A 69,923-nucleotide genomic window follows, 5' to 3' on the forward strand; every position below is an offset into this window, starting at 1 on the left:
GGAGTTTGCTCAAACTCATGGCCATCGATCAAATAACATGGCCTGGACTAATAACTACTGTAGTTTCAATGTAGGATGAACAAAAATATTTTGAGCTATTTGCAACAGTCACTTCAGTCACTCAGTCTTGTCCGACTCCTTGTGACCCCATGAATCGCAGCATGCCAGGCCTTCCTGTCCATCACCAACTCCTGGAGTTTACCCAAACTCATGTCCATCAAGTCGGTGATGCCATCCAGCCATCTCATCCTCTGTTGTCCCCTTCTCCTCCTGCCCCCAGTCCCTCCCAGCATCAGGGTGTTTTCCAATGAGTCAACTCTTCGCATGAGGTGGCCAAAGTATTGGAGTTTCAGCTTCAGCATCAGTCCTTCCAAAGAACACCTAGGACTGATCTCCTTCAGAATGGACTGGTTGGATCTCCTTGCAGTCCAAGGGACTCTCAAGAGTCTTCTCCAAAACCACAGTTCAAAAGCATCAGTTCTTCAGTGCTCAGCTTTCTTTACAGAAAAGAAACTCTTACATCCATAAATGACCACTGGAAAAACCATAACCTTGACTAGATGGATCTTTGTTGGCAAAGTAATGTCTCTGCTTTTCAATATGCTGTCTAGGTTGGTCATAACTTTCCTTCCAAGGAGTAAGCATCTTTTAATTTCATGGCTACACTCACCATCTGCAGTGATTTTGGAGCCCCCAAAAATAAAGTCTGACACTATTTCCACTGTTTCCTCATCTATTTCCTATGAAGTGATGGGACTGGATGCCATGATCTTCGTTTTCTGAATGTTGAGCCTTAAGCCAACTTTTTCACTCTCCTCTTTCACTCTCATCAAGAGGCTTTTTAGTTCTTCTTCACTTTCTGCCATAAGGGTGGTGTCATCTGCATATCTGAGGTTATTGATATTTCTCCTGGCAATCTTGATTCCAGCTTGTGCTTCTTCCAGCCCAGCGTTTCTCATGATGTACTCTGCATAGAAGTTAAATAAGCAGGGTGACAATATACAACCTTGACGCTCCTTTTCCTATTTGGAACCAGTCTGTTGTTCCATGTCCAGTTCTAACTGTTGCTTCCTGACCTGCATACAGATTTCTCAAGAGGCAGGTCGGGTGGTCTGGTATTCCCATCCCTTTCAGAATTTTCCACAGTTTATTGTGATCCACACAGTCAAAGGCTTTGGCATAGTCAATAAAGCAGAAAGAGATGTTTTTCTGGAACTCTCTTGCTTTTTCCATGATCCAGCAGATGTTGGCAATTTGATCTCTGGTTCCTCTGCCTCTTCTAAAACCAGCTTGAACATCTGGAAGTTCACAGTTCACGTACTGCTGAAGGCTGGCTTGGAGAATTTTGAGCATTACTTTACTAGCATGTGAGATGAGTGCAATTGTGTGGTAGTTTGAGCATTCTTTGGCATTGCCTTTCTTTGGGATTGGAATGAAAACTGACCTTTTCCAGTCCTGTGGCCATTGCTGAGTTTTCCAAATTTGCTGATATAATGAGTGCAGCACTTTCACAGCATCATCTTTCGGGCTTTGAAATAGCTCAACTGGAATTCCATCACCTCCACTAGCTTTGTTCATAGTGATGCTTCCTAAGGCCCACTTGACTTCACATTCCAGGATGTTTGGCTCTAGGTGAGTGATCACACCGTCGTGATTATCCGGGTCATGAAGATCTTTTTTGTACAGTTCTTCTGTGTATCCTTGCCACCTCTTCTTAATATCTTCTGCTTCTGTTAGGTCCATACCATTTCTGTCCTTTATCGAGCCCATCTTTGCATGAAATGTTCCCTTGGTATCTCTAATTTTCTTGAAGAAATCTCTAGTCTTTCCCATTGTGTTGTTTTCCTCTATTTCTTTGCATTGATCGCTGAGGAAGGCTTTCTTATCTCTCCTTGCTATTCTTTGGAACTCTGCATTCAGATGCTTATATCTTTCCTTTTCTCCTTTGCTTTTCACTTCTCTTCTTTTCACAGCTATTTGTAAGGCCTCCTCAGACAGCCATTTTGCTTTTTTGCATTTCTTTTCCATGGGGATGGTCTTGATCCCTGTCTCCTGCACAATGTCACGAACCTCCATCCATAGTTCATCAGGCACTCTATCTATCAGATCTAGTCCCTTAAATCTATTTCTCACTTCCACTGTATATTCACAAGAGATTTGATTTAGGTCATACCTGAATGGTCTAGTGGTTTTCCCTACTTTCTTCAATTTAATTCTGAATTTGGCAATAAGGAGTTCATGATCGAAGCCACAGTCAGCTCCCAGTCTTGTTTTTGCTGACTGTATAGAGCTTCTCCATCTTTGGCTGCAGAGAATATAATCAATCTGATTTCAGTGTTGACCATCTGGTGATGTCCATGTGTAGAGTCTTCTCTTGTGTTGTTGGAAGAGGTTGTTTGCTATGACTAGTGCGTTCTCTTGGCAAAACTCTACTAGCCTTTGCCCTGCTTCATTCCATACTCCAAGGCCAAATTTGCCTGTTACTCCAGGTGTTTCTTGACTTCCTACTTTTACATTCCAGTCCCCTGTAATGAAAAGGACATCTTTTTGGGTGTTAGTTCTAAAAGGTCTTGTAGGTCTTCATAGAACCGTTCAACTTCAGCTTCTTCAGCGTTACTGGTTGGGGCATAGACTTGGATTACTGTAATATTGAATGGTTTGCCTTGGAAATGAACAGAGATTGCGTTTTTGAGATTGCATCCAAGTACTGCATTTTGGACTCTTTTGTCGACCATGATGGCTACTCTATTTCTTCTGAGGGATTCCTGCCCACAGTAGTAGATATAATGGTCATCTGAGTTAAATTCACCCATTCCAGTCCATTTTAGTTCACTGATTCCTATAATGTCAACGTTCACCCTTGCCATCTCTTGTCTGACCGCTTCCAATTTGCCTTGATTCATGGAATTAACATTCCAGGTTCCTATGCAATATTGCTCTTTACAGCATCAGACCTTGCTTCTATCACCAGTCACATCCAAAACTAGGTATTGTTTTTGCTTTGGCTCCATCCCTTCATTCTTTCTGGAGTTATTTCTCCACTGATCTCCAGTAGTATATTGGGCACCTACCAATCTGGGGAGTTCATCTTTCAGTATCCTATCATTTTGACTTTTCATACTGTTCATGGGGTTCTCAAGGCAAGAATACTGAAGCGGTTTGCCATTCCCTTCTCCAGTGGACCACACCCTGTCAGACCTCTCCACCATGACCCGTCCATCTTGGGTGGCCCCACACAGCATGGCTTAGTTTCATTGAGTTAGACAAGGCTGTGGTCCATGTGATCAGATTGGCTAATTTTCTGTGAGTGTGGTTTCAGTGTGTCTGCCCTCTGATGCCCTCTCGCAACAGCTACTGTCTTACTTGGGTTTCTCTTACCTTGAATGTGGGGTAGTGATATGGTATTAAAAGATCTCTAATTTCTCTTGGTGACAAGGACCCAGGTATGATGAATACTTCTGTGTTTGTGGCCTATGGTTAGAGAAGAAGAATGTTACGATTCACTTAGCAGTGAGTGGTAACAGGATGCAATTGTTTTCTCTGCCCAAGTTCATGGATCTTCTGAATTCTGTTCGTGAACCATTTGGGGAGCTGCGTGATCCTAGGTTAAGAACTGCTGGTTTGGATGTGTGGGTTTCCATTGTTTTATTGCTTCTTTCTTTCTATTTTGGCTGCACTGCACTGCATGTGAGATCTTAGTTTCCTGGCCATGGATGGAACCCATGCCTCCTGCTGTGAAGAACAGAGTCTTAACTACTGGACGGCAGGGGAAGCCCCTGGTTGCTCCTTTCTTTCTTCACATCTCTCTTAAGTGGATCAGAGGCAGCTCTCGTTTAATCATTAGCCACTAATGAACCACTAATAAAGTGATCACCCATGTCACAGGCAGGAGCTGTGTGGCCTGTGGACATGCACTCCCTTTCTAGTTTGCAGCGCAATGGCCTCATGGTAGAGCTGAAGGTAGAGCTCAGACCCCCTAGGAGTCCAAGTTACCCCACGTATGAGGGTGAATGACCTCGGGGACAGAGTCAAGTCAGGCTTCCTGAGCCTGTGGCTCTGTCCCAGGGTATACCTATGCCTGAGGGGATGGCTGTGCTCACCGCACAGACACACACGCTGGCTGTATAAACAGTCCCGTAGAATGATGACGTCTACACCACAGCACTAAAGCAGAGAGAGGGAGAAGTTGGTATTGTGCTGGGTGCTGCTAGGATACTGCTGACATCCCCCTGTGCACCGGAACAGGAGAGCCCTCAGTTCCGGAAGAAAGCTGACCCGGCAGCCGTGAACCCTGACCCTGACATGCGGGAGGCTCTGCGTGAACCTCTGCTGACGGGAGTTATTGAGTCAAGAACCCCAAAGCTCCCTAGAGTCTCCTTTGGTGTTTCCACCAGGTTGTTGTCGATCCCTTGCCTCCCTCTAACTGGCTTGTCCTCAAGCACCAGTATCCAAGAGGAATAAAGTGCTTTCAATTGCTGTTATTGGTCCCGTTTGCAGCAGCATTGCTCACTACCATTCTTCACGCACAGCATTGCTCACTACCATTCTTCACGCAATTGTGTGCGATAATTAGTTTTGAGTGTTGTGGAGAGTGAGGGAGGGGGTGAGAGTGGGGGATGAGGGCAGAAGGTGAGTGCTAGCCTGAGATCGCTGTTAGCTAACATTGTCTCTTGCGAAGTGACCTGTGTGAGACTGGCGGTCTGTGCAGGGCCCCTGAAGCACACAGGCCGGCCTGCCTCTGTGCCCCTCCCAGCACCCGCACAATGCCGCCCTCTCCCTCTGTAAGTTACCCACAGGTGGTGGTCTCTTGGTTCTCCTGTGGTGTGTCTGGCTCAGTGCCACAGTGTACAGATGGGCCATAACCATATTATTTTGATTCTCACCTGGAAGGGGAATTTTACATGAAGGCAGACAGGCTCATCAGTTTTAAAAATTTAATCGAAGTATAGTTGATTAAAATGTTGTGTTAATTTCTGCTGTCCAGCAAAGTGATTCAATTATACAATATTCTTTTCCATTATGGTTTATTACAGGATATTGAATACAAGTTCCCCATGCTATACAGTCTGACCTTGTTGTGTATCCATTTTATATATAAAAGTTTGCCTCTGATAATCCCAAACTCCCAGTCCTTCCCTCTTGTCCCCCATTCAGGCCCATCTAATTTTTTTTTTTAACTTTTGTATTGTAGTGTAGCCGATTAAAAATGCTGTGGTAGTTTCAGGTGAACAGTGCAGGGATCCAGCCATACATACGCATCTATCCATTCTCGTATAAACTCCCTTCCTGTCCAGGCTGCCATATAACACTGAACAGAATTCCCTGTGGTGTACAGTAGGTCCCTGTTGGTTATCCATTTTAAATATAGCAGTGTGTACATGTCCATCCCAAACTCCCTAACTATCCCTTCTCCCCATAGACCCATCTTTTTAATGATAGAAAATGGCAATAGTTGCAAATGCTGCTGTGTGCTAGGCATCATGCTGAGCACTTCAGCAGCAGCATCTCACTTAATTCTCCACAAACCACCAGAGAGATCCTTCAAAGTGTAAATCACATCCTGCTCCTCCTCTGCTCCAAACACTCCAAGGGTGCACATCACCCTTGCTGTCAGCCTCCACCATGCCCTGCGAGGTTGGTAGGGTGTGGCCCCCGCTCCTGCTCCAACAGCATCCTTCCCTCCTCCTTCCCCTTTTCTCCACCCTCCTCATTGCTCCTGGAACTGGCCAAGAAGGCCCTACCACAGGGCCTCTGCACTGCTTCCTCCCCCCAGGCTCTGCCCAGTGCATTCTTCCACTTCATCAGGGTCCTTAAGTGTCTTCTCAGAGAGACCCTCACCCCATCTAAAGCACCATACCTTGTCATGCTCTGCTGTCCTCTCTGTCTTCCATTTTATTTTAAATATTTATTTTTATTTATGTATTTGGCTGCAAATGGTCTTAGTTGTGGGATCTAGTTCCCCAACCAGGGATCAAACCCAGGGCCCCAGCATTGAGAGAATAGAGTCTTAGCCACTGGACCACCAGAGGAGTCCCCCTGTCTTCCTTTTTAACAGCACTCGGCACCCCTAGCCATTTCATTATAAATCTATTTGCTTATTTGTCTATTATCTGTCTCCCCCACATGAGGGCAAGGATCTTGCTTTGCTCACTGGTCTATTTCCAGCACCAAAAATAGTGTCTTCAATATAGTGAAAAGAAAGTGAAAGTGAAGTCATTCAGTCGTGTCTTACTCTTTGTGACCCCATGGACTTTGCCCCCGAGGCTCCACCATCCGTAGGATTTTACAGGCAAGAATACTGAAGTGGGTTGCCATTTTCTTCTCCAGGGATCAAACTTGGGTCTCCACATTCCAGGCAGGCTCTTTACCGTCTGAGCCCTCCAATACAGTAGTTGTGACTAACTATATAGTCAATGAATACATGAATACATGGACAAATACTCACAAAAGCCCATGGTGTAAGTGCTATTCTCACCCTCATGCTACAGATGAGAAGACTGAGGCTAGACTGCGATTCTCACTCTGCTCATGGTTGTGAAGCTGAGCTGCTCTTCTCTTCCCCACTCTCTCACTCATAGACGCTGGTAAACGCGTCTACCTGCGAGTCACATTCCCTTGAGACACTCTCAGAAAAAAGTGCTGGATGGATTAATCTGTTCAGGAAATAATTACAAATTGCACTTCCTTGCTTGATGTTTCAAGTGCTTACTAGTGTATAAAAGGCCCTGAAAAGTCCTGTGGTAAAAAAAAAAAAAAAAAAAAAAAGCTGGTGGAACTGTGTAATCAGTTTCCCAAAGCTTCTACTGTGGAAATCTCATATGTATGTATTTGTATGCATGTAGAAGGCAATGGCACCCGACTCCAGTACTCTTGCCTGGAAAATCCCATGAATGGAAGAGCCTGGTAGGCTGCAGTCCATGGGGTCGCTAAGAGTCGGACACAACTGAGCGACTTCTCTTTCACTTTTCTCTGTCATGCACTGGAAGGAAATGGCAACCCACTCCAGTGTTCTTGCCTGGAGAATCCCAGGGACAGGGGAGCCTGGTGGGCTGCCGTCTGTGGGGTCGCACAGAGTCAGACATGACTGAAACAACTTAGCAATAACAGTAGCAACACCTATTAACATATTGCAGGATGTAGAGCTGACTCATTTGAAAAGATCCTAATGCTGGGGAAGATTGAGGGCAGAAGGAGAAGGGGACAACAGAGGATGAGATGATTGGATGGCATCACCGACTCAACGGATATGGGTTTGGGTGGACTCCAGGAGCTGATGATGGACAGGGAAGCCTGGTGTGCTGCGGTTTGTGGGGTTGCAAAGAGTTGGACACAACTGAGCGACTGAACTGAACTGAGGACATTTCTTGGGCAATAGTGGCTTTTATCACTGTAGAGAGAAGGGACTTTTATCACTGTGGGGATTGTCTGATAAAAGGTCCATCAGTTGGTAGGAGGGGCTGTGCCCAGATTCACCTTCCCCAAGACTGGTGTCCAAGCCCACCATGTTTGTTAGCCCCTGGATAAGGTCAAGCTCAACCCATAGAACAGGAAGGCACATGGCTCCTGGTACCTTTAGCTGAAACCCAGCTCAAGCACGCTTTTCCCCAGGGACCTGTCAACTGGCTCATCCTCTGCCCTCTGGTTCCTGAGCCAAGTGACACTTGGTGTTTGTCCAGAGCCTCTTAGAGGGCAGTTCCTTATGAACTTCTCAGGAACATCAACCCCACAAACCTGGCTTTGTTTTCTCACTGTCTTACGTCTCCCTATTGGAATTTTACCTTCTAGGGCAGCAGTCCCCAACCTTTTTGGCACCAGAGACCAGTTTCATGGAAGATAGTTTTTCCATGGACCCGGACCAGGTTGGGGGGATAGTTTGGGGATGATTTCAAGTACATTACACTTACTGTGCACTTTATTTCTATCATTATTACATCAGCCCCATCTCAGACCATCAAGCATTAGATCCTGGAGGTTGGGGACCCCTGTTCTAGGGGACCAAGGACACTGCCTTCTCACTATGTTGTCTCAGCCCCTCACTCCGACAGCAGTGCTGAGCCAACAGGAAGAGCCCAGATCATTCTTATTCGCTTGAGTGTGAAGGAGCTGGTGATCCTGGGTTTGGTGCAGGGAGGAGTGAGTGGTGATGTTGCTAATCCCTTGATTTATTACCAAAGCCTTCCCCTGGCCCCAAGCAGAATAGAAGGACGCCCCAGAGGCGACAGGACTGTGGGGTGCGATGCACGGAACTGACTGGATCGTTGCGTCCTGAGAGTCAGAGCGACTGTCACTGCCGCCGATGGTTCATCTTTATTGGTTTCGATGGTGATTCAATGTCATTTGGGATTCAGGTCTCATCTCCATCTCTGAGATCATCTGAATAACAGTGTCATGGGCAAGAGTGGAGACAAAGCATCCACAGGCAGCCTGGATCGGACGCTATAAATCTCAGAGGAGAGCCTGGCCTTCCGAGCTGGCAGGTTTGAGGCCGAGCGGAGGCAACGGAGCTGGCAGTGGTTGCCTCCACCCCAAGTGACCATGAGAGGTGCCGCGCGAGTCTCAGTGATACTCCTCTTGGTGACCGCGTCTGACTGTGCCGTGATCACTGGGGTAAGTCGTCCAACATTCTCTCTGCCCTGGGTTTTGGGATGATGTCAGGGTCTGCATGGGACAGGACCCAGGAACCACACAGGAGGCAAACCAAGGGCATGGGAGCCAGTTCCAGACCACACTTCTGAGAGTCATCTCACAGGGTTTTCACGTTAGTTAGACCTCGATAAAGGGGATCTGCTTCAGAGAAACTGTGTAAATCAAATTCTGCTTTCAATAAATGAGGAGAGCATTGCAAATTCTGAAGTTTGGACCTTTGGTCAAAAGAAGATTTTTGAGTAATAAAGAATCTTTTATAAAGTGGATTAGCACTAAAAAAAAAAAAGTGGATTAGCACTAATTTATCTTTGGTGTAAATTTTAGTTTTCATGCATGGTTTGGTTCACATGTCAAGTGTAATTTTCATAGCAAGTTGAATTAATTAAAGGCTGTGACCTTATTTAGCTTCTGTTGGGTATGTTTAATCTCTGCTTTCTCTACTCTTAAGAAAGTCGATTTTGAAACTCTTTCTTTCCCCGTGCAGTTTATATGTTTTAACTCTGTGCCCAGTTGATAGGAATAAAGGTGACGCCAACAATTGGCTAAGTGACCCAGAAACAAGTGTTGGATAACAAGCAGAAATCCAGCCCCACTGTGGGTGCAGGCACATTGTAGTATTCAAGACACCCCAATAGTGGTTCTCCCTCAGAAGTTTGACTTCCCCTGGACCCACCCTCTCATGGGCACAGGTTGTGTGATGGTGATGGGACCATTCTTATAAAAACAGAAAGTAATGACTGACCTGGGAGGTTTCTAGATAAAAAGCCACTAGAACAATAAAAAAGAGACATTCACTTTTGTTTCAACTTCCTCCAGCTTTTTACACAGAAAATGGAAATGTAGAGAAGGCCAAACCATTCCTGGAACTGGATTAACTGTAATGTTCACAGAAAGCGAAGTCTCTTTCTTCTCCCTTTTAGAGGAAAAAGACCGAGTTTCAAAGCAGAACAAACATCAAAGGCAAGCCAATGCTTTTGGGACCCAAACCATAAATACAACTGTCAGGACAGAATTGCACCTAATGAATGTGGACTACAGAAGGCTGCCCTCCTCTCGTGCAGCTTGAAGGTTGGGAGGGTGAGAGCAGAGGGTAGAAGCCCTGGTTACCCCACCAGGCAGCAGGCTGACCCTGAGTCTGGCCCAGAAGCAGGTCTGGCAGGAGGGAGGGCTTAGAGATGGGAAAATGTCTTCCTAGAAGAGCCTCCAAGTTGACCCTTGGGAAAACAGAGAAGAGGGCCACACAGAGCAGACCCGACTGCGAGTACTCAGAGTGGTTAGAGCTGCTCCCTCCGCACTCCGAGCCCTGCTGCTGCCCCGTCTGACTCTCAGAAAGAGGCTGGGCTCTACCATCCCCGCAGTGCCCTGCTCCCTAGACCACGACTGTCCCAAATTCAGTCCTGGAGGGGCCCTCCTCCCAGGCGGGACAGTGATGCCACACCTCTGTGGCAGAAGAGTCAGGTGGAGTCCACTCAGCGCTGACCCTGAGCTTTCAGGGACCGGCTGACTAGGTTGGAGACCAGATGACTGCCCCCTGCACCTCCTCGGAGTGTCGAGCAGCCCCAGCATGCCCCGCTTTACTGCAGTGCCCCACAAGGCAGCCAGAGGGCACTCCATGGCCCAGTAGAGAAGAAGTGAAGTGAAAGCTGCTCAGTCGTGTCCGACTCTTTGTGACTCCATGGACTATATGGTCCATGGAATTCTCCAGGCCAGTATACTGGAGTGGGTAGCCTTTCTCTTCTCCAGGGGGAATCTTCCCAGCTCAGGGATTGAACCCAGGTCTCCCCCATTGCAGGCGGATTCTTTACCAGCTGAGCAACAAGGGAAGCCTAATGGAAAAGGGCCAACCCAAACCCAGCTCCCAGCTTCAGCTGAGAAAAGCCACAGATCTCTGAAATGGGAAGGTGGGGTGCTTCAACAAGGTGGCTTCTCTTGAGTCTGGAGAAGTTTAGTTCTGTTTTCCTTAATGTAGGCTTTTGCTTAAAGCAGGTTTGTGTGGGTCTTCCCTGGTGGCTCAGATGGTAAAGAATCTGCCTGCAATTCGGGAGACCCGGGTTCAGTCCCTGGGTTGGAAAGATCCCCTGGAGATGGGAAAGCTAACCGACTCCAGTACTCTTGCCTGGAGAATTCCATGGACAGAAGAGCCTGGCAGTCTACAGTCCATGGGGTCGCAAAGAGTCAGACACAACTGAGTGACGAAAACACACATAGATGGTACCTTTCAGAAACCAGGCAGGGCCACACAGCCCCTGCTCTGGGAGCCCAATCCAGAGGAGTCCATGCTAGAGGAGTTACTAATATTAACCCATTCTACTGGTAGTAAACTGAGGCACAGAGAGGCTAAATAACTTGCCAACTGTCACATAGGGGCCAGGCAGGCCAGCAGAGACGCCCTGGGGGGAAATACCTATTGGGGGGTGCTGGCCTCTCAGATGAGACTGGGTTTCCAGGGAGGACTGAGGGGGCCGTGGTGGGGAGGAGAGGCACCAGCCCCGAGTACTGCTGGATGAGGGCTGGAGGGTCCCTGTCCGCAGAAACTTGACACGGACCACCCTGGGGTGCAGGCCATTGGGACCCTCCCCCTCATTAGCATCCACTGAGCATCCCCTGGTGCTAGAAAAGCTCTGTCTCCTAAGCTCCAGCCTTGTCAGAGGAGAGCCTCCCTGCTGAGCGGCCGCAGAGGAGCTCAGAGGGCTCTCAGATCCAAGTCTGCTGCCCTGCTGAGCCCTGAGTTTCCTGCCTCGGCAGGGGCAGGGGTGGCCCCGGGTGTCCCGGGGGCTGGGGCCTGGGTACCGCTCCCAGCACCCCTCTGAAGGGGTTTTGGATGTACTTTCCCGTCTGGTTTCTCTGGGGTGGTGCTCACGGGCACTAACGGCCCTTTGTCTTCCCCCTGCAGGCCTGCGAGCGGGATCCCCAGTGCAGGGCGGGCACCTGCTGTGCGGTCAGCCTGTGGCTGCGTGGGCTGCGGGTGTGCACCCCGCTGGGGCGGGCAGGAGAGGAGTGCCACCCCGGCAGCCACAAGGTACTGCTCACATTGGCTCAAGGCACGAGGCGCTGGACCAGTGTTCCGACTCCAATCTAGGGATTTCTTGCCACCTCCTTACTTTGGGGGTGGTTGGGGTACAGTGGGGTCCTAATCACACAGCCTGTTAGACCTGGAGGCTGTTCCTCATTTGCTGAAGGTCCTGGGTCTCAGTTACCTCATGCATACAGAGGGGAGTAGACTGACACCCCTAAAGTTTCTGACCTGATAAATTCAGATTCTGAGAGTCTCCTGAACGCCCTTTACTGCACAGGGTTCTTCCCTCTGGACTCCCTAGGTAGCTCAGTGGTAAAGAATCCGTCTGCAATGCAGGAGATGAAGGAGATACAGTTTCGATCCCTGGGTTGGGAAGATCTTCTGGAGAAGGGAATGGCAACCCACTCCAGTATTCTTGCCTGGAGAATCCCGTGGACAAAGGAGAATGGCAGGCTACAAGCCATGGGGTGGCAAAGTGCTGGACACGACTGAGTGACTGAGCACGCACACACACATTCTCCCCTCAAGAACACAACGCAGTAAGACTGTAAAGTGGGCTCCCACCCAGAGCCTGAGTATGAGGGGGCGTGCAGGGTGAGGTTGGCCAGGCCCCCAGGGCACATACTTTAAGGAGACTCACTCCTCTGTGCCCTAGGCATCCAGCACCCACTCTGCTTCCTAAGGAGCCCCCAGCCCAGAGACCACAGAATGAGCCCACGGCCTTTTTTTCTGTCAGGTGGCTGCGGCAGCACCTGTGGGCTTGCGCCCCCTTCCCTGGGCTTTCTGTGGCCAAGATGCCCTGCAAGCCCCTCTGGGGAGCACACCTGCACCCAGGAGCATCCTCCAACCATGATCCTCCCTGGCAGCCCTCCTAGGCGTGAGGAGGCTGAGCTGGGGAGGGAGACAGAGCAGAGTCCCTGTAGCCTTGGGGTATTCCCAAAGCAGGCAGCAGAGGCAATACACCGAGTGCTTACCATGTGCCAACCTTCATCCTAAGTGATGTTTTTGCACATTTAAACCTCTTTATCATGAAAACCTATTTACAACCATATGTGGTAGCCACTATTATTAACTCCTTTTACGGATAATAAATTGAAGCACAGAGAGGCTAAATAACTTGCCAGTTGTCACACAGCTGGGAATTGGCAGACCTAATTTGAGCCCAGGCTGTGCGGCTTATCTATACTCCTAACCCCTCCTACTCACTCTCCTTGAGGAACCCTCAGTGGCTCAGCCTTCCCGTGGGTGTGAGTCACCAGGCAGGGACCCTGTCCTGTGCAACCACCTCCCCGACACCCACACAGGGTGGAGAGTGTAATGGCTGAGCTACAACTGATATTCAATCACCGGTGTGGGTGTGAATTTGTGAGAGTGGGTGTGCTGGGTCAGCGGGGGGCCCCCGGTGGGTGGTGTGGGGGCTCGTGGAGTTTGGGGGATAGGCGGGTGGGCCATATTGCATAGTGGCTGATCACAGTGTCAGAGCTAGACTGCCTGAGGTCAAACCCTGGCTCCTCCACAAACTGGCTGTGTGACCTTGGCATGATACTTAACCTCTCTGTGCCTCAGTTTCCTCCTCTATAAAAGCCATTATTGTGGTGCTGGGGTGCAGGTGATGAGACATTTCAGCCAGGGATGGGCCGGCCAGAGGCTCCCCCCGGGGGCCCGCCTCCCTTTGGTGAAGGTGACATCTACTCTCCTCTCTCTCCCCAGGTCCCCTTCTTCAGAAAACGGCAGCACCATGCCTGCCCCTGCCTGCCCAACCTGCTATGTTCCCGTGGCCTGGACGGCAGGTACCGTTGCTCCACCAACTTGAAGAACATCAACTTTTAGGAGTGTCTGGTCTCAGGACACCCACCAGGGGTCCCGGGCCTCTTTCTGAGCACAGCCTGCGGTGGTCTCCCTTGGACTTTTATTTCTGCTGAAAGGCCCAGCCCCGCATCCCCTCTGCTGTCCCACTCCCTGCACTGCTGACCTACGCCCTTGCTCCCCTGCCCACATACGTGCACTGACGCAGACACACGTCACAGGGTTTTACGGTCTGCCCGGCCGGCTGTGGGGTCCTGGCAGGTGGCTGTGGTCCTGGAGGAAGCCCGGGCGCACTGCTCAGGCCGCCTCGGGGTGGTGAGTAACAGGGACGTACTCCTTCCTTGTGTCTCTCCCTGCCCGGCCCTTCCTCCACCACAGGTGAACCGTCCTCCCTGGGCCCTGCCGCTCCCCTCCGGCAGGTGCACTTCTGCCTGCATCAGTGAGCTCGTGCAAAGTATGGGGCCCCAAGAGGTCAGTCGGCCTCCACACGGCTGCTGTGGGTTCAGCCTGCGGCCAGCCCGCTGGGTCAGAACTGCAGGCCTCCCATGCCGCTCCCAGCATGTTGCCAGTTCACGGTGAAGCCGCGGATCCTGCTGCCTCCCTGTGAAATGCAGACAGTGGTGGTTCATGAGGCCGTGAGTGAGTTCCCTCCAACAGCCCCCTTCCAAGGGCCAAGAGCAGGTCTCTGTGTGACCTCGAGGAAGCTTCTGGCCTCTGCTCAGCTGGAGGAGAGATGGGGGCTAGCCGGCGGGCCGCTGATTTTGGGCACAGGAGGAGACCGCGACCCAGGACCATGGCCAGGCTGTGTGTGCCCCACATCTATTATAAGTACGGCATCTTCTCTAGAGGCTGACAGTTGGCTGAAGTTCAGAGCAGTTTGTCTGGGTGTCACACCACTGGCCTCCATCTGGTGTACAACCCCAGTCCCCCTCAGCACCTCCCATCTGGACCCTGCCCAAGGCTCGCGCAGGCGTGGTGACGCCTGTGGCTGTGCGCGCTGACTGCTGGTTGCAGAATAAAAGCGTGAACAAGGGTCAGGCGGCTGTGTGTTCCTGCCGTGCCGGGGGATGTGGGGAGGGGGCCGGGCCGGGCTGCGTCCGGGTAGGAGAGGGATGTGACTGGAATCCCTCCTCCCCTCTGGGGCAATTTTTTTGGAGAAAGTGGATACAGGGTCCATTTGCATGAAGGGTTCGAGGCAGCTCAGTGGGCTCTAGGTGATGAGGAGGGTATGGCTGAAATGGGTTTCTGGGTTGGAGGCAGGAGGCCTTGTGAGCTGAGCCCTTTTGTCCCTTTTGTCGAGTGTCAAATAGCCGATGCCACCAGGTCACCACGTATGGTGAGAAAGTCTGCTTCAGGGACGGGCTGGTGAGGCCCTGATTCTGCGTCTGAACCAGGGACCGGAGTATTCCTTAAGTGCTAGCCCTGTGGCCCTTCCTCACCTCAATTCTTAGTCTGCCGCTGCTGCTAAGTCATGTCAGTCGTGTCCGACTCTGTGAGACCCCATAGACGGCGGCCCACCAGGCTCCCGTCCCTGGGATTCTCCAGGCAAGGATACTGGAGTGGGTTGCCATTTTCTTCTCCAAATTCTTAGTCTAGGGAAGTGCAAAATATAAGATGAAAAGTATATTGTATCCTCTGCCTCTCAGAAGCCTCCAAGGAGACTGGTTTCTGAGTCCTAGGGTCCTGCCCTCCTTTCTCTGCCCTTAACCCTGTCATAACCTTGCTCAGGGCATGCTCAGGACAGGCTTTACTGCAGGGCCCACCCAGGCTGGGCCTGGGCCCCACACAGGGCTTGCTCTTTGATTTTGGCTCAATTGATAGACACTGGTGCTTGCTCTGCTCATCTGCCCACTTCTTGCAGCCCTTGAGTCTCCTGGCTCCTGACTTTCAGGCTCAGGTACTAAATGTAGAGTTCCCTTCCATGTCCAGGAATCCAATTTGTCCATCCTGTCCTTTGGATCTCCAGGAACCGCCTGCTGCTGCCAGGTCACGCTGTGTGCGGTGCTTTCCCAGCCAGTCGCCCTCTGTAAGCAGAGCTGACCTGGGTGGGGCATCGCTGAAGGAAGCAGTGTGATGGAGCAGAGACGCGGGGTGGCTGCAGGCACGAGGGACCCTGTGGCTGCTGACATGCAGCCTGCAGCTGCCTTTTCATTCCCATGGGAGCCAGCTGATCTGTAGACCTGTCGATGGGCCAAACCATCCTTTTAATCTAACACGACTGATTCTCACTTTTTATATCAGAATTTTGAGGAACTGATAATTGGTCTTTGCCCCAGTTCCCTGCTGCTTTTTTTTCCCTTTAGATTGAAGAGATCACAGGGGAGGCTAGGGAAGCTAAGGAAAAGTATGTTGTTTGTTTGCTCAGTTGTAACTGATTCTTTTGTGACCCCATGGACTGTAGCCCACCAGGCTCCTCTGTCCACAGGATTTTTCAGGCACGAGTACTGGAGTGGGATGCCATTTCCTTCTCCAGGAGATCTTTCCAACCCAGGGATAGAACCCACGTCTCCTGTCTTGGCAGGTTGATTCTTTACCATTGAGCCACCAGGGAAGCCCAAGGAAAGTATATTTGTGAGAATTCTTTACATTTAGGGATATATTCTTCATGAATATTCATAAATATGAAGACTATATCTTATATATATATATAGGTGGCTCAGACAGTAAAGAATCTGCCTGAAATGAAGGAGACCTGGGTTCAATCCCTGGGTTGGGAAGGTCCCCTGGAGCAGGAAATGGCAACCCCACTCCAGTACTCTTGCCTGGAGAATCCCATAGACAGAGGAGCCTGGCTGGGCTACAGTCTATGGGGTCACAAAGAGTCGGACACGACTGAGTGACTAACACTTTCACTGTCTTCATAGTTATAAAAGAACCAACTAGTAAGAATAATACACCCACAATAAAAATGCATTCTAGAAGAATTAAATTAAATTAGACTTAGGTGAAATGGACAGCCCTTCAAGATGTGGGTTCCTTTAGTGACAGTCTGACCGCCCCATATCGGCCCAAATCCCAGGTGGTACAATGGTAAAGAACCTGCCTGGCAAAGCAGATGACGAAAGAGGTGTGGGTTCCATCCTGAGTCAGGAAGATTCGCTGAAGAAGGAAATGGCAACCTACTCCGATGTGCTTGCCTGGAAAATTCTATGGATAGAGAGGAGCCAGGCAGGCTACAGTTCATGGGGTTGCAAAGAGAGGCAAAGGACTGCACAAACGCGCTAGGTTTCCTTCTCAGCTGGTGGAGTCTGGTGCCATCTAGTGGCTGACATGGGGGTGGCACAGAAGAGCTGAGGAGGAATAGATGGCCGCATCAGAAAGAAGGGAGCTCTCAGAGCAGATGGGGACCGCTCCCCAGAGATCCCAGGTGTTATGCTCAGTCAGAGATTCAGAGGGATGATGCTTCCACCTGGGTGAAGAGGCATGCCAGGACACATGTTTAATTGCTCTTTGGCTTCCAGTTCCACCCTACAAGTTTCTTTCCTGGAAGCCTCTGTCATCTTCCTGTGGGACGTCTCCTCTCACGGATTCTCCAGGATTAGAAGAGTGGTGCTGGATGGGGGTCAGAGGAAAAGGACTGGGTGCTGCCCCTCAGCATCCACGGCAACTGTTTCTACCTATTATCTCTGCCTCCAGTTTCTCCTTAGAATTCAGCCCTGCATGCCCACCACTCATCCTTCTAGGCAGCACATTTGCCCGGTTCTTTCCTCATCAAAAACCCCCCAGAAGGCTTCTCTGCAACAAAGGAGAAAGCTTGTCTTGTCCAGAAGCGAAAAGCTCCTTGTGGTCTGGCCTGGCCACCCTCTCTGCTCTCCTACTGTCTCCCCCAGCCCTCCCAACCTCAGGACTGTCTTGGTTTGTGGAAGACGCCACGTGTAACTTTGCCCAGGCAGTTCCCTCTATGGGGAATGCTTTGCTTTCCTCTCATGTCCTGTGACTTCAAAGCATCGTGCAGATTAACCCACATGCGTCCCCCACCTCCACCTTCATCCCTCGACACAGTGACTGGGACACACCTCAGGACCTGAGTTAACCCCTGTCCTTAGAAAGCTCTCATGTTTCGGCCAGCCTCCTCCGCAGGAGAAGGAAGGGCAGTGTCTGAGTCCTGTTTGTGTTCCCAGGGTTGAATGGTGAAGGTCGTGGCTGGAGCAGCTGCACAGCCAGAGGACAGAGGCTTGGGACAGCTGACTCTGGGCAAGAATAATGGTGAAACAGGATCCTCTCCTTGTTGGCCTCCCCCTCAGTCCTCTGACACCCCTCTCGACCTCCATAAACTTCCACTGATGTTTTCCACTCAAAGTTTATAAAGAAAGGCTCCTGTGGGAGCCTGGAGCCAGCCATAAGCCTGAGAGAACAGTGTGTGGGCCTCAAGGGGACCACTGGGCCTAGGACGGCAGGAGGGTCACAATCTGGAGCCCTCCATCTAGAATATTCTTTCTTGTGTTAGACCCCTACTTGGAAGGCTCTACTGCTCATGGATCATAGGTATATTAGATTTATTTAAATATGAGTGTGATGTGAAGGAAAAATACGGGTGTGGTTTTTAAAAGGGATCAGAGCCCCCAGAATGGGTTCATGTCTTCAGGGGCAGGAAAAGCCCCTGGCCTAGTGAGGACAGAGGGGCCTTAATTTGGGGACTGAAGATTAGTGAGGAGGATTAACTGGATCTAAGCAGACAGACAGGCTGATGAGTAAGAAGCCGTGGGCATAGTTCTGACAGAGACAAGGCATAGAGAAACCTGTGAGATTTCATCATGAAACTAAGCCCTGAAGACCAAGTAAACAAATCTGTCAAATGGCAGCTTGACATTTTCTTGTCATTTTGCATTTGGCTCATTTGGCAACTCTCACAGAATTAGCAGCAAAGTTACCTTGCTACCGGGGTGACACAGCGGTAACAGCACAGGCTGTGGGTTTGGACCCTGGTCAGGCTATTTATTAGATAGGAACCGTGGACAAGTTACTAAGCCTCTCTACCTCAGTTTCCCTATCTGTAAAATGGGCAGCAATAATAATAATAGTGTAACTGAGCAGAATCCTATGGGGCTTTGCCTGGACAGACAGACCTCTGCATGTTCTCTGACTGCCTCTTATTTGTAGAAAAACTTTCACCTCCTAGGCCTTGCTAGAGTTCCAAAGAATAAATTTAATTTGAGAAGTGAGAAAATGCAGAAAGGAAAACAGTCAAATGAGACAAATAATAGTTTAGCCATTAAACAAAGCCAAGGACATCTAGTTCCCCGTCAGGGGCTCTGTGGAGAAGGCAATGGCACCCCACTCTAGTACTCTCGCCTGGAAAATCCCATGGACGGAGGAGCCTGGTGGGCTGCCATCTGTGGGGTCACGACTGTCCGACTCTGTGCGACCCCAGAGACGGCAGCCCACCAGGCTCCCCCATCCCTGGGATTCTCCAGGCAAGAACACTGGAGTAGGTTGCCATTTCCTTCTCCAATGCAAGAAAGTGAAAAGTGAAAGTGAAGTCGCTCAGTCGTGTCCGACCCTCAGTGACCCCATGGACTGCAGCCTACCAGGCTCCTCCGTCCATGGGATTTACCAGGCGAGAGTACTGGAGTGGGGTGCCATTGCCTTCTCTGCTCTACATAATATCTTGAGCCATATCCGTTGAGTTGTTTTGCAGATACTGAAACCCCCACCAGGTGGAAGAAGTTAAGTGACTGTATATTGCCCAGAAGCACAGAGACCCCAGACGGGTTGAAACCAGAAGGTTGATGATGCTGACTCCCCATGACCTCACTACTAACCAAAAGAGGAATGTCTATGAGCTGATTACACACCCTGGAACCCTCTCCGTCACCCTGTCTTTATTTTATTTTTCTGGCTGTACCTTGTGGCATGCAGGATCTTAGTTCCTCAACAAAGGATTGAACCCATGCCCGCTGCAGTGGAAGCATGGACCATCAGGGAATTGGACCATTGGACCATCAGGGAACTCCTGCTTACCTTGTCTTTAAAAGCCTGCCCTTGGAAAGTTGGGGAGTTCGGATCTTGAGTCTCAGCTGCCAGGACTTCTTGTTTGGAGCCCTGCAATAAACACTGTACTTTGCTTCACCACAACCTGTTGTCTTGGCTCTACTGCACTTGGGCAAAGGGTCCCAAGTTTGGTTCAATAACAATAGTACCTGCCCCTTTGGGTTGGTGTGAGAATTAGACGTTAGTGCACAAGAAGAGCTTAGGGCGGCCTTGGCCAGTGGAAGCTCCATGGGAATGTTTTATACATTTTTTGTTTATTTATGAAGACATCCCAGTTAGCACTGGGATCTGTCTGCCTGGCTCACTAAGCCAGTTATCTGACGCATCTCCCCTGTGAGAGACTTGTAAAACTGCCAGGAAGAAACAAACACCTGCTCTTGGATGCGTTTCACTTTCCCAGAATTTGAATGCAGTAGGAAAAAATCTCAGTTTGTCCGGCCTGTGTGCCATTATTATGATGTAGTTTAAAAGCACAGGTTTATGTGGGAAAAGCTTAATAACACTCCATTTGGGAACATAGCTACACAAATCTTATCTAAGAGCTTCTTAATACCCTGCTTAAATATATGAGTCACTGTTTCCAAGTGAAATGGAATGTTTGCTCAATATGGGCTATGATCTTAATACTGCGTTATACAATTTTTTTTTTTTCTAGGAAAAGCATAAGGAGTGTGGGCTCTGAATTTTATTCTGGCTCTTCTCAGATTGTGTTCAAATTAAACCTGCCAATGCATGTGTGTCCCCTGAGATAAGCATCTCAGGGCTGGTTTCGCTAGGACTAGAAAATGTCGTTTACTCTGTAGACTTGCAGTTCCCAAACCTTAGTGTACATAGAAGCACAAAGGGTGATGTTCAAATGCTGTTTCCTGGGTTACCTCCAGAGACTCAGATTCAGTGGGGCCTCCAACAAGCCCCCTCCAGCTGTGACTGATGCTGGTGGTCCCGGTGCCTCCTTTCCCAAGAAACGCTGCCCCACCCGTCTGTCTCCCCAACCTTTGGAGGAAATAAACATATGATGAAAGTTCTACTTTTCCCCCAAGGGACCAAGAGACTAGTTTCCATTAGGAAAAGCTCCAGTCGAGCTAGAGCGTGGGCTTAATATTAAAACAAGGATGAGCAGGACAGGAGGGAAGGCAGGGAGAATGTGATGGGGTCTGTGTCCATCCAAAATTAGGTTTCAAGGTTTGTGCAACTGTCCCTGGAGAAACCTCAATCGCTGAAGTGAAACCAAGGAGGAAGAGGAACACAAGGAGGGGGCCACCATGAGGAGAGAGGGGAGGCCCCCCGTGGGGCTGTAATTTCCGCTCACTTGAGGGCGGACAGCTGGGGCCCCACCTGGAGGCTGGGAAGCCCTGCAGGTGAGGAGGCGGCTCTGGCTGCCCCGAGGCCCCAGCCAAGAGGCAAACACGTGTCCTACATATGTTCCCAGGCCCCCATCTGGGGCCCAGCTGTGGAAACCTGGGCCTGAGCCTCCGAATGGGATGCTCCGTGTCAGCAGGGGGTGTTTGGGAGACGGGGCAGCAGAAAATGGGGCCCAGGCCCCTCGGCTCAGGGTTGTCCTGCCCCAGGAGCCTGCTGGGGATGGAGAACTTTGCAAGGAGCCCCATGGGCCGAGGCAGCCCCCAGCTCACTCCCAGGTGTGGGGAGGGGACACACCTCTGAGAGCTCACTGTGGGGACTGCCTACCTGGCCTCACTAGCTTCCAGGAAGGGACACTGAGAAGGGGCTCAGTGAGGCCCTGGGAGAGGCAAAGGGACGACTGTTTTGGGGGTTAGGTAGAATTACGCTCTCAGGAGGATTTGGCCCCAGCGGGGTGCTGAGCGCCAGCTGGGCTCCCTGTAGAGTCTCTGGCCCCAGGGTCCTCACTGGCAAGGGCAGCTGTGAAGTAACTAAGGAGTGTTGTCAGTGGTCTACTCTCCAGGTGTTTGTTCCTTCCTTCCAACAGGGCCTGTGGGCACTTCTGATCCTGGGCAAGGCTACCTATGGCCACCACGTCCCCGGACAGCCTGCATTCTTCCAGGAGCCCTGGGCCGGGGAGACCCACGGGGATGGCAAAGTCTGTGGGCCAGGAAGGGCTTCGCTGTTTGCCCCAGAGATGCCCTGAGCCCTTGGGGAGCTTGGGACAATCAGAAATGGGGTCCTGTGCTTCCCCTAGCATCTCCCAGCTTCCTTCCCAGATGCTGCCCTCTGCCCCCACCTGCCTTCTCCCCTCCACGGCATACTCCGTCCTCCCTCTGCCCTTCCGTCTGATGGTCCTGCCCCTCCTGGTGACACTGGGGCCAGAGGCTGAGATTCTCAGCTCAGCTCCGCTAGGGGTGAGGCAGCTCTCAGAGTCTGTTTGCACCTCCGCTACATGTGGACAGCGACTCTGGCCATCTCGCCAGTTTGTTGTGAGGTAGACCCCACAGCAATGTGGCCCCAACCCTCCCTGGTGGTCGAGCATGGTGGGGGTTGTTCATTAGGTACCCAGAGTCCTGTGTTCCATTGCAGAAATGCTGGATCCCAATTCCTGGAAAGGGGACCCTTGGGAAGCTGGGGTTTTAGCCACAGGAAAAATGTTGGAAAGGTGTTAAGCAAGGAGACTCCAAGGACCTCCTCTTCTTGGGATGATCTTGACTCTGCCCACCACCAGCTGCCTGGGGAACCTCAGGGAAGCAGCTTCTTTAACCTTCCTCCTCAGTGAAATGGCGTTCCCACTGGGATTCCCCTCGCAGGGTTGTTGTGAGGCTGGAATGAGGTGGTGCGAACCCCAGGCCCAGTGAGCTTGTGCACTGACGGTGCTCTGCAGGCTGATAGAGGACTTGTTCTTCTGCCCATAGAAAGTGGGTTTTGTGCCCCTTCAATAAAGGATGGTGTCTGCACTAATCAGTCACCAAGAGCAAGTATAGAAACTGGACGGTGAACTTAAGGCAGGATGAAACAGCCTGTGCCCTGTCACCTAGCATGAAATGGGCTAGGTGGGAGGCAGGCTGACCTCCTCCAGGGAGGAAGCCATCAGAGCCACTCTAGAACCCTCCCTCCCAGTACACTGTTGGTGTCTTTTTAATTTATTATTTTTTTTAACGTTTTAAACACTATCCCAAATAGACCCACCCAGGACTTTAGTGCCCGAGGCAGCCCCCTTCATTCCATAAACCACCGCATGGAGTCAGCCTGTTTGGTTCAAGGTGAAGATTTTAACCCAGGCTATTTATAAATCCCTCGATGGAGCGGGTGTCAGTTTCAAAGCAGTCATGCCAGATGTCGGTTTAGAAGCTGAAAGGGAGACAAGCATTATTACAAATTAATGTTGCCAGTGATTAATATTTGATATTTTTAACACGCATTCATCTGGGAGGAAAAAAAATCCCCTTTAATTAGCGTGGCCGGCTGTCATGCAGTCCTCCCCTTGACAACGGGCTGCCAGGTCTTCTGGTGTAGCTTCAGGCAAAGATCTGACTGCGGGAAGAAAAAATGAGCCATGAAGTCAGATTGTCTGTAGACCTGCCTCTTTGGGCGGGTTCTGTCAGGCTTGGGCATCCTGCACTGCCCTCACTCAGCCTATCCTTTCTCCTCTGTGCCTCCCGCTCCAGTTCTGGGCTGGAAAAACCACAGGCTGATTTCATTACAGCCTGCAGCTGCTGCTGCTAAGTCGCTTCAGTCACGTCCGACTCTGTGCGACCCCATCTGGGCAACCCACCAGGCTCCACCGTCCCTGAGATTCTCCAGGCAAGAATACTGGAGTGGGCTGCCATTTCCTTCTCCAATGCGTGACAGTGAAAAGCGAAAGTGAAGTCACTCAGTCATGCCTAACTCTTAGCGACTCCATGGATTGCAGCCTACCAGGCTCCTCCGTCCACGGGATTTTCCAGGCAAGAGTACTGGAGTGGGGTGCCATTCCTAGAAGTCAGGATTTCTTTTGAGTCTGGGCTGTGCCCGAGAGTGAGGAGACTCACTGGAGGCTGACGATGTGGGCTTGCCTGTCTTATTTTGTCTGCACAGTGTAAAAATAAAGTGACCTGTATTTAAAATTTGGTATATTTCCCCCAAACCCACATTTCCTATGAAAGTGTTAGAGTGGAAGTGTTAGTCCACCAGTCACGTCCGATTCTTTGCGACCCCGTGGGCTGAAACCCGCCAGGCTCCTCTGTCCATGAGGTTTTTCAGGCAAGAATACTGGAGTGGGTTGCTATTTCCTTCTCCAGGGAGGCTGTCAGACCCAGGGATGGAACTCGGGTCTCCTGCATTGCAGGCAAATTCTCTACCATTTGAGAATGTAGGAAGCCCTTACATTTCTTATACCTCTTGGAAAACGATGAATCCTGGCATCCTGGAATTGGGTTCCCACAGTGGCCCTAACTGGAGGGTGTGGTATGCAGCTGTAGAGGGTTGTTTAGACACATCTGAACTCACCACACCTGTGTCGGGGTCTCCGCCGCACCTTCCTTAGGGTGGCCACCGGGTGACTGGAGTTTACATCTGATCTGAAAATAATCTGCTTGATTTACACAGTGCTGGCTGCATTACGCTTACAATTTTTGGAAGGCAATTAAATTAACTGTGTATTTCTATTTTTTGATATCTACTTTAAAAATCAGAATTGGAAACACAATCTCCAGTACCATATAGGCGCATATCATATTACTTGCTTCACCGGTAATTTAGTTAAAGCGAAGATTCTCAGTAGAATCTCTGGCAGGTGATTTCTCCATTACCTGCCTGGCCCCTGTGGGCATCTGAGCTTTCTCCTAGTGCTCAGTGTCACTAATCCTCAGGATTCTCATCCATTAAATGAGACCCGAGCAGGGTGGAATGGAAAGATCACGGGTTTTGGAGTCAAACTGGTCCTGGATTGAAATCCTGGCAGTATCATATTCTGATTTGGGAGCTGGGTAAGTGACAGCTTTGTTAAGCTTCATTTTTCTCGTTTGTAAAATATGGGTAAAGATAGCCACTCTGTATGTTTTTGGTGGTGATTAGAAGAGAGGAGAAAAACATTAATAATAAGGGCTATGCTTTTTTAAAGCCTACTGTCCACTAAGGGGCTTCCTGGTGGCTCAGTGGTAAAGAATCCCCCTTCCAATGCAGGAGACTCGTGTTCAGTCCCTGGGTGGGGGAGATGCCCTAGAGGAGGAAATGGCAACCCACTGCAGTATTCCTTCCTGGGAAATCCCATGAACAGAGGTGCGTGGCAGACTATAGTCCATGCGGTCACACAAAAGTCGAACACGACTTAGTGATTAATACCAAGAAGCACACACCATAAATCTAGCATGCTGATCGTTTTAAGTGTCCAGTCCAGCGGCATTAAGTACATTTGCATTCTGTGCAGCCGTCATTATCTCCATCTCCAGACCTATTTTCATCTTGCCAAACTGAAAAATCTATACCCATTAAACAATTACTCCCCATTTCCTTCCTCCCCCCAGGCCCTGACAACCACCATTCTGCTTTCAGTCTTTATGAATCTGACCTCTCTAAGTACACCATATAAGAGAAAATAAAGCAGGTGTGGTCAGATTTCAACATTTTCCATATCTGAGTTGAGGGTATCAGGAATTCTTTGTACTATCTCCATACAATTTATTTCGAAATTATTTCTAAATAAAAAGATTTTAAAGACTGAGGCAATCCAAAGACCTCTTCAAATAAATTCCATAGTCATAAATTTGACATTCAGCACATTCAGAAGAAGTTAGAAACCAAACAGCAATGGAGCACGCTACTCAATACCCAAAGCCCCACTCCGGGGAAAGCTACTGAGCTGGAGTTTTGGGAAGAGGGGCTGGCAGGTTGCTCCTAAATCCCATGTGGGGTTGCTTTTCAAGCAGGGAGTTGAAAAGAGGAGGAAAAGTGGGGGGAAGAGAAGAAGAAAGGGATGAGGAGATTCTCTGGTAGAAATCAGGCCCCTCCCGACTGTTCCTCCACTTTCACAAGATGCTTCCACAACACGATGGGACAAACCAGGGCTAAAAGGGGACAAAGAAGTTGGCCATGGAGAACATGAGCCACGGCAGGACAACAAAACAGAATCTCTCTGTCATGCATCTTGAGATCATGAATGTCTGCATTATAAATATAGTTTTAAAGAATCACTAAATAGTTGGGGAGGAGAACTCAATCCCAAACTTCAACTTCAAAAGCTTCATGACATTGGATTTGGCAACGATTTCTTGCATTTGATGCCAAAAGTACAAGCAAAGAAACAAATTAGATTACAGCGAAACAAACAAAAAACATTTGTATATCAAAGGGCACGTCAACAGAGTGAAACTGCAATCCACTGAATGGGGGAAAATATTTGCAAACCAAATACCTAATAAGGGGTTAACATTCAGAATATGCAAAGAATTCCCGCAACTAAACAACACGTAAAAAAGCAAGTACTGAAGCCAGAAATTGACATTACTATTACAAAACTTGACAAAACTATTACTTAATGTTGACCAAATCCTTTTTCCCAGCTATTTGGTGATTCCTTAAAATTGTGTTTATAAAGCAAAACACGATCTTAAGATGCATGACCCAGTGATCCAGAGACTTGGTTTGCTGGGGACCCTGAGTCCGGCATTGGAGTTGGGGGAGGTCACTTTTACCTCTTTCTCTCCCCCATTCTATTCAGGAAGCTGGAATGGGCTTCCCCGTTGCATTTTCCCATAACTCACAATGTGCTCTCCTGTGTGTGCGGGGGGCCGGGTCCCCAACCCCAGTGTTCACATGAGAGGACCCAGCAATTCTGTGACGTGTTGGGCAGACATTCCCAGGGCTCAGGTCACTTGATGCAGAACAGAGGTATGGGTTTGGAGTCTGGGAGCTGGTCTCTCCCAGATTTCTGCTGACCAAGACTGGAGGACTGGCCAGGATGTCACTCACAGGGATGGATCCCTTTGCGGTCAGGAGGGGAGAAGGGTGGGGACTTCCACAGGTGCCAGCAATCTTTTCCAACGCGTTTTCCAGGTTTCCGGCCTTCTGAGATCTCTCTCGGGTGAGCCATTGCAGTTCCTCTGTCCTGCATTAAAGACCCCTGGACTCCTCCCATCTTCTTCAGCCAGAGGCTTGTTGAGTGTGGATGTGATGTGGTCATCTTTGCTGAACTATAGGGTTTTGGTGCTGGGAGGGTCATGTGGTCAAGCTGAGAGGATGCACCCCCAAGAATCATATTTTGAATAATATTTTGAGGTACTGATCTATTAGTTTTAAAAAATCCTCTCATTTTCTCCTTTCTCTTTTCCTCAGGAAAGGAAAAGCCAGCTCTGCCTCTGTTTGTCTTAGGGAAGACGTGGGCAGGGCAGGAAGCAGAAGGACTGGCACAGCAGGACCTTTCTCCTAAAGCCCTGGAAGAACCTGGGGCCCCTCAGAGGATGTAGCAGAGGCAGGGGACTCAGGCAGATTGTGAGTGGTGGGGACCCAGATTCTGCAAGGGAGAAGGCAAGGTCAGGGTGGAGGGTCCATGTGGTTTGTCTGGGGGAATAGGACCGAGGCAACTTCCAGAAGACTGGGTTGGCTCAGGTGAGACATGGAGGCAACAGGAGCTCAGGCAGGGACAAGGAAGACCACCACGCACCCCCTACCCCTTGCAAACTTGACCAGCTGGAGAGTCATGTGCATCAAAGCACACCTGCGGGGCGCTGCAGAAACGGCTAAGGTTAATTGGCCCCTCAGTCCGGAGGGCTGGGGGCACAGTGCAGAAATTCAGTTGATTCCTCGAGCAGAAAAAAGAACTGCTGCTTTGAACACAGCAGAGATTGAGACCAGCTCTGTGAGCTTGTGAATCCCATATTTCACAGATGAAGAATTGAGACTGGGGAATGACTGAAATTTTTAAGGTCACACAGCCTCAGTCGTTTATGTCTCCCATTTGTAGGAAGTGTAACGAATAGCAGCTCTAGACTCTCTTATCTTTGACCCTCACATGACCCTCTCAGTGTCATTGTCTCTAGTCTACAGAAGAAGAAACTGAGGCATTGAGAAGTAAAGGGATTCACTCAAGGTCACATTGCCACATGGCCAGGGTTCAAGCCCAGGACTGTCCCACACATACTTTCCAGAAACCATGCTCCCCTGCAAACCAATGCTGGTAGAAGAGGTGTCTGGTTCTTTGGATCACAGCAGGGTCACCAACCAGAACCAATCTTTCCCCCCACTTGACTGTGGGCTCCCTGGAGGTGGAGATGAGATAAGCCGCCCATCTCCACACAGTGTGAGCTCATAGGAGATGCTCAGGGAAGGGTGCATGTTTGACCTTGTTGCTGCTCACGTCTGAGTGGAGGTCACACCGCTGGGTACCCTGGAGAGGCTGTCCCTGGGCCCTAATTTTGTTTGAGCCACTTCTGTGGGTCAATTCCCCGACACAAGGAATCTAGACCAAGGGGAGCTGTCCCCACCTGGCTCTGGGTAACCAGTGATGAAATCTTATCGTGGCTTTTCAAAAAGCTTTTTGAAGTGTTTGGCCTGCTTCCCGGGGATTAGCAGTCCTAACATCCTGTGCAGTCTGAGGCAGCCTTCCTGATAGTGTGCACTTGAATGCTGTTAGAATGATCCCAATCTCGTGAATAAACACGGAAAAACCAGTGCTTTGGTTCTTGGCTTTGAGGGTCACCTTCCAGAGGGAGAGGCGGCTGAGCCTGAGTTTCAAGGCTCATTGTCCAGGAGTGTTTGCTGCTGGGTCATGCTGGGCCACTGGCAACGTGGAGCTGGTGCGGGGAGAGATGGTGGCGGGTGGGTGGAGTACTGCACTCCTGCCTCATGTGCTGACACCCACAGGCCCCAGCCCCAGATACTACAGATGGGCCTACTGCTCGTAAGTATGACTGTCCCAAGGGATATCCAGAGGTTGTGAGCAGTGAGCTTGAAGCAGTGCTGCCCCAGACTTGACAGTGTAAACTCATGACCCACCCCACCTTGCCCCCATAACTTGTCAGGCCCTGTGCTAAACTGTAGCACATCAAACCAGGAGGAGTCTTGTGAAAGGCCTTTTTTAATGTTCAAGCTCTTTTTCCTTATGAGCAAGAACTCTAACCTCTCCGAGCCTCCATCTCCTCATCTGAGGCCATAATAAAGATGCAACCCTCTATTTATGCCATAAGTGGTGGCAAGATCAATTGTCCATTCATTTGCTCAACCAAGCATTTATTGAGCATCCCCCATGTGTCAATGCTGTGCTGTGCTTAGTTGCTCAGTCATGTCTGACTCTTTGGGACCCCATAGACTCCTCTGTCCATGGGATTCTCTAGGCAAGAATACCGGAGTGAGCTGCCATTACCCCTCCAGGTGATCTTCCCAACCCAGGGATCGAACCCAGGTCTCCTGCATTGCAGGCGGATTCTTCACCATCTGAGCCACCAGGGAAGCCCACCAAGGGTCATGCTAGGCATGTGTGGGGGGAAGCATCAGTTGGATGCAGGGCCACTGAGAGAGGACATGCAGGCCCTGGTCTGGCAGGACAGCCTCCTCAGGGAAGGAAACAAGGCACACGCTGTACCATTTGGTGGTGTTATTTTCTCTCTACTTCCCTGGCTTTTGGAAAGGGAGGGTGCCCTGATGATGCTGTTAGGGTGTTTTCGGAATACTGAATGTGCCCACGGCTGCTTCCTGGGGCCTGAGAAGCAGCAACGTCCTGGCCTGCTGGGAAAGGACATGGGGGTGGAGCACTGCCATGGCCAGGATGGGGTATGCCTGCCCTCCTGTTGTTTGTTGTTCAGTTGCTAAGTCGTGTCTGACTCTTTGCAACCCCATGGACTGCAGCACACCAGGCTTCCCTGTCCTTCACCATCTCCCAGAGTTTGCTCAAACTCATGTCCATTGAGTTGACGATGCCATCCAACCATCTCATCCTCTGTCCCCCCTTCTCCTCCTGCTTTCAATCTTTCCCTGTTTGTCTTCCTAAGGCCTGTCATAAAACATTCAGGTCCCCTGTCGACTGGCCTCCTGAGGCCTTTGCAAGTCAAATACATAAACTCCTGGGTCTGTCCCTCTCAGAGTCCCCCACCACCTCACCTCCCTGTGTCCAGGGTCCACCTCTCTACTGCCCAGCCTGTCCTCTCTGCTCCAGGTCTATGCCCCCATCTTCCACCTCATCAGGCCTTCCTCACTTTGTAGACCTCTGTCCTGCAGGATATGGGTGGCCGGCACCTCAGTCTCCCTCACATCCATGGTCCCAAAGCCTTAACCTGGCTTGAACCTGATCTTCCAGTTCCCAGTCTCCCTTCATACCTGGGATGTGATCTCCACTTTTGTGTTTGTGTCTTTGTTTTCCCTTTAGGCCTGATTCTCTCCCAGGCTCCAGGCCTGAGAGCATGTCTGGCCTGGACCTTGGGACCCTCTACTTGTCCCAAACCCCTGCACGTCTGCCCCTGAGAGACTCTCCCGGGTCCTCTGTGTGTGGCTCAGACGCCTAACCCATCTCCCAAACCATCATGTCGTAGCTTCCTCCTTTTCCTCGGTGTGTGGCACAAGTCTGCCCTCTTTGCCCACCTTCCCCAGGCCTCCCAGTGGCTCATGGAGTCTGGCATCTAACCCTCCCCTCCCAACATCCTTCTGACATGGAACCAAGGGCCACAACCTTGTGGGGAGCAGCAGTCTTGGGCCTGCATCTCTTTTATTTTTTGGAGGTTTAAAAATTTATTTTTATTTTTTTGACCATGCCACACAGCATGCAGGATGCAGGATCTTTGTTCCCCGACCAAGGATCGAACCTGCGCCCCCGCCCCTCTCGCCCCACATTGGAAGATGGAGACTTAACCACTGGACCACCAAGGAAGTCCCTACAACTCTCTTAGATGGAGGTGACAGACTGAACAAGCACCCTTGGCGTCAGATGCCCCTTGGGGAGAAGCCTGAGCAGCTTCTGGAAACCTGGGCTGGGAGGACTGGGCTGCGAGACCCCTGGACAGGGCAGGCTGGGGCTCCTGTGAAGTCAGGCCCAGGAAAGCGAGGCATTGAGGGCTGGAAGGGGCCTATTGAGAACAGGCCTCTTTACTGACCACAAGGTGGGACGTGAGATAGGGCTTTGGCGGTGGCCCCACCTGTGTTAGCTCAAGAGGTCCTGTCTGAAAGGGGAAATCAGGTCAGGGAGGCTTGCATGACATTTCCTGGCCTGAAGATCAGGCATGTGTACCCTTCAACTTTGAAGTCCCCGGTGTGGTGGAACCCATGGCCCTTATCAGAGTGGGTGTTGTGTAGTCTGGGTGCTATCTTAATGTGTTTGTGGAGTGGCCCGAATTTAGGGGCTATCTCTGCAGCTTGGGCTCCCAGCCAGAGGGAGCCCCGCACCTTCTATAAAAGCTGTGGGAGTGGGCCCTGGCTGCAGCAGCGGCCGGACCCGGATCCAAGATGAGGTGTCTTGTGGTGCTACTTGCTGTCTTCGCTCTCTCCCAGGGCGCTGAGATCACCAGGTAAGTGTCAGGCCTCAGGGGAGGGGATGGGCATCGCATGCATCTGCTGCGGGGAGGTGTCTCCCTCGTCTTCCAGCCATCGGTTCCCCTCGGGAGACCGCGAGGAAATGTTGCAGGTTCCCGGGATAATCGTTACCAGTCAGTTCTGCCTTTTATGTTGGGGCCTTTTCCTCCAAAGCATTCCCCTATCCTTTAGGGCGTGGTGAACAAGAACAGGGGGTCAGATGGGCTGTGTGGGAATTAAGCACACAGCTCCTGGAGTCAAACTGCCTGATCCTTAGCTTCATCATGAACATAACGTAAACTTGTAAATTTAGGATGACAGAAGTATCCATCTCATAGGGTTGTCCTGAAGGGTAAGTTGTTGTTGTTCGACTCTTTGTGATCCCATGGACTGTAGCCCACCAGGCTCCTCTGTCCATGGGATTCTCCAGGCAAAAGTTGGAGTGGGTTGCCATTCACTTCTCCAGGGGACCTTCTCTACCCAGGAATCAAACCTGAGTCTCCTGCATTGGCAGGCAGATTCTTTAGCCAATGGGCCAGGGAAGCCCTCATAAGGGGTATATGAGTTAGTATTTATAAAGTGCTCTGAAGAGTGCCTGGCACGTTGTAAGAGTTATGTGTGCATCAGTTAGAGTTCTCTGTTGTGCCACACCCTTTGTGGGTGGAGTTTCCAGGTTCTCCTCCCCAAATTATAACTGGTATTTATTGAGTGCTTGCTACTAGATGCCAGACACTTAACTAGGGCTTAACCTATACTCTCACTAAGCCTCAGGGATTAGGTAGATAATATTTTTTGCCTTTCACAGGTGAGGAAACTGCTGTTTAGGGAGGGTCCTTGAGCTGTCCAAGGCCTTGTGGTTAGATATGAAGGAGCCAGACTTGGTCCTAAGTGGACTGGCACTTTTTTTTTTTTGCTACACGGTGCAGCATCTGAGCTCTTAGTGCCCTAGCCAGGGATTGAACCCATGCCCCCTGCAGCAGAAGCATGACTTCTTAACCATTGCACCACCAGAGAAGTCCCCTGGACTGGCACTCTTGCCATGACGCCACACTACCTCTGGTTCCTAGGTTCGAGCTCCGTCAAGGCCCGAGCCCAGGGGAACCTGAATCCATCCCTGGGAAGCAGGGTCCCTAAAAAGGGGTCCGGTGTCTTTCACCAGTGGGGGCTGCAGGTGGTGGTCTTAAGAGTAGAGTTCTTTCAAGTGCCAGGTACCTGGCCGGCTCAGCGTGGCATCTGGAGGCAGAAATGGGGTGGAGGTTTCCGTGGTGGTTGGAGCTGCAAATGTTTAGGGCTGCATTCCTGGCTCTTAGCACGGGGCAGTAGACCGCCTTCGAGCCTCGCTTGCCTCGAGGGGGGCTTTCCGGGTCCTGTGCCGAGACAGGACAGATCAGTAGAGTCGCAGCTACTGCTGCGAGAGTCACCAGGCGCTCAGCCTGTGGGTCCTGAGCTGACTGGGAACCAGAGTCGGAACAAGCAGAAAGACATGGGGACACGGGAAAGGACAGCTGTGGGCTTGCTCCCAGGAGCTCAGCCCAACTTCCTTTTTTTCGGGCTGAAGTCCTTTTCTGTCATCAGAGACAAAGGCTGAGAAATGTCTGGAGAAACTTTCATTTCTATTAATAGATCAGGTCTCAGCCAAATTCACACATGAGGGCTGGGGGCGGGAGGCACCAGAGGAGAGACCGTCATTAATATACGAGGCGTTCCATATGGGATCCATTTGAGACATGAACAACGTGAGAAAATCCATTTTCTTTATGAGTCTTAAACCTGCTGCCCTTATATTACTCTCAAAGCTCTTTCACACCTGTGGGCTCCAGTTGTCCTTAAAACAGCCCCAAGGAGGAGGACCACGTGACTCAGAGCTGGGTGACACCGGGAACGATCACGCTCTAGTCTTCCACTGCAGGAGAGGAAACTAAGAGCTGGAGAGGTTAAGTCACTCAGTTCGTCCACAGCAGTGCCCGAGAGTGGCTGGAAAGGGAGAGATAATCCATTTTGCACGGAAGTCGAAGCTCAGAGGGCCTTGACCAGCCACCAGCTGCCAGAGACCGAGTCTCCAACCAGCTTCTGCTGTCTTCCTTCTTGATTCTCTTCCTGCTGATCTGCCTCCATCATCTATCATCTAAACTTTAACCATATTCACTGGGGACCATGCTCTGTGCTGAAACACTCTGAAGAAATTCCACCCATGTTAGGCTGCCCAGAGAGCGGAGAACAGGGGTTGGCCAAGTGTGGGAGCTTGGTCATAGCTTTCTCCAGAGTGTGGGGGACACCATTTTCTTCCCTACACAGTATGCTCCTGGAGGGTAGAGACAGGCTTTTCATGTATCCCCGGTACCCCATACAGTGCCTGGCACATAGTAGGTCCACAGCAAGAATTGGAGACTGAATGAGAGTCTGCTGAGTGCCTTTCAAGCCCCAGAGGTGCAAACTCACTGTGTGTGTTAGCTGCTCGGTCGTGTCTGACTGCGGCCCCATGGACGCAGCCTGTCAGGCTCCTCTGTCCACAGACTTCTCCAGGCAAGAATGCTGAAGTGAGTTGCCATTTCCTTCTCCAGAGGATCTTCCTGACCCAGGAATCAAACCTGGGTCTCCTGTATTGCAGGCAGATTTCTTCCTGTCTCAGCCAACATGGAAGCCCAGGCACCAGGGAAGCCCATTAGTGGCTTATAAAATACATCGACTGAGTTTCCACCAGCATTAAAAAAGAGAAAGGAGTTGGAAATATCAGAGTGCATTGCAGCTGGTAACGGCCAGCACAAGCTAATGTAGAACTCGATGTTTACTTTAGGTAATGATACAAAAAATGGAGAAATAACTTATGGAGCCCAGAGCCTCTGGGCTCCTCTGAGGCTGGGTGGCCCTGGGGAGATGCCCACCTCATCACTAATTCTTCCCCTCTCCTCAGGATCCCACTGTACAAAGGCAAGCCTCTGAGGAAGGCACTGAAGGAGCGTGGGCTTCTGGAGGACTTCCTGCAGAAACAGCAATATGGCGTCAGCAGCGAGTACTCCGGCTTTGGGGAGGTGGCCAGTGTGCCCTTGACCAATTACCTGGATGTGAGTGGTTCTGCCAGCCTTCCAGTAATGATTCCCACACAGCGTGATGGACACCCCGCCCCTCCTTTCCCTCTTTCAGGAATCAGGGAGCCCTATGGGGGTGTGTGAAGCCATCTCCCACCCCTCAGTAGCTCTCAGGAAGTAGCAGTCCCTGCAAAACCAGTCCTCTCACTTTCAAGGGTCTGAGCCCGGATGACCTGCCCGCAGACAGCATCCCTTGGGGACACATGGTCTGCGCCCAGATCCAGCCTCACACCTGACTTTCCAGGTCCAAGGAACCCACGACTTAGGTTTCCGGGGCAGGGAGGGGGCAGCTGGTGCCCACTGTCAGCTTCCCGGGACATGACAGGAGCGCCCCCCATGCCCTCTTCTTTTCTGGAGCCTGTCTCTCTCATCTGTCACTCAGTAAACAACCCACCCTTTTTCTGTTCGGTGCCCTCGTTTCCTTATCTAGGTCATCCCCACCTCCATCTGAGCCCCAGTTTTGACACACAGAGAGAGCTGGAAGGAGGTGTGTCTGGGGCACCTTGGGTCTGGCGTCTGTACCTGGCTGGTATCCCACCTCTGTGTCCCTGTCCCTGGCAGGTGCCCCAGGCTCCTTACCAGGCAGGGCTTACATTTTGCTCTAGTGTCTGCTCTGGGGGCAGTTCCAGCAGGGGTTGCAGGATTTGCGGCAGAAATCACGGAGCCTACAGAACTGAACAGGCACCGGGCTGGGCATCAATGCTCCCCAATCCTACGTGGTGCTCCCAGCCTGACCCGGTGCTGTCTGTCTTCAGAGTCAGTACTTTGGGAAGATCTACCTCGGGACCCCGCCCCAGGAGTTCACCGTGCTGTTTGACACCGGCTCCTCTGACTTCTGGGTACCCTCTATCTACTGCAAGAGCAATGCCTGCAGTGAGTGACACCCTGCCCCGCCCACCTCTCCACTCTGCCAGTCGTGGTCAGGCTGGCCAGGCTTGGGGTGGGATGTGTCTGCGTGTTGTGGGGAGAGCTGGCTTGGACATTCCCAGACTCCCAGTTGTGTCCTATCTCCTTGCTCAACCCTCCCACTGGCTGCAGACTGGGTAGATGTGCAAATCACAGATCTGATGCATAAAGCACCAGTTAGACATGGGGGAACTTTGTTTCATATTTTTGGCTCTGTTAGGAGTCAAGGCAGACACCTTACCCTCCTGGGTGCTCAGTTTTTCTTTCTATAAAATGGGGCCATGACATGCCAGTCGGTTCTAAGAGAATGAAGTGAGAGGTACTGAGAAAACATTAAATATATGTAAATAATTTGTTTCTCCAACCATCTTGGGAGATCGGTGCTCTTTTTATCCTTATTCACCAGGTGAGGAAACCAAGGTTGAGAGAAGCAAAGAGACTTGTTGGAAATTACAAAGCTGGTATAAGCTAGTCTCTGGAAACCACAGAGATGGCTTTCTTTTTTTCGTTTTGTTTGGAAGTTATGAAGGTAGCACTGGGGGGGTCAGAGAGGTGGATTGAGCAGCAAAGAATAATTTTCTTGACTGAGCTTTGTGGGGTCCAGATAGAACTGGCTGCTTATTTTCAGTAGAGAGAATGGTCAGTATTGAGACCATATTCTTACGAGAGCTGGTAAGGATTTAGCCCCTGTTAGCACTGTCAAATGGAGAGAAGATGCTCTGAGTCCCACTAACCCTGAGCCTGTGTTCCAGAAAACCACCAGCGCTTCGACCCAAGAAAGTCGTCCACCTTCCAGAACCTGGGCAAGCCCCTGTCCATCCGCTATGGGACGGGCAGCATGCAGGGCATCCTGGGCTTCGACACCGTCACTGTGAGCGGACCTTGGGGCCAGCCGGTCCTCCCCTCTCCCTGCCCACCAGCCACTGCCCCACCCAGACACCCTGGCTCTGGGCTGTGCCATGACTGGTGCCAAGGGGCTCTTTGTGTCCTGCCCCTGTGGGTGGCCCCCCGGGAGAGGATTCTGAGAGGGGTTTTAGCCAGCAGCAGCTGCGGCGTGTCCCTCCCTCCCTTCCCCTTTTCCTTTCCATGTCAGCTCCCACCCGAGAGGCTTCTCTGGGTCCAGTTTCCATCCCCGTTTCACTTATCCTTGGCATAGTCACTGTGATCTCATCTTAAATTTAGTTCTTTCAACAACCCTTTGAGGAAGCTAGTCTCACCCCCATTGTTCAGACGAGGGACCCAAGGATCAGATGAGCTGATAACTTGCTTGAAGTCACATAGCTGGTCATGGTGGGTGCTGTCAGACCCACGTCTCTGCCTCTCTGGATTTGACTTCACTTTATAAGTCATAGAGCAGCGCCTCCTTTCAAGTCAGAAAGCATCTGTGCCCTCTGGACAAGGCCTCCCTTTGCTCTCGGCCCTCTGCCTTCTGAAGTACTTGATTCAATGGCCGCACATAGTAAGTGCCCAATACATGTTAGCATCTTTCCTTCCATCCTCACCCACCATCTAAAATTAAAATCAAGCAGTATCCCTTGGTGCTCATCAGCTTGCTCTTCCTTGAGTTCTTCCTGGCGTCTGGCTGGAGTCTGTTTTGCTGTGAGCCTGAAGGCTCAGAGAAGTACTTGTCCACGGTCACACAGCTCATGGCAAAGCAAGGATGTACAGTAAGGTCTTTCAGATGCACACTGCGGGCATGTTCTTTCTATGCATCCTACTGTGCCCACAGCGCTTCCCAGGGAGGCGCCCCGGGTGCAGCCAGTGGAAGGGCTGCAGGCAGGCAGAGGTCCCTTTGAGCAGCCCTTGTTTCACCCTGTTCTTTCAGCTCACCTTCAATTTCTGCACCATGAGCACTGCTCTCTGTACCCCCGCCTGTGCCCTCTCTTCCCCTGCCAATCAGTCTTCTGCCTCGTCAGACCCATTCCCTCAAAACCACGGCACAGAGCTGAAAAGGGAAACGTTTCTCTTAAGTGCCCATACTACACTGCCCATAGAGGGGAGGGCGGGCTGGAGAAGATGGGCTTGACCTGAGCCCTCTCTGGGTCCTCTGGCCGTAGGGCCCCCTGGTGGAGGTCACTCTGTCTCTCTTGCAGGTCTCCAACATTGTGGACATCCAGCAGACAGTAGGCCTGAGCACCCAGGAGCCTGGGGATGTCTTCACCTATGCCGAGTTCGACGGGATCCTGGGGATGGCCTACCCCTCGCTTGCCTCAGAGTACTCGGTGCCCGTGTTTGACAACATGATGGACAGGCGCCTGGTGGCCCAGGACCTGTTCTCGGTTTACATGGACAGGTAGGAGCTGCACCCAGCCTGGGCTGGACTTCCGTGGCCTGGCAGGGACCGCTGACTGAGGAGGGACTACCTCTCGGGGACACTGTAGTTCAAGGACACCAGCATTGAAGCACACCTCTCCTTATTTCCAGGCACATCTAACCCTCTGTTTAAAGGCCCCAACATGGGTCGTGGATGCAGCCAGGGTCCACTGGGCCCTAGTTTGACCTTCATTTCTGGCATTTAAGAAAAGAAGCTTGACTCTATCTCTGCATAGGGGATTTTAACCTCTTTTTTTCTCCCAAAGTGATAGGCCTCAGTAATTATTTACTGATGTCATTGAGATTCTCAGACACTTATAGCAGGCTCTGAGGGAGTTCAGGCTTCTCCTTTCAGTATGCAGGAGGTATTAGAGAAGAGCCTGGAGCAGCAGGGAGAAGAGCTGGGAGAGCTCATCTGAAGCCCGTGGGGTGGAGGTGGGGGTTGGGGGTGGGAGAAGAGCTGGGAGGGATCTGAATCGCCTCCGCCCTGTGTGGGGCTGGGATACCGCTTCTCAGAGCCACGGTGTCAGGGTCCACTGACATGCCTCTCCTCGGTTTCAGGAGTGGCCAGGGGAGCATGCTCACGCTGGGGGCCATCGACCCGTCCTACTACACAGGGTCCCTCCACTGGGTGCCCGTGACGCTGCAGAAGTACTGGCAGTTCACCGTGGACAGGTGGGCGCGGGGCAGCCGCGGCCCCGCCAGAGGCCGGCTCCAGTGTGGGGCCGCGGGGATCCAGGGCGCAGCCCAGTAGCTCGTCCCGTCCGAGTCTGAATCAGACGCTCCAGGGCCAAGGGTCCTTGATAGTGAGATTGCTGACCATTCACTTACACTTTATTAATAAGATTGTGCTGTGCTGTGATTAGTCGCTCAGTCATGTCCCAACTCTTTGCGACCCCATGGACGGTCGCCTGCCAGGCTCCTCTGTCCATGGAATCCTCCAGGCAAGAATACTGGAGTGGGTTGTATGCCCTGCTCCAGGGGATCTTCCCAACCCAGGGATCGAAGCCAGGTTTCCCACATTGCAGGTGGATTCTTTACCGTCTGAGCCACCAGGGAAGCCCAAAAATACTGGAGTGGGTAGTCTATCCCTTCTGCAGAGGATCTTCCAGACTGAAGAATCAAACTGGAGTCTCCTGCATTGCAGGTGGATTCTTTACCAGCAGAGCTACCAGGGAAGCCTTATCTGGGGCTTCCCAGATGGCGCTTCCCAGATGGCGCTAGTGATAAACAATCCACCTGCCTCTGCAGGAGACATAAGAGATGTGGGTTCTATCTCTGGGTCAGAAAGATCCCCTGGAGAGGAAATGACAACTCACTCCAGTACTCTTGCCTGAGAATCCCATAGCCAGAGGAGCATGGTGGGCTACAGTCCATAGCGTTGTAAAGAGTCAGACACAACTGAAGCAGCTTAACATGGGCCCTGTGCTTATCCAGCACTACTACCTGCCAGGCATTGTGCTGGGCGAGAATGTGACTGCTTCATTTGCTCCTCACTGAAATCCTGTAGAGCGGTTCTATGATTATCTTCATTTTGTAATTTACTAACATCGAGTTTGAACCTCATGCCCATCCCCTGGGTAAGTCAAGGAAGTCAAGGGGTGCTAATGGACCCATTTTGCAGATGAGAAGCCTGAGTGCAGGAAGGCTGGGGAGCCTGCAGCAAGGACATGGCAGGAGAAAACTGGAAACCAGATCTTTGGGCAAAGCGTGCGGTGCTCCTCCTACCCTCTCCCTTAGTGCATGTGGCTTTGTTGGTTCAGTGACGCTTCTGTCCCAGAGAAGATCAGGCGGCCTCCATTCAGCCACTGCTGAGTTGGGAGAAAGTGATTTTGGGTTTTTTTCTCTGAGTTCAGGAAGTTATGGGGGCTCTAGAAAGGAACTGAAAGAAAAGGTCCTGGGATGGCTGGGCTTCCTTCCTGCCAAGGTCCCTGGCAGGGGAGGCTAGAAGGGGTCCAAGGAGGGAGGGCTGGATGCTGGACGCATGGCAAGGCCGCCCTGTCTCCCCTCTGTAGTGTCACCATCAGCGGTGCGGTTGTGGCCTGTGAGGGTGGCTGTCAGGCCATCCTGGACACGGGCACCTCCAAGCTGGTCGGGCCCAGCAGCGACATCCTCAACATCCAGCAGGCCATTGGAGCCACACAGAACCAGTATGGCGAGGTAAGGCCAGACCCATATCCCCACCTCCCCAGAACCTCCAAAGAGGGAACCCGCTTTGTACCTGGAGACAATGACGTAGGGAAATGGTGAGGGGCCTGTTCTCCTATAGGGGGTGGGAGGCCTTCACGATGACCTGGCTCTTCTAGCTTTGGCCACTTGGCGTTGGGGCTCCTATGTCTCACACAGTGACAGCAGTCTGACCTTCTGTCCCCAGAGAGGGTCACACATCCCTGACTCTCTGAGCTTTGCTATGCCCTCCACCAATGAGTCTCCCCGCTTTCTCCCTGTCAGCTAAGTGCTCCCAGTGTCCTTGGGAGCTCTGGCTGGGCTTGGAGGAAGACGTCGAGGCCAACCCCCCCTTGTCTCCATCCTTGTCTCCAGCTGGTGTCTGTCCCTGGGCTGGATGACAGGTGGTCCCCATCACCGCGACTCCCTTGAGATCCAAGAACTTCCCTGGGGTCCTCTGAGTAGCAGATCCTCCCCTCTGCTCAGCTCCAGTGCAGAGCAAGGGGTCCTGCCTGGGACTTCCTCTGGCAGTCAGATCACACTTCCTCTGACTTCCTCTGGCAGTCAGATCGCACCCATGGCCCTTCTAAGAGGACTTCCCTCCCTCTGTTCTTTAGTTTGACATCGACTGCGACAGCTTGAGCAGCATGCCCACTGTGGTCTTTGAGATCAATGGCAAAATGTACCCACTGACCCCCCACGCCTATACCAGCCAGGTATGCATCTCCAGGGAGGAGCCTGGCTTCACCCAGCTCTCCTTTCTCTTGGCAACTCAGCATGTTAGTGATACGTGTCAAGGCCTAGATGGAAAGAACAGGTTGTATGTTTAGACCACTCGGCCCTTCGGAATAGGATGAGGCTGTCCTGGGGGCAACTTCATCCTGGGAGAAGTAGGGCAAACCAGAAGGACAGACCCCAGGCCCCAAGGGAGGGCGGGGGCCACTCATAGGAATCTCCATCCATTGTGCTGACTTCTAAGCCCTGGGGCCTTGGGCTTTGTTCAGGCTTTTTCTTAGTAGCCTGGGCTTTGTGGGCACCCAAACTTTGTCCCTACTGCCTTGCTGGCTTCAGCTTTAATCTAATCCTCAGCACTCCAAAGAGTCAAGGCCTGGGGTCCCCAGACCTTCTCGGTGTGTGTGTGTGGGGGGGGGGGGGCGGGTTGTCAGGGCCATAGGTGCTGAAAGCAGGAGGGTGGGGGGTTTGGGAGGACAAGTGAGGGGGGAGGGGACCCACTAGATGACCTTGGATTCAGTCACTTTATTTCTGAATATCAATTTCTTCATTTGTTGAGCAGACAAATCTGATACGTGTTTGCTTACCTCCGAAGGTGATTTCAAGGGTGAAAGGAGATAATAGATGAGAGGGTGATTGAGGGGGTGGGGTAGGGAAAGACAGCAACTGGGGTTGGAGCCAGCTTCATGCCTGCTTCCCTTTCCCAGGAGGAGGGCTTCTGCACCAGTGGCTTCCAGGGTGAAAATCATTCCCATCAATGGATCCTGGGGGATGTTTTCATCCGAGAGTATTACAGCGTCTTTGACAGGGCCAACAACCTCGTGGGGCTGGCCAAAGCCATCTGATCACATCGCTGACCAAGAACCTCACTGTCCCCACACACCTGCACATATACACGCACACATGTACGTGAGCACACGTGTGCACACACAGATGAGGTTTCCAGACAGATGATTCTCAATAAATGTTGTCTTTCTGCAAAGTCTGGCTTTCTTTGGGGCTGAACCCCTGCACCGCTCTGGGGGTGGGATGTGACAGTCACATGGTGTGTCCAGCAGAGCCAGGGCCACATGCGTAGAGGAGGGTTGGGGAGTTGATAGGTGGAGACCTTCACAAGGAAATTGGCCATTTCAAAATCAGGTCAGGATTTTAAAAACAAGATCCGTTTTGTCTTCCTGTTTCCTCATTCTACATGTTTTTAGGGAAAGAATGCAGTAAGGAAGACCTTTCTAGGCTGAGATTGTACCTGCGGAACAAGGGCTTGAGGTGGAATTGAGTAGAGAATGTTTGCCCAGCGAGACAATAGCTCTAGGTCTTGACAGCCATTTGGAGAAGACAGTGGGACAGGCAGAGGGTATCTGGGAAGGTCTGAGGGTCCTGGGGTTGTCATGGGGAAGAGCCACAGCCCAGAGTCCCATCCTCTGTCTTAGAGGCTTCAAACCTGGCTTGCCAGTGCCTGAAAAGTAGCTACATTGCAGGGGCAGACCCGTGTCCACCAGCTCACAGCAGTGGATGTGTCTAAGCTCAGCAAGGACCGCAGATGCCAGTGAATAGACCACCCAGGCTCACAGGTCCCTGTAGCTCCTCCTGAGCAGGGGAGAGGCCACTGAGGAAATACAAATATCAAGGGGTCAGAACAAGGGCATCTAGGCACATGTCAGAGGTGTCTCTCTATCATGCTACTTTGAGGTGCTGTGATAGGCGAGCCAACCAACCTCCCGAGGAAGTCCTAGTGCTGGGCCCCTTGGCCAGGCCTGCACATGTTTATTCCCTCCACCTCTCTCCCTTCTCTCTGCACCCCTTCTAGTCTTTTCTCCAAAGGGGACAGTGCAATTGATCAGGCTTCATTTTTCTAAATCTCAGCCAGTCTTGTCCCCAGTATGGTGATTGTGCTTTAAGTCACACCTTTATAATAGCTGAACTCTCAGAAGGGGGATCGGAGCCTCGTTACTACTTAGTCCCTGCCCCCAGCGTATGCTGACCACACATCCCTTGCAGAGACCCGAGGAGCAGGTGTCACGTAGCACATCTCTGAGAGCCTGAAGTTACAGGTTTGGCTGTGACACTTCACAAAGGAAACTGTCCTTTAGGAAGTGGGGAGAGGGGCCCCCAGCAGGAGCTGCAGACGGGACCCTCTGTGGGCATCTCCTGGGGTCTTTCCCAGCTGTGGTGTGCTGTGCTATGCTAAGTCACTGCAGTTGTATCTGACTCTGCGATCCTATAGACTAGCCCACCAGGCTCCTCTGTCCATGGGATTTTCCAGGCAACAATACTGAAGTGGGTTGCTATACCCTTCTCCAGGGGATCTTCCCGACCCAGGGATCATATCCACGTCTCCTGCACTGCAGGCAGATTCTTCACCTCTGAGACATTGGGGAAGCCATACCCGAGGATAAACAAAACGGGGCCCAGGACGGCAGAGGTGCTGTGGCAGTGGCTTTCTGGGTCTGTGGCTGAGTCTCAGAGGACATGGGGGGCCTCCGGGAGGGAAGGAGCCGGGCTGCACTGTGCAGTGATGTGGAGGAAGAAGGGCTTAGGTTGCAGTCCCCAGGGAACTGAGGGGCCTGGGATGGGTTGGGGCAGAAGAGACAAGAGAATATCCTGGGACCCCAAGGGCAGAGGACATCCTTGGTGCTCGAGCCTTACAGGATCAGAAAGGCCAGTGCGGTGCTGAGTAAGTGCTAGCATGCATTAGGTGGCTAGTCTAAGCCTCACTTCTCTTATCTATAATCAGTGCTGCCTGTTTGCCAAGAATGAGACAGAACTGGGCCATTTTCAGTATTGTTAGGCTTCTTTTAGGTTAAAAAAAACCAAAACTGAACAGGCTCATAAAAATTGAGGTATATTTCAATGGATTGCACTTAACAAATTGTATTTTAAACATCCAAACCTCAATTGGAGATAATGTAGAAAGTCCTAAATATGATGACTTTCACAAATGGGAAGCTTGGGCCAAATGGCCCCCACTGCAACCTCTGCCCACCTGGCTTGGGTGGTGACCTGAGCGGGCAGCACCCCTCTGGGGCTCATGGGCAATGGCAACCCCGCAGTCTGCTCCTGGAGTTTCTCCTTGCTGCAGAGAAATCTCTGCTTGCAATGTTCTGCACACTCCTACTCCTTTCTCCAGCTTTTAATTGCCCTCCAAATCCCCCTTCAGTCCAGACCTCTTCAGGATTCCTGACAAGGGTTTGGCGCCCTCCTGTGGCGCCTGCTGGGCCTAGCCCTTCCCCTAGGGTCCAGTTGGCATTTTTATTTTCTTCTCCGTTTCCCTCGAGGACGGTGGGCTCCCTAGAGGCAGACACTCCTCTCTTTGATATCTCGGGAGGCCTAACTCGTGGGATGCCCCCATCAGTATTGCTGAATCAGTCACACTACTCGCTGTTTGTCTCCTGTTTCCTTGCCATCTTCATATCTGTATCCGCTGCACACTCAGGCACCTTCTCCCTCCCGCTGTGAGCCTGGGGAATGGCTGAGCATGTGCAGGGGGTTGCTGAAGGGGAGAGAAGAAGCCGAGCTGCCTGCAGGGTTTTAAGTTTCTGCCAAGGGGCCCAGGCAAGGCTCTTCAGCAGGCCCACCTTGCTGGGGGGTCTGCAAGGTGATGAAGGGGTCTTGCTAGGAGCACATCTGTCACTTGTTTGTAAAGAAGCGAACCCGGAGGCCAGCGAGGAGCTGTGATGCTGGGAGAGCCCCTCCAGGGTCAGGTGGCTCAATGCCGTGTCCCTCACGAGCACCGTCTGCTGACAGGAGCCAGGCCAGGAGGCGTGCCACCTTCTGGCGAGGTTGCTGCCCTCTCGCCGCTGTGTGGCAGTACCCAGTGCCCTGCAGGGCTGGCCTCTGGGCCTTTGCTCATGCCATGCCCTTTGCCTGTTTTCTCCCTCCACTACCTCTGACCTGTGAACTGCTCCCCACCCTTCAAGACCAGCTTTAACTGTCCTGAGGTGACCCCCCTCCAACTCCACTGGACCGCAACCTCCCAGCTTCCTAATTGCTCCGCAGGGATCTTTACAACAGCATTTATCTCGCCACTTAGTTATTTATGACACGTTGGTCTCTGCTCAAGTCCCTGACAGCTTTCCTCTCTGAGTCCTCAGCTCCTCAGTGTCCAGGGGACTTCCTGGCACAATGTGGAGACTTCTGCCTTGAGATATGAGCAGGCAAGTGTCTGACCTGGAGGCATGATTCATAAGTGCTGAGACAAGCGAGCTCACACACACACAGACACAGACACAGACACACACAGACACAGACACACACACAGACACAGACACACACACACACACACACACACACACACACACAGCCTCCAGGCCTCCTACCAGTCCCTGCTCCACCCTGGCCCCTGAGTACACACAGGCCGAGGCCTCAGGCCTCGAGCCCTATTTCCAGCTCTTCTTCCTTCCTCTTCACTCATTTCCCTGCCAGTTCTTTTCATGCTAATGAGAGGAAGCTCTGGCCAGAGAGTAGCTTGGAAAGGAAGTCTTTGAAATGGAAATGTTATGACAAAATGATGGATTGTTTTCTGAGCTGTGCAGTTTGTTTCTCCCTGGCAGCTGCAGAAGGGAAGAATATCTCTTCACTGGGAGTGCTGGAGGTTGCCCACATCAGGAAGCCCTAGAGAGGAGGAACTGCAAATACACGCCAAGAGCAGGTAGCGGCGGGGGAGACCTTGGGCAGGCAGAGGAACGCAGCCGGGATACTGCCCAGTAGCCCTAGTTGGAGCAGGGGCCCTGACCGACCAGAGAAGGCAGTGGCTCCTGCTGAGGCCGGAAGAAGCATCCGGCCTGTCCTTCAACCGAGACCACACCCAGCACCCTGCAGGGCTGGCCTCTGGGCCTTTGCTCCTGCCATTCGCTCTGCGCCTTGTCCCCTTCTACTTTCTCTGACTCGTGAGCTGCTCTTCATCCCTCAAGATCAGCTTAAATGTCCCCTGAGAAGCCCCCTTAATGCACTCAGTGCCCACCTTACCCTTCAAACAGTAGGAGTACCCTGGCCACTCAGTTTGCTGCTGCTGCTGCTAAGTCGCTTCAGTCATGTCCGACTCTGTGTGACCCCATAGACGGCAGCGCACCAGGCTCCCCTGTCCCTGGTATTCTCCAGGCATGAATACTGGAGTGGGTTGCCATTTCCTTCTCCAATGCATGAAAGTGAAAAGTGAAAGTGAAGTCGCTCAGTCGTGTCTGACTCTTAGCGACCCCATGGACTGCAGCCTACCAGGCTCCTCCGCCCGTGGGATTCTCCAGGCAAGAACACTGGAGTGGGTTGCCATTTCCTTCTCCAATGCATGAAAGTGAAAAGTGAAAGTGAAGTTGCTCAGTCGTGTCCCACTCTCAGCGACCGCATGGACTGCAGCCCACCAGGCTCCTCAGTCCATGGGATTTTCCAGGCAAGAGTACTGGAGTGGGGTGCCATCGCCTTCTCCAAAGAATACTGGAGTGGGTTGCTATTTCCTTCTCCAAATTAGAATTGTCACCAGTCTTGTTTATTAAAAAAAACATATATATTTTGAGTACCTACTGGGTATGAAGCTCTGCTCTATGCACCATGTCCTTTTGTGAACACAGCACACAGAGCCTCCACCTTCAAGGATTCCTGTAGGGAATATGGACTGTGGAGACAAGAAGTGTGTAAACTGGGCAGCGTGTTGGATGATTTAAGCTCCACTGGAGAAAGTGGAGTGGGGTGAGATGACTGAGTGCTGTGGGAACAGGTTATGTTATAAAGCAAAGTGGGAAGGGTAGGCTCCCTGTAAAGGTGACATGCAAGAGGCTAGAAGCATACAGATATGAGGGAGGGGCAAGCTTTATAGGTAGAAGGAACAGTGTGTGAGGATTGTTTGCGTGCGTGCTCAGCCGTGTCTGATTGTTTGCAACCCGTCTGGACTGTAGCTTGCCAGGCTCTTCTGTCCATGGAATTCTCCAGGCAATAATATCGGAGTGGGTTGCCATTTCTTACTCCAGGGGATATTTTCAACCCAGGAATTGAACCCACATCTCTTGCATTGGCAGGCAGACTTGACCACGGAGTCACTGGGGAAGCCCATTATAAGGTTAATCAGCTCTTAAAATGTAGAAGTTACTGGTAGATAAATACGGATACATAGTTTTCCTTGATGGATCAGACAGTAAAGAATCTGCCTGCAGTGTGGGAGACCCGGGTTCGATCCCTGGGTTGGGAAGATCCCCTGGAGAAGGTAATGGCAGCCCACTCCAGTGTTCTTGCCTGGAGAATCCCATGGACAGAGGAGCGTTGAGGGCCACAGTCCATGGGGTAGCAAAGAGCTGGACACGACTAAACGACCAACACCTCACTTCACTTTGAAAACAAGAGTCGTATCTCAATCCTTTCGCATCCTTCATAGCACTTAGTGTTTTGTTCTGAAGATGTACGTTGAATGAATAAACAAACTTCATAGCACTTAGAGTAATTGTTCTGAAGATGTATGTTGAACGAATAAACATACTCAAGCGTTGTCTCTAAATTTTTTAAATAACGTGAGGGGTGCTCAGCTCTTGTCCTGGAGTGCCCTCTAGTGGCCTAACCTCAAATGCCAGCTTTGCATACCTCCAGTTTCCTCCTTCCCACGGACAGAGGAGTCTGGCGGGCTCCTGTCCATAGGGTCACAAAGAATCGGACATGACTAAAGCGACTTAGCACACTCACACCCCAGGCCAGTCAAATAATAAAATTCACTCAGCGCCTGCTGTGTGCAGGGCACAGTGCCAGCTTCAGCAGGAGACGCGGACACATAGGAGACATGGCCTCTGCCCTCAAACCCCTCATTCACCGGACTCCTCTCTGGTTAGCTTTTCCCTTTCTGATCTTTGCTTTCTGGGCCCCTCCATCCTTGACCTCTCTGGATCATCTGTTATATTAGAATTACATTTTGAGCTAGAGAGGGCCAGGCAAAGATGTGCTAGTGTGTGCCCCAGGGGCTTGAGAGCTGTGTCAGCCCTTCTTAGCTGGCAGGACAGCTTTCCCCCAATCCCCGCAAGGAGTTCGAGCTCCAGGGAGCCTGGTGGGCAGCCAGGACCTGCTTCAGGAGATGCTTTCTGGAGCTGGGCTGGTGCTGGTAAGATGCAGACCAAGGTCAGCTCCCTATCCTGGCTGGTGGAATTGCATCTCTTTTTCTGAGACTGCTCAGGGCCTTTGCCACCTCCTCTGGGTGACAATAAAGCTCCATCAGAGGTGCTGGGCCTTGCCCCTTTAGTCCTTGTCCACCATCTGGCCTGCGCCACGAAACCTGAGAGTTCCTTTCTTTCCCAGGATTCCATCTAGCATTGAAACCAGAATAGCTGTGTCCTTGAAGTTTTATTTTTAGGGTCTGTGGGAGGCATCAAGGAGCTTCCTAGGCAGGGGCAGCCACAAGGCCTGCAGCTTTGAACTGTGGCCTGGGGAGTCTTGTACACCATCTGCCACCGCCAGCACCACATCTCAGTCACTGTACCCGTTCTAGCTCCCTGAGGACACTTCTCATTAACAAAGTCGTTCATAAGCAGAGAGCGGACTGTGGGAAAACTGGCCATCACGATGCTCAGACTTGTGTCCCCAGGACTCCTGGAGTCACCCTGGTGGCCAGTCTCATGACACCAGCTCCTGAGACCATGAAGCAGGCAGCCCTCAGCTGTAGGGGTGGGGTGCTGGGGCCAGAGCTCTAGTGACTGTACCTGTGGCCCTGGTGGGTTTGAATAACATGCAAAGAGTAGAGAATTCCCGAGCATGTCCCTGAGTCCACACATTTCCAGGGAGTCCCAGACACAGACCAGTTAGGGAGAGAAGTTGGGATCTGAGAAGATTCAAGGAGAGACATACTGACAGGTTGGCACAGAAGGTGCCCTGTGGATACTCTAGCCATTGGTGGGCTATGGTTTTGGACTAGACTCAAAGGATTTATTTAAATATCCAAGGGAGAGGAAGGGCTTTCTGCCCCCCACAGCCTGCTCCCTGGCCAAGTTCACTGGGCCCTTGTGCGTATGTCTCCCAGGCCTCTTTCTCACCTTTGACCACTCAGACCTCTGCATCTTCTTCACTTGGAGAAGTGTCCTGATCTGGTAGGGCTGCTGTAACAAAACACCACAAACTGGGTGCTTTATACAACAGAAATTTATCTCTCTTGGTTCCGGAGGCTGGAAGTCCAAGATCAAGGTGTTGGCAGGCTGTGTTTTTCCAGGGTCCTCCGTTCTTGACTGGCAGATAAGATGGCCACCTTCTTGCTATGTCCTCTCGTGGCCTTTCCTCTGCACCTACACACCCCTGATGTCACTTCCTCTTCTTATAAGGACACCAGTCACATTGGATTAAGGCCCCACCCTGAGAGATGGACTGTGAAGAAAGCTGAGTGCCGAAGAATTGATGCTTTTGAGCTGTGGTGTTGGAGAAGACTCTTGAGAGTCCCTTGGACTGCAAGGAGATCCAACCAGTCCATTCTGAAGGAGATCACCCCTGGGTGTTCTTTGGAAGGAATGATGCTAAAGCTGAAACTCCAGTACTTTGGCCCCCTCATGCAAAGAGTTGACTCATTGGAAAAGACTCTGATGCTGGGAGGGATTGGGGGCAGGAGGAGAAGGGGACGACAGAGGATGAGATGGCTGGATGGCATCACCGACTTGATGAACATGAGTTTGAGTGAACTCTGGGAGATGGTGATGGACAGGGAGGCCTGATGTGGTGCAATTCATGGGGTCACAAAGAGTCAGAAACGACTGAGCAACTGAACTGAACTGAACTGAACCGATGAACTCATTTAACCTTAATGACCTCTTTAAAGGCCCTGCCTCCAAGTATAGTCACAATCGGGGTTTGGGCTTCAACATATAGATTCTGGAGGGAAGCAGTTCAGTTCATAACAAGTGGCATCCTGAAGGGGTGTCCTCCCTTCCCCACTGTGTCTGTCAGCCCCACACCACCCAGCTTCTCATCTGTCCTTTCCCATTCAGCTCCTGGGGGTGGGGAGTAGGCGTGGGGGAATCAAAGCTGCCTAGCCTGCTTGGAAACACTGTAGCTTGTTCTGGGACTGGTCAGGCCGGAGAGGTCCAAGTACCAGGTGGGCTCCAGTGTGTCTCCCCCAGCAGGGGCAGAGGGACCCTGAAGAAGCCCTTGCCCCCTGGAGGTACTGAGCTGGAGAGGTGTAAGAGGGTGAAACAGGAGACTGCTCATGTGTGTTTGGTCGCTTCAGTCATGTCCAACTCTTTGCAACCCTATGGGCTGCAGCCCCCAGGCTCCTCTGTCCATGAGGCTCTCCAGGCAAGAAGACTGGAGTGGGTTGCCATTTCCTTCTCCAGGAGAATCTTCCTGACCCAGGGATTGAATCCACGTCTCCTTTGTTGCCTTCATTGCAGGCAGATTCTTTACCGCTGAGCCACGGGGAAAGGCTGTGTGGTCTTTCCCAAATAGCTGACAGCCCTGGCGTGAAGTCTGGGACAAATCTGCTGGGAATTTGTCTGGGCCTTGTCAAAGCGAATGCTTTCTTTCATTCTCTCTCTTTCATTAAATATTTATGACATACACCTAGCACTAGGTGAGAAAGCATCAGTGGTGAGGAAAGCATGACCTTCACCTTTTGGAGCTTTGTAGGGATGGCAGGTATCAAGAGCTTACTGTGGCTAGATTTATTGAGGGAGACCGTGTTTTAGAATTTAAATACTCTGTCCCATTGTTCTCTCAATTGGTTGCAGTGTCCTAGAAAATATGGTAATTCTGAAATCAGATTCCATTTGCCAGGATGTTTCTTATGCCAATGAGTGTCCCAGTTTATAGTGTGGGAAGTATGGTGCCAATTCAGCCGTGCTTCAGAGCCCCTGACATGGGCCACGGCTTTGCACGGAGGAAAAGGGAAACAGGCTGGCTCAGCTGCTCTCTCCACGTGCCCTACCTGGACTCACGGCAGCCTGTCCCTCCCTGGGGCATCATGTGACCAACTTCCTGCAGCTCTGCTATTCCACAAGGGCCAGCTGGACTTCACCAGGCTCCGGAACACCTACAAAGGTTTTTATAGATTTTTTTCACCCCAGATGAGATGTCATGTTTGTAGTCCTAACAGGGTTCGAGGGAGGATTTGAGAGCTGAAGCCAGAGGGCAGCTGAGAGCTGTGACTTGATGGGGACACCTTCTGGGCAGGGGGAGTGGCTGCAGGCTGGCTTCGTCAGAGGCTCCACAGCAGGCTAGTGAAGAGGCCCTGTCTCTAGGATTTGGCCCTGAAGCTTCTGGCAGCTTTGATTATCTCCTTAGGTTTATTGGTAGCCACCCTCTAGCATCTAAGGCCCTGTAGCAGGGGACTTTCATGTCAGGCCTCCTGGTACTGCAGTGGATGTCAGCATAGGGGGGTGGGGCATCCCCTATAAGCCTTGACCTCCATCTCCCAAGAAATAAGACCTGCCCCTCCAGGGTGGGCATGGCTCAGAGACTCATTGGAGAGTAGAGGCTGGTGGACCTCACAGGTAAGTCATCTCTGCTTCAGGGATCTCTGATAATCCCTGCTGCCTTCACCTCATGGTCCCCTGAAGGGTGCAGCTCCTTCTAACCCTCTGGCCCGGGCGGGGGTGCATGGCTTCAGTGCACAGGCCGTAGATGACTCAAAGGGGAGTACACATGAGCAACAAGTGCCTAGAAGTCAGGCTTAAGCTCTACGTGTTGACGCACTCTATCTCCATTTCTTTTAACCGGTTCCAAACAGTATTAGTTATCTGTTGCTGTTGCAACAAACTGGTACACATTCAGTGGCTTGAAACAACACAAACATATTAACTCATCATTTTGGAAGTTGGGAATCCAAAACCGGTCTCAGTGGGCCACAGCTAAGGTGTCAGGAGGGCTGTATTCTTTCAGGGAGCTCTAGAAGAATCCTCCTCATTGACTTTTCCAGAGACTACAGGCTGTCTGCACACTTTGGCTCATGGTCTCCTCACAGTTTCTTCTGTTGGCACATCTCCTGACTCAGACCTCCCACTTCCTCTAATAAAGACCCTCGTGGGTCCTACATAATCTGTGATCATCCCTCCCACCTCAAGATCCTTAACTTAGTCACATGTGCAGAACCCCTATTGGCATGTTAAAGTAACATATTCAAAGGTTTTAAGAATCACAGTGTGGACAGCTTAGGGGGCCATTATGCTGCCTCGCATGTCATCTTATTGCTTTCTGCCCTGAAGCTCATATCGAGACAGTTTGCCTCTTTGAGGTCTCCAAGAAAGGGAGGGTGTAGTAGAGGTGCACACCCACTCCACCTGTCTAAGACCCTCCTCCTTGGAAGACTGACACCGGAAACCCACTCCCTTCAGAGCACACTTTGCCGTCTTTCTCATGAGGGTGACCTTTCTCCATGGCTGTCGCAGGACCAGTTCATTAGAATACCATCAAGCATCCTCAACATAGCCTCCCTGTCCCCTAAACTGAATGATCTCTTTACATAAACTCAGAGAACCAAGGGCTGAAGCCAGGACATCACAGCTGGATACTTGTTCCACAAAACCCCATGCCCCAGTCCTCTTGAGTGTGGGCTACACTGAATGAATTGCTTGTAGCCAATACCTGGAAGTGACGGAGTATCAGTGTCGAGGCTGGTTGGCCAAGACTGTAGACCCCGCCTCACTTGCCCCACTCATGCCTCTCACCTGCTCACTCAGAGGAAGCAAATTGCCTTTTTGTCTCCTGCCCTATGAAAAGGTTCACCCATCAAAGAACTGAGGGTGACCTTTGGCCAGCAGGAGGGACTGTCTCCCTCAGTCCAGAAGCCCTGGAGAAACCAAGTCTTGCCGACAAGGACGTGAGTGAGCTTGGAAGCAGATCCCTGCCCTCAAGTTGAGCCCCAGGGTGACTGCTGCGTCAGCTGATGCCTGGGGGCAGCCTCACGAGAGACCTGAGCCTGTGGGCCCAGCGAAGCGGTGCCTGGGTTCCTGGCTCACAGACACCATGAAATAACAAATGCATATTTTAATTAATTAATTTATTTGGGTGCACCAGGTCTTGGGTCCTCAGGTGGCTCAGTGGCAAAGAATCTGCCTGCCAGTGCAGGAGATTGAAGAGACACGGCTTCAAGTTTTGGGTCAGGAAGGTCCCCTGGAGGAGGGCATGGCAACCCACTCCAGTGTTCTTGCCTGGGGAATCCCATGGACAGAGGAAACTGGCGGGCTACAGTCCCTGGGGTCGCAAAGAGTCAGGCGACTTAGCAGGCACGCATGCACGCACCACAGCATTAATTACTACTGTGGTTATTCCTGTCATAGAAGGGAATTCTGAGGACATGGTGAAGTGTCACAGGGGAGTTGGAAGGAGGCGTCTTTGCTTTTGGGAAAACGCGGTGCTGTCCTAAGGGTCCCCTAGAGGCAGAAGCCAGAGGCTTGCTCAAGAGTGTTCCAGGCAGTGGGCCACCCTGAGTCAGGTATGCTTGCCACCAAGTCGCAACAGGGACCCTGATTAGGTTTTGAACCTTTTTTTTTTTTTGAGATCTCATGGAGGTGCTCAGGGAAATTCGAAATCTACTAATTGTTTAGTGCTAGTTCTATGAAAGGGGCTTTGTAGTTGACATCTCATCCGATTCTCTTGGCATCTCTAAAAGAGATACCCTAATAGCTCCAAATTATGGTTGAAAAGATTGAGTGTCTGGGAGTGTGAGCAACTTGGACTTGTAATAGAAGGGCTGTCAAGGCCCAGCTCCTTGCATATCCTAACTTTTCAGATCCAACATGGCCATATCTGCTTGTGCTTACCAGCGAGCACGGTGCTCCAAGCCTACTTAACTTAAAAAAGCACCCATCTGTCATTAAAACAGTTGAACTTGAGCATTTCATTTACTGATGATGTTTTTGAGAAAATTAAAACAAACCTCAAGACATCGGAACACCCCTTTCCTTTATAAGGAACTACTCTTAGCCTTAGCTTTCCCCCTCTTTTTTGCCCCTTTATCCAGTTTTAAAGAGAAGATTGCAGCTCTCTGCTCTTTCCACTCACTTATTTAAGCTTTTGTTAAAAAAAACCTCTTCCGTTATCAATCTTCTAGACTTCAGGCCCCAGCCACAAGCCTTCCCTTCCTCTCTGTGCCCCTCTGCGCCCCTCTGCCACCCGAAAGAACAGAAAGAGAGACACAGACCTGGCCTCTTTCAGCACCCCCTGCAGCGAGGTCCCCACTATCCCTAAGACGAGGCCAGATGAGCCTCTCTTGGGAAATACAAAACCCTGTTTTCCCCTCTCTCTGCTCAAAGGGAAACATCTTGGTATTTGATCCTTCAGAACCCAGAAGGGAGCATGACTCTCGCTTTGCTCTCCTGGCAGGAGACTTCTCCCGGACTAGAATTTCTGTCAACTCTGGCAGAATTGTCCTCCTGGACTTCAGATTCATTCCCGCGTCAACGTGGGGCTTCCAATGGGGCAGAGTGCCTGGCGGGAGACTGAGCTGTGTCCACAGTCTCCCCTCTGTGGGCTCTGTCCCAGGACGGGTTAGGGGGTTGGGTCTACATGGGGCTGGGGCCCCTCCAGTCTGAAGGAGCCAGGGAATCAGGGAGTGGAGTTGGCTATTTACTCACAGGAGAGCTCAGAAAGTTGATGGTTTATCAGGAGGCACAGGCCTCAGACCCATCCTCTGGGGAGGTGGGGCTTGGCTTTCTGGCTCTTCTGTGAAGGCCATTTCTGCTCCCCAAGGGCAGGGACCCCTCTCAGTCTCTGTAACCCCAGAACCTTTTTTGGTGTCTGGCTCATAGAGGGGACAGAGTGAGCAAGCCATCTATGTGCCTAAGCAAGTTAATTGGGCACATGGTGGGTGTTATCTTCTTCTGCTTTGTTATGTTCAATTGCTATGTCTGACTCTTTGAGACCCCATGGACCACAGCACACCAGGCTTCCCTGTCCTTCACCATCTCCTGGAGTTTGCTCAAATTCATATCCATTGAGTCAGTGATGCCATCCAGCCATCTCATCCTCTGTCGTCCCCTTCTCCTGCCCTCAATCTTTCCCAGCATCGGGATCTTTTCCAATGAGTCAACTCTTTGCATCAGGTGGCCAGATTATTGGTGCTTCAGCTTGAGCGTCTGTCCTTCCAATGAAAATTCAGGGTTGATTTCCTTTAGGATTGACTGGTTTGATCTCGCTGTCCTTGCTTCTCCTCCTTGGACTCTCAGAAAACAGAGAATTCAGAGCCTGCACAGAAAATTCTGTGTCAAGAAGTTACTTCAACCCAAAGTCTCCAGATAAATGGGTCACGATTATTATCATTTGGGGGAGTGTGGGGGGAATTGGGGACCTCTGGGTTTGCCCTCCTGTGGTCTTCGCTCTGCCTTGGATTGCCCCTCTCTCTTCCTCCTTTCCTCCCTTGATTCATTGAGCAACTGTTGTGTACCAACATTAAAAAGGCACAGCCACGGCCCTCGAACTCTTTACTACCTGCAGGGGAGTTTTGATCCTAGATTTCATCCGTCTCCTCCTACTTGGTAGCATGTTTTACCCTTCGGTAAGGAATTTCATATGTTATTTAATTCTCACAATAACCTTGGTAGTTTTGTATTATTCTGCCATGTTTATTTTTCCTGTTATATTTATATTTATTCTTCCCTTTAACAAGAGAACTATACAGTCAGGTTGGAAGGAGGGGACACAGCCCTGGCCCCTCCAGCTCAGAAGAGCAGGAGATCCCCCCAAAGTCCCTAATGAGGACGGCTGTCATCCCTCTGCCTGCCTCCTGACTGACACCTCGGCACCAGAGTGAAACAGCATTCATTAGCCGGTGACATTTTGCAGGCAGCTTCTTACCTCCGCCTCCCCTGAGAAGCAATAACAAAAGCGTGTCTGATCTTCCTTTTCCCCCATCACTCGGCTCCCTGCCTCCCCCGTTCCTTTTCATCCCTGCGTTTGAGGGCAAAAGCTCTCCTGTCTCTAGACTCAGTGCTCTCTGGGGAGACGGGGCAGCTTTCTTCCTCTCACTTCAAAGGGCCTGTGGAGTGCTGCATTCCACGAGGTGAATGCATTTTATTTTTTAGGGGGCTGGAATCAGCTTCTGGGTAGAATCATCTTGGCAGGGATCTCTTTCCTTTCCAACCCAGGACCTGCAAGGGAACAAGGGGTGAAGGGTGGGGCTGGGAGAGGGTTGGTGGGCGCCTTGGCACCTGTGGGGGGTGCACTCTCTTCCCCTCACCCCCTGCAGCTGCTGTGGAGGCGGGTCTGCAGGACTCCAGGAGAGGAGGGCCTGCAGAAGTAGGCGGGGTGGGGGGCCTGGGCATTAGGGGAAGCAGTCCAAATGGACATGGGAGGTGGGACATCCAGGATCCTTGAGCAGGGCAGATTTGTGAAGGCTCACTTATTCCAGTGGGAAGCTTATGAAGGGGTCCGAGACAGGGAGACCTTCAGAGTGGGGCTGTCAGAGAGAGAAGGGGGTCCCGGCTCTCCTTGCAGTCCTCTCTTCTGTCCACCAGGCTGAGCAGTCCCATGGGAAGGGCAGAATGATCTCCCCAAGGGTGACTGGAGCATGCGCTAGGCCAGGCCTCCCCTGGCCCCTTTCTAACTGCAGCCAGGCCCCAGAGCCCACCCCTATAACGCCGTCAAGAGTCACTTATCATCACTGTCCTCATTAAGAAATATTTTCAGCCTGTAGGTCTAGGATTTGGGGGAGATTGGGAGTAGGGGGAGAATAAGATCTCCCCAGGCCTACAGAGTGGCTTGGTTTGGACTCCTTAGGGTAGTTGGGAGGGGGAGCTTGAAGGGACAATTTATTAATTTAAGAAGCAGTGATCGAACAATTGCTCTCGGCTTGTAATAGATCCTGGGAATACAGCAGTAGACTAGACAGACAAAAATCTACTCTAGTATTCTTGCCTGGGATATCTCAAGGACAGAGGAGCCTGGCAGCTGTAGCCCATGAAGTTGCAGAGACGGTCACCACTGAGTAACTAAACAGTCAGAGATAGATGAAAACGCCTTTCTTTTGGATCTAACATGTGAGGATTTTAAGTAATTAGATACAAAAGTGATTAAGAGTGTGTGTGTTAGTCACTCATTCATGTCTGACTCTTTGCGACCCTTTGGACTGTAGCCCACCAGGCTCTTCTGTTCATAGGATTTCCCAGGCAAGAGTACTGGAGTGGGTTGTCATTCCCTTCTCCAGGGGATCTGCCCCATCCAGGAGCTGAACTTGGGTCTCCCTCATTGCAGGCAGATTCTTTACCATCTGAGCCACTGTGAAGCCCTAAAGGTGATTATATGTATTTATACATTTTTGGTTAGATGGTGATAAGACTGGGTCCTGGGACTGCTATGCTCCCTCTCCATGGAGAATGCTTGCCTGTCCAGACAAAGGAGATGGGCAGAAGTAATGAGAGCTCTGAAGGTGGTGTGTGAGTCCCCAGGCCCAGTGGGCTTACCATCAGCTTTCCTGCATTTCTCAGTCATGTGAGCCAATAAAGTCTTCTCTTTTGGTTCCATTTGAGTTGGGTTTCTGCCACCTGCAACTAAAGCGTCTGGCCTGAGGCATTTTTGCGCCAGCTCATGCCGCATGAGGAAGTGCTGAGCAAGTCACAGGGAAGGGACTGTGTGTAGAGCAGAGGGAGGGCTGGGAAGGGCCATCAGGAGACAAGCTTCTGGCCAAGCTGGGGAAGCAGGACACGTAGCCTGTGCTCGAGCGACTCCAGACCACACTGCGGTTGCAGGTCTGTGCCAGGAGGTGGTCCTGGGAATTTGCAGAGCCTGCCTTCTCAGACGAGTGGCTGAGCTCCCCTGAGTGGCCTTTGCACAGGTGTGGGCCTAGAGGGGCTGGTGTGGTGGGAGTGGAGGCTCCTAACTCAGCTTCTCCAACGTCCCAGACCATAGGGAGTGTTGTGGCCTGTGTGGTGCAAGAAAGTGGTAGGACAGGACCACTGGAGTACCTTCTGTGTCTGATCAGCCTGATTTTGGGGTGCCTATGATGATTCCCTCCAGTACAGCAGAAGGAGAAGTTACTTAGCTTTCTGAAGTTTCAGTTTCCTTATCTGCAAAACGGAAATAATACTTATCTTATAGCGATTGCTTTGGAGGAAATGAAACACGTGTGTAGAACATCCAGAAGAGGACAGGTGTTTATTAAGCATAATATTATCCTTACTCCTACTAGTTTCCCTGCTTTGTATCCATTCATTCTACCTTAATACTGTCTTTGAAATTAATTTTTATCTTTGAGACCAAGTCATGATCTGACTTGGGTTGTAAAGCTAGTTCTATACTCAGTTTGTCCCATCACTTCATGGGAAATAGATGGGGAAACAGTGGAAACAGTGTCAGACTTTATTTTGGGGGGCTCCAAAATCACTGCAGATAGTAATTGCAGCCATGAAATTAAAAGCCACTTACTCCTTGGAAGGAAAGTTATGACCAACCTAGATAGCATACTGAAAAGCAGAGACATTACTTTGTCAACAAAGGTCAATCTAGGCAACGCTATGGTTTTCCACTGGTCATGTATGGATGTGAGATTTGGACTGTGAAGAAAGCTGCGCTCCGAAGAACTGATGCTTTTGTGGTGTTGGAGAAGACTCTTGAGAGTCTCTTGAACTGCAAGGAGATCCAACCAGTCCGTCCTAAAGGAGACGTCCTGAGTGTTCATTGGAAGGACTGATGCTGAAGCTGAAACTCCAGTACTTTGGCCACCTCATGCAAAGAGTTGACTTATTGGAAAAGACTCTGATGCTGGGAGGGATTGGGGACAGGAAGAGAAGGGGACGACAGAGGATGAGATGGCTGGATGGCATCACCGACTTGATGGACATGAGTTTGAGCGAACTCTGGGAGTTGGTGATGGACAGGGAGGCCTGGCGTGCTGTGATTCATGGGGTTGCAAAGAGTCGGACACGACTGAGTGACTGAACTGAACTGATACTCACTTGGACAGTGTTAACTGGTCTAAAATGACAGCTTTTAAAGAGTAACAATTTCTTCCATTTGTGTAGTGCTTTACAGCCGTAAGCTACTTTTAATAACATTCCGTCACTGATTCTTCCCAATAGCCCGGTGAGGCAGGTACAACTCTGTACAATTTTTCTTTTTCTTTTTTTTTTTTTTTTTAGATTTGGAAGTAAGCTCAAAGAGTTTGAGTACAAGTATAAGAATGAGAGAAGTAAGAAGTCACAAAAGGACCTGTCTAAAGCAGGTCCCAAGCAGCCCCTTTGGCAACCTGTGGAGGTCCTGAGGAGCCTGGTTGGCCAGTTTGGGTAAAAGAAGGCAGCTGGGAGGTCTCTAAAACTATTCCCTGCTGTGTGTCTGTCTGTGTGTGTGTGTTGGGGTTGGGGGATGGCCGCATTTACTGCAAGGTAGGTATTTTTTTATCTCTATTTTTCACATAAGGAAACTGAGGCTCACTGAGGTCAAAGTGATACAATTAATAAGAACTCAGCCAAGTCCTTTGATTTCAAATCTAGAAAGCTTTCTAGTCAAAAAATCCTTAAGTTTTTGAAACTCTTTCTGGTTTATAAAGCATTTTTAAAAAAGAATGATGAATAGATGCAAATGTTTGTCCTGACTTGCACAGTCTTTGCGAAGACAGCCAGCATGACATGGTAAAAAAGAAAACACAAGATTTGGAAGCCTTCTGCAAATTATAGCATCCTGTGAACATGTTTTTGTTGTTTCTCTTATTATGCATATTTTTACTGTGAAAATTTAAAGGGACACTTTTCGTTCTTTCTGTATCCTTATTCAGTGGCTATAAATTGTCTGCCACACAGTAGGAGCTCAGTCAATATTAATTGGCTGAATGAAGCCTCAGGGCTCTGTTCTGCCCTCCTTAAAGCAGGCTTCTCTGAGCCCAGCTGCTGACCAGTCTTTCCCTCCTTGAGAAGAGTGGGAATGTCTTTCCCTTCTGTGTTTGGCTCTTGACCCTCTGGGCAGCCCTGTCCTGTCTGCCCGGCCTCTCTCCATTCTGTTTGCCATAAGCCATCTTGGGTGCTCCGCTGTGGACCACAGATCCCACTGCCAACAGGAGGCTGGGCAGATGGATGCTGAATGGAACTCCCATAGTCCAGCTCCCTGGGTTGTTGGAGAAGAAATAGATGACTCAGTGCAGGCACCCAGAGCCCATGACACCAGGCATACTGGCAGCAGTGGCATGGCAGAGGAGGGTGGGGGCGGGGTCTTGGAGGGCTTGCTTCTGCAGCCCCACTCCCTTACTCCAGCCTGAAGGCCTAGACCTGCTTCCCGGGCATCAGAATCCTATGACCAGTCCTCTTAACTCCTGGGGATAAACGGATTGACTGGAGAGGAAGAGTGGCTCCCTCTGCCCTGCTAGACTGGACTCTTCCTACCGGATCCCAGGAAGAGAATGGCTGCAGCTCCAGGGCTCTATCTTGGCTTCTGGGGACACGGGTCCAGTCTGCTCTGGAGTCTAAGTATCTTACCTTGTTTGCATTATGTGAAGCTGTAATGCAGCCCGTGGCTCAGCCTCTGAATATGAAATTAGAGAGAGTGAGAAAGTAGGGGTCTTAGGTGAAGAGCCTACTTGCTCCCAGGAATGTGCCCAGTCTGTATCATGACACAATCCCACTTCCTCGCTCCAGCAGAGGCAGTTCTCTGGGTTAGGATGCTCTGGGTAGGCAGCCGGGTGGGATACATTTTAACATCAAAGAGACCTAGATTCACATCCCTCTCTACTGCTTCCTGGCTGTGTGCCCTTGAACCTCTCCGAACCAGTTTCCTCATATGGCAAAATGAGGGTAATAATATCTACTTGGAAGGCTGATGTGAGAGGGCAAAGGGTTTCTCTGTGGGGAGAGGTTTTAGTATAAAGGATTATGATGACGTGGCTCCCAGAAGGCAGAATGTGGGCGTGTGGGCTCTTTTGTCGAATATGCTTTAGATTCTGGGCAAATAGTTTTTGCAAGGGCCCTGGTGTATGTAAAAATTTGCATCACCCTAAATCAGAGTGCCAATCACCATCCTGGCATCTGAGCTTGTGTGAGCCTGTGAAAGAAATGCCACCCCAGACAGTGGGAGCAATCTGTTCACCAGACCACCATCCTGGCACTGGAGCCTGGCATAAAGCTTCAGGGTAATCCCATAGGTGTGAGTCCAGGACATCTGGTCAACCCTATGCTTGGAAGTTGAAGGGTGTGAAGAGAATTGGAGAATGAGCTCAAGAAGAAAATTGAAAGGGAACTTAGGAAATTGTGAGGAAGGTATACTAAAGTTCAGAACCCTGAGGCTCAGGTCTGGGACAGGAGACCTGCTGGCCCAGCTCCAAGGGCTGTAAAGCCAAGGCCAGATCTTTCTATGACTCAGTGCCAAGTTACATATTGGAGTTAACATGCAAGAAGGAGATTGAGACTTTTAGAGCAGGATGGAGACTTAAGGTGACTAAGCCCAGCTTCTTAGGGCCTAGACTAAGGACACAGGAGAGGAGAGGATCAGCGTTCCCCCACACCAGTTCATTTTTTAGTCTACCTGGAAGTGGAAGTTGTATGGTGGTACCTGGGGCTACAGTGCTGTGTCCACCAGGGTTGTGCGGACCTGGGCATGTTCCAAGGTTGAATACTGTGGGTGTATGGTTTGGGTTGCATAAAGTGGAACTGTGCAGTGACCTGCAGCCCAGGGGCATTATTCTGATGTTGACTCTCCTTTGATGTGTGACCAGACATTGGTTATTGGGTCTGAGGAAGGTGCGGGCCTCCTAACTTGAAGGGTGAGGAGGAGAGACAGAGTAGAGACTTCCTTCCTTGCTTTTAGGGGAATCCCAACTCCATTCCCTCATCCTGGGATCATGATGGGCTGAGCAAGATCCTCTCTCACGAAGGCAGTTCCTCAGTTCCTATGACAACCGCCCTCCTTGGGAATAGGGACTGGCCTCTGCACACAGGTCTAAGGGTCCTGCTGTTCCCACCCCAGCTGCCCCACAGGCTACTGGTCAATTCCTGATGACTCAGGGAGCTGAACCCCGAGGTAGGTGGACCTGTATATTTTCCTGGAGCAGTTCTCTGAGGCCCTGGTATATGTACTCCCCACACTCAGGATCCCCAGTGTTTGCACAAATTCATGGAGATGGGCCAAGAGAATGTTTCTGCTTGTCCACCGCTCAAGGGAGGGACTGAGGAACAAGGAGGCCAGGCAGGCATTGCCTCCCAGGCTGCACGGAAATGGGGGGACCCCCCCAGGAAGAGTGTGCTTGTCTGGAAATGTGCTGCCTGGATCCTCTGAAAGACAGACCCCTCGAGTTCCTCTCCCCCTTGTCCTCAGTTCTATCACATTCTCCTCATGTGGAAAGAGCACCTGGCTAGCAGGTAGGAGATATGGGTTCCAGCACTGACTGTTTACCATTCTGAGAGAGCTTAGGCAAGTCGCCATCTCCTGGTTTGTTCATCTACAACATAGAAATAGTAGTCAAGACCAGCAGATGGGAGATTTGGGTTCCAGCACTGACTGTTCATGGTTATGGGTGACCTTAGGCAAGTCGCCATCTCCTGGTTTGTTCTACAATGTGGAAATAATAGTCACGTCTGTTCTACTGGTTATTTCTAGATGCAGTGAGATAATGTAGGTGAAAGGGCTTTGGAAAATGTAAGCAATGCCATACAAGTGTATGGTACTATTATTAAAACAACTCTGAGCTCTTACTCATTGCTCCCAGCCATTATTGGCCTTTCAAGGTGCTTCCTCTTAGGAAGACCACAGCTAGCGCTTCTTCATCTTTAATGTGACCGTGAATCACCTGGGATCTTGTTAAAGTGTAGATTCTGCTTCAGCAGGTCTGAGGTGGGCTTGGAGTCTGCATTTCCTTGCTTCCACGTGATGACGATATTGCTGGTCTTGGGCACCACAGGTGAGGCGCAAGGACCTGAACTCGCCCTCACAGGAAAGGAGAATAGAATCTTTCTACAGTCAGTTGAAAAAGAAACAGCCTGAGAAAATACAGCAGAAGTATCAGTTTATTAAAATAGTTTCCAATCAAAGATGGTCTGTGGTCACAAATGATATATTTTGGTCTCTGGAAAGACAGAGAGCAAGAGGTGGGAGGAGGAGAGAGAGACAGAGAGACCTGGGAGACGCGGGGCCAAGAAGCCTTGGAGATATCACTTCCTGGACTTCTCTGCAGAGCAGCCACCGTTGGTCTTGCTAAGAGAGTCTGTGCTGCCCATTCTTGAGCCCACGCTGTTGAGGATTTTCTCAATTTCTCCTGGGATGCTCTGCTTTTCCTCGTTCTCAGTCTCCCGATGGTAGAAGTAGTTAAAGTTGGAGACAATAACAGGCACAGGGAGGGCAATGGTGAGGACCCCTGCGATGGCACACAGAGTACCCACGATTTTCCCCCCTGGGGTGGTCGGGCACATGTCCCCATAGCCCACAGTTGTCATGGTGACCACCGCCCACCAGAAGCCATCAGGAATGCTGGAGAAATGGGACTCTGGCTCATCCACCTCGGCAAAGTAGACGGCGCTGGAGAAGAGGATGACGCCGATGAAGAGGAAGAAGATGAGCAGCCCCAGCTCCCGCATGGAAGCCTTCAGCGTCTGCCCCAGGATCTGCAGCCCCTTGGAGTGGCGGGAGAGCTTGAAGATGCGGAAGACCCTCACCAGGCGGATGATCCTCAGGATGGCCAGGGACATGTTCTGCTGGGCACTTGGCTCTGTCTCCTGGACCAGCTCCGTGATGAGGGTTGCGAAGTAGGGGATGATGGAGATGATGTCGATGACGTTCATGATGTTCCTGAAGAAGTCAGCCTTGCTGGGGCAGACCATGAACCGGAGCACCAGCTCGAAGGTGAACCACACGATGCAGGTGGACTCCACCATGAAGAAAGGGTCAGTGAACAAGGTGTGGGAGAGGACTGTTTTGCTCATGTTGAGGCTGGGGTCTCTCACCACCTTCAGCTCCCTATCCTCTCGGAACTCAGGAAGGGTCTCCAGGCAGAAGATGGTGATGGAGATGATCACGACCAGGACGGAGACTACGGCCACACCACGGGCAGCACTGGAGCTCTCGGGGTACTCGAAGAGGAGCCAGAACTGCCGGTGGACGTCATTGGTGGGGAGCAGTGTCTCAGGATCTTTGATGAAGCCTTCGTCCTCTCGGAACTGGTCCATGGCCTCACTGCCCAGCTCGTAGAAGGAGATCTCGTCTGCAAAGACGTCGATAGGAACGTTGGCCGGGCGCCGAATCTTCCCACCAGATTGGTAATAGTACAGGATCCCATCAAAGCTAGGCCGGTTCCTGTCAAAGAAGTACTCATTTCTCATGGAGTCAAAGAACTGCATCCTTTTCTCCCGATCTCCCAGGAGGGTCTCTGGGAACTGACTGAGGGTTCTGAGCTGGGTCTCGAACCTCAGGCCAGCAATGTTGATGATCACCCGCTGGTTTCCTTCATTTAAGACCACCGTCTCAGGCCCTGGGGAATCAAAGTAGTCTCCTGGGAGCTTGGAGAAGACCGTCTCATGGCTGGTGCTGTCGTTGATGAGGGTCTTCCAGTTGGAGAAGGAGCTCCTCCCAGGCCGGCCTTTTGGGGTGGTTGGGTCAAAGACTGTGGCATAGCCTGGCTCTTCCTGGATTTCGTCTGAGTTATCAAAGTTGACCAGAGCAACCTCCATTTCTTTCCAGCCACACACATCCATCCTAGGGTGTCAGGGAAACAGCATGAAGACCCTCAGTCTTCCCTGCCTGCTGTGAGCTGTGGAGAGGAAGAAGGGCATCATGCAAGAGCTAGTATAGGATTCAGCTGGTTCTTGATCCAGCTTGCAGTGAGGTTTACCAATAGGTTAGAAAATGGTTTATTTTTTAGCTCAGGATGGAACCTTGTGGTTATTTTGGCAACATTTTTCTTGAAACCAATTTGCATCCTTGGAGTCTGCACACTAATAATGAGAGAAGAAATTGGAAAGACAGAGCTGGACTGAGAGGGGAAAACTTCTCCACCCAGAGTCTCCATACGCATAACAGCAACTTTGGAAGCCAACAAAAGTGAAAGTGTTAGTTGCTCAGTCTTGTCTGACTCTGAAACTCCATGGGTTGTAGCCTGCCAGGCTCCTCTGTCCATGGAATTCTCCAGGCAAGAATACTGGAGTGGGTTGCCATTTCCTTCTCCAGGGGATCTTTCCAACCCAAAGATCGAACCCAGGTCTCCTACATTATAGGTAGATACTTTACCTTTGGTCTGAACCACCAGGGAAGCCCATTGAGCCTAAGTCTAAGATGTATTTTATTTTACTTTTTAATTTTATTGAAGTATAGTTGATTTAAATGTGTTCATTTCTGCTGTACGGCAAAATGACTCAGTTTTTTATATATATTCTTTTCCATTACATTTTATCACAGGCTACTAAATGTAGTTCCTTGTGCTATACAGTAAGACTTTGTTGCTTACCCATCCTATATATACTAGCATTTGCATCTGCTAATCCCGAGCTCCCAATTCTTCCCTAACCCAACTACTCCCTTCTGGCAACTACAAGTCTGTCTTCTGTTTCATAGATATGTTGATTCATGTTGCATTTTAGATTCCACATATAAGGCATAGCATTTGGCATTTGTCTATTTCTGACTGACTTCACTTGGTATAATAATCTCTGGATCTATCCATGTTGCTGCAGATGGCATTATTTCACTCTTTTTGATGGCTGAGTAATATTCCATTGTGTTTATATACCACATGCTCTTTGTCCAGACATTTGTTGGTGGACATTTAGATTGTTTCCATGTCTTGGCTATTGCAAATGGTACTGCCGTGAACATCAGGGTGCATGTATCTTTTTGAATTATAGTTTTGTCAGGGTCTATGCCCAGGAGTGAGATAGCTGGATCATATTACAACTCTAGGTTTTCAAGGAACCTCCATACTGTTTTCCATAATGGCTGCACCAATTTACATTTCCATCAACACTGTAGGAGAGTTCCCCTTTTCTCCACACCCTCTCCAACATTTATTATTTGTAGACTTTTTAATGATGTCCATTCTGTAATCCAAGATGTTTATGGGAAATGATTTCATTAAAAGTCTTTCGAGGCAGTAGAAAGTAAGTAATTGTGTGTGTGTGTGTGTGTGCATGTGTGTGTTTATTAGGGATGGGGTTAAGGAGAACATGCCAGCGAGCTTGGATATCCACAAACATAAACTAAGATTCTTTCTTTAGGTCCGTTCAAGCTTTGACTTCAGCATGAGAACCTTGAAACCAGGCAGGCTGGGGGTGACTGTGGGAGACAGGTAAAGTCTGCGGTGGTTACAGCTTTGAACAGTTTCATTTACAGATAATGAGGGTAACCTGCAGTGCCCACGGTTGTAGTCTTTTCAAAGTGATTCCACATTCACTTATTCACCTTCACTTAAATGACAATAGTCATATGAGGGTGGAAAATGTTATTTCCATTCATGGGTGGGGAAACTGAGTCACAGGAGCCAAATGGCCTTCCCAAGTTCACACAATTAGTGGCGCAGAGCCCCGACATGAACCTGCCTCCCCGCCTGGTAGACCCACTAGATCACGGGGCCCACTGCATGGAAGCTGAGGCCTCTTGGGAAGCTGCAGCCCAGGACCTCAGAAGTGTGAGAGTTCAGAACTCGTTCGGTCCCACACCCTCTTTCCTCAGTTCAGGCGCAATGTGTGGGGTGAAGAGCTCAGGTTAGAGTGGCCAGGATGGGTTGAACACCTGTCCCATCATGAGTGTGTGGCCTTTGCAAGCCACCTAATTTCACTGACCTTCAGCCTCTTGATTGTGGAATTGGGGGGATGTACCCACCACTGAGAGTGTCAGGTACCACGTGAGCTGTAGAGTGTTGGAAGGCAGGATGGAGCAGCGGTTAAGAACTCCTAGACTTGACCCCATTGCTATGAGCTGGAATCCTGACCCTGCACACGGTCAGCCCTGGAGGAATATTTGCTGCTCCTTTGCAGGGGTCCATGCGATGATTTAGGGGCCCAATCCTGGGACACTGGGCTGCTGAGCAGAGGTGGGACTGGGAATCCAGTTCTGTGTCTGCCTTGTGAATTCAGGGCTGTACTTTCTGGTTTGGGATCCTGACCCTGGGTGAAGCTTTGGGTTTGTTTCCTTGGCTTGAATCCCACTCCATTTTATCCAGACTGAGAAAGAAGGGGTATCATCTGGGGGTCTGGGACAGCTCCAAGGGGCTAGAGTGGGCCCTTATTAGGAGCCTGCTCCTTCTTATCAGGATTTGGGAGGCAATGTGGAGAGGAGGGAGAGCTTCTTGGGCCAAATTAACTTCCTCTCCTGGGAACCAGACCATTTTCCTTCCCCATTCTTGTTCTGCTCTTTGCTGCTTCCACCTCCAGCTCAAAACGATAGGCACAGGGGTGGCTGAAGAGGGTCAGGTGGTGTAGGAGGGAGAAGAACAGTGTTAAGTTCAGAGTGTTCTGTGGTCTACTGGAGCTCCATGTATGCGTGTCTCCATGTATGCGTGTCTCCATGTATGAGAGTCTCCATGTATGCATGCTCAGTTGCTTAGTCGTGTCTGACTCTTGGTGACCCAGTGGACTGTAGCCTGCCAGACTCCTTTGTTCATGGGATTCTCCAGGCAAGAATACTGGAGTGGGTTGCCATGCCCTTCTCCAGGGGATCTTCCCAACCCAGGGATTGAACTTGTGTCTCCTGCAAGTCACCTGCATTGCAGGCAGATTTTTTACCACTGAGCCACTAGGGTTCATTATGGACAGAAGAAAGAGAATTGGTCTTGGGACAAGAGACCTGGCTTGAGGCTCCACCCCAGCCCTTGTGTGTGTGTGTGTGTTAGTCACTCAGTCATGTCTGACTTTGTGACCCCATAGGTTATAGCCCGCCAGGTTCCTCTGTCCACGGAATTCTCCAGGCAAGAAAACTGGAGTGGGTTGCCATTTCCTTCTCTGCCCTAGCCCTTAGGAGTTGTATATTTTTGAGCAAATCACTAAATTCTATGAGCCTCGGGTTTCTGATCCCTGAAAAGGGAAATATAATGGCAATTCCCATATCAAACTGAGAACTAAATGAGGTAATGACAGTAAGAACACATAGTGAGCTGTTACAAAAATTTAAGGAATGACCCTCCTCACTCCCCTCCCCTTTGCCCCATATGTAAAGCCAACGTAACATATGTGAAAGCAGAAAAAAGTTCCATGTGGCCTCACACGGCCCCGGGAGGAATTCTCAGCTTACTGCCCTCCTATCCGCACTCCTAATCCTGCCCCTGTGCCTTTGTGCTGGTTTGGCTCCTCCTGAGCATCCACCTCCTCTTCCTCTGTCTTTCCTCTCCCTCCCTGCCTGTTTGGGCGCTGTTTGGATCCTGCTTGTCTGATAAACCTAGCCTGGCCAGTCCAGCTTGGAGAGCCCCCTAGTTTCCCTGAGTCTGGATCTCCTTGCCCAGATGGTCCGCTTTGCACTCGTTTTGGAGTTCCACCTTCCACAGGTCAGCCTCAGGGCGCCCACTCTCTCGTGAGCTTTGAGAGAGCAGGATGGTGTCTTAAAGTTTTTTCTTCTGCCCTGCACAGTCTTAGGTGGCAATATTCACATCTGATGATCCCCCCACTGCGTCATCCCAGCACCCAGCTCAATGTGGTGGACAGAGAAACGTCTGATGAGGGTCACGCGGGTGTAAGAAGTGGTGGGCAGTGCCAAGTTCAAACAGGGTTGTGGACGTGCAGTGAATATTTGTTAAGAGGGGAATGCATGAGTGAAAGAAGTGAGAAGTTCATGCTCACGGGGAAGGGGATCATCTCTGCTTTGTGCACCATTATAATTCCAGGACCTAGCCCGGTGTTGAGCCCATTCAGAGCTCAGTTAACCTCTGGTGAGTGAATGAAGTGCGGCAGATAGCATCCTGGGCTTGCCATGCCCCCACTGCCTTGATCACTGACGACTTGTATTTCCTTATCAAAACTCCATTTAAAAAAAATCTGTAATAAGAAAATATGCTAGTCAAAAAAGGCAGATAAAAAAGGTACACTTAGAATAGCTCTGTTTAAACACAATTCTAGAAACTGCAAACTAACCTAGAGTGACAGAAAGCTGATCAGCCGTTGCCTGGGGAAGTGGGTGGGGAGAGAGAGGAAAGGCTTATCAACGGGCCAAGGGAACTCTCTAGTAAAACAATTAGTTAATTAATTTTTAAAACTGGACTGTAGCTGCTTTATACAGACGTGTCCGTTTCTGCTGTACGGCAGCGTGAATCAGCCATACCTATATACACATCCTGTCTCTTTTGGATTACCTTCCCACTTAGGTCACTTCAGAGCACTGAGCAGAGTTCCCTGTGCTCTCCAGTAGGTTCTCATAAGTCATTTATTTTATACAAAGTAGTGTATGTATGTCAGTCCCAGTCTCCCAGTCTATCCCACCCCCCGCCCCCATTTCCCTTGGTGTCCGTACACCTGTTCTCTATGTCTGTGTCTCTATTTCTGTTTTATAAATAAGATCATATATACCATTTTTCCTAGATTCCACATATATGCCTTAACACACAAATATTTGTTTTCCCCTTTCTGAATTACTTTACTCTGTGTGGCGGTCTCTAGTACATCCACAGCTCTGCAAGGGACATGATTTTGTTCATTTTTGTGGCTGAGTAATATCCCACAATATGGATATACCATGTCTTCTTTATCCAATCCTCTGTCAGTGGGCATCTAGGTTGCTTCCATGTCCTGGCCATTGTACATAGTGCTGCAATGAACATTGGGGTGCAGGTATCTTTTTGAACCATGGTTTTCTCTGGGTACCTGCCCAGGGTACTCGCTGTTCTTGGTAGTTTTCCCTGAGTCTTGTAGCTTTTCATCTGTGCACCATTCTAGGGCTTCGATAGAATTACCAGTATTCAAAGCTGAACCCTCACCCACAGCTTAAGTGATCCTTGTATTCAGGAGTCTTCTACAACATCTGATTCCATTCATACCTCTGCCATGCCTGTCACAGTGCCAAGACAGTGTGTTGGGCTGAAATGACCTCTTTCCCCCTCTGAACATACTTGTGTTTTCCTCCATCTGGGTCACTGATTGTGCAGGTCCTGTCCCTTGCATCCCTTCCTTCTGACTTCACCTGAAGATGTAACTTTCCTTAAGGAGACAGGGAGGTGCTCTTGCCCTCTTGATAACCTCTGCACAAGGTTTTGACAGTTTTCTGGATCCATGCCTCATCTCCCCAGAGCCCTGTCGTCTTCTGGTCCCTTGGCATCTTTGTAGACAGGGACAGGCAGGTCTACTCACTGTCCCCAGCACATCTTACAGCTCCCCACCCCACTTCTGAACTTTGCTTCTCCTCCCCCAGAGCCAGACTGGCTTGGGTTTGAATCTCAACTCTGCATGCAGTAGGTATGTGGCCTTGGGTAAATCACCACCTCCATAAACAAAGTTCTGTTTCTCTCCAAATGGGTCTACTCATATCTTCCCTCAAGGTTCTTGGGGGAGGAAAAGATAATATATGTTGTGACTAGCATGCAGGGCACATAGTAGGCATTCCTAGATGGCAGCCACTATGGTTCACACTTGTCTATCTTGGGAAGCCTTCGAGGCTGCCTGGTGTGGAGCACAGTGGCCCCAGCCACCTTCCCTCCCTCTGGAGCACTTCAGTTTTGTCTGCAGACGTGGCTTTGTTGCACTGGTGGTCTCTTCCTGGACTAAGCTGGGCACTTCCTGCAGACAGGGCTTTGTAGGGGCGCAGCCCTGTGCTGTTCCCAAAACAATGTTCCAAAGATGCCTGAGAGTCTGATCTCTCAAGCTCACAGTGATCAGGAGCAGTCAGTTGCCCTTGGTTGCCTAGCAACCCTAACACTTCCTACACTTTCAGGTGAGGTGGCAGCCATCCCTGAGTCAGAGACTGGCTGAAAGAAGTCATCATGCAGGCAACTGTGCATGCTGCCGCCCCGAGAGCCTCAGGGACGGGAAACTCAGAGTTGCATAGAGGGCGAGCTCAGATGTCACAAGGCTGGGAGCAGCTGGGGGATGAGGAGGTGGGCAAGTGGGTTTGGCACAGGGTGGGGTTCCACT

General features: G+C 50.8%; 3 protein-coding genes across 3 annotated transcripts; 2 read left to right on the forward strand and 1 right to left on the reverse strand.

Annotated features, from left to right (window-relative positions):
* The first annotated feature begins 8,535 nt into the window (after positions 1-8,535).
* PROK1 (prokineticin 1) lies at positions 8,536-13,492 on the forward strand. Its single transcript, XM_069570991.1, has 3 exons — positions 8,536-8,607; positions 11,540-11,665; positions 13,373-13,492. The coding sequence occupies exons 1-3, from the start codon at positions 8,536-8,538 to the stop codon at positions 13,490-13,492; spliced, it is 318 nt and encodes a 105-aa protein (XP_069427092.1).
* Positions 13,493-30,693: 17,201 nt separating this feature from the next.
* Positions 30,694-41,020, forward strand: LOC138429457 (chymosin). The gene is made up of 9 exons (XM_069571004.1): positions 30,694-30,831; positions 33,747-33,897; positions 34,677-34,794; positions 35,580-35,698; positions 36,921-37,120; positions 37,702-37,815; positions 39,156-39,300; positions 39,924-40,022; positions 40,746-41,020. The coding sequence occupies exons 1-9, from the start codon at positions 30,770-30,772 to the stop codon at positions 40,881-40,883; spliced, it is 1,146 nt and encodes a 381-aa protein (XP_069427105.1). The 5' UTR covers positions 30,694-30,769; the 3' UTR covers positions 40,884-41,020.
* Positions 41,021-62,039: 21,019 nt separating this feature from the next.
* KCNA10 (potassium voltage-gated channel subfamily A member 10) lies at positions 62,040-63,575 on the reverse strand. The gene has a single exon (XM_069571019.1). The coding sequence runs from the start codon at positions 63,573-63,575 to the stop codon at positions 62,040-62,042; it is 1,536 nt and encodes a 511-aa protein (XP_069427120.1).
* Positions 63,576-69,923: the final 6,348 nt, after the last annotated feature.

The sequence above is a fragment of the Ovis canadensis genome, chromosome 1 (genome assembly GCF_042477335.2).
Source record: "Ovis canadensis isolate MfBH-ARS-UI-01 breed Bighorn chromosome 1, ARS-UI_OviCan_v2, whole genome shotgun sequence".
Classification (NCBI taxonomy): Eukaryota; Metazoa; Chordata; class Mammalia; order Artiodactyla; family Bovidae; genus Ovis; species Ovis canadensis.

Coding starts and splice junctions, on each gene's coding strand:
- KCNA10 (XM_069571019.1), bottom strand. CDS start 63,575: ATGGATGTGTGTGGCTGGAAAGAAATGGAGGTTGCTCTGGTCAACTTT.
- LOC138429457 (XM_069571004.1), top strand. CDS start 30,770: ATGAGGTGTCTTGTGGTGCTACTTGCTGTCTTCGCTCTCTCCCAGGGC. Junction 37,121..37,701: donor TTCTCGGTTTACATGGACAG/GTAGGAGCTGCA, acceptor CCTCGGTTTCAG/GAGTGGCCAGGGGAGCATGC. Junction 39,301..39,923: donor CACAGAACCAGTATGGCGAG/GTAAGGCCAGAC, acceptor TCTGTTCTTTAG/TTTGACATCGACTGCGACAG.
- PROK1 (XM_069570991.1), top strand. CDS start 8,536: ATGAGAGGTGCCGCGCGAGTCTCAGTGATACTCCTCTTGGTGACCGCG. Junction 8,608..11,539: donor ACTGTGCCGTGATCACTGGG/GTAAGTCGTCCA, acceptor TTCCCCCTGCAG/GCCTGCGAGCGGGATCCCCA. Junction 11,666..13,372: donor GCCACCCCGGCAGCCACAAG/GTACTGCTCACA, acceptor CTCTCTCCCCAG/GTCCCCTTCTTCAGAAAACG.